Source organism: Syngnathus leptorhynchus, chromosome 2, assembly GCF_054491065.1.
Source record: "Syngnathus leptorhynchus isolate UIUO chromosome 2, UIUO_Slep, whole genome shotgun sequence".
Classification (NCBI taxonomy): domain Eukaryota; kingdom Metazoa; phylum Chordata; class Actinopteri; order Syngnathiformes; family Syngnathidae; genus Syngnathus; species Syngnathus leptorhynchus.
This window is the reverse complement of record NC_141196.1, coordinates 11,421,842-11,493,930: the sequence shown is the minus strand read 5'-3', so window position 1 is coordinate 11,493,930 and position 72,089 is coordinate 11,421,842. Positions and strand designations below refer to the sequence as shown.

Below are 72,089 nucleotides of genomic sequence, written 5' to 3'. Positions count from 1 at the left end.
CCCGCCCCGCCCCCCTCCCCCCAATGCTGGGGCCCCGAGGCAACAGTGTTAGTGCTAAATTGACAAAGCAACTCGATGTGACAGGAGGGGGTCATAAAATTGCATTTTGTAGGATCCGTGTTTTCCCATCCTCACTTGTCCCTCAGCCCTTCAAATATTAGATCATTGCTCAATTTCAGCCAGTATAATTCATCTTGGGCTGCATCCATGTTATCCTCTCATACAGACAGAATGGGGGTTGAACCATAGACATAACCTTGCCTGTTTCTGTGGTCACACAGTCCAACTAAAGTGTGTCTCATTCTTTGGTGACAATATCGTTATTGACTGGAGTTACGCGTCATGGTTCATTTGGCACAATTCCCATTATTTTCCTCCAATCCGGACATGGGTGGGGTGTAAATGACAAGAAAAGTGCATGAAATTGGAGACTTTCAGATGAGGCCTCTTTTCAAATCAGATATTTGCAAATGTGATTGCAGCATAAATAGACAGATTGGCCATGACCGATCAATGCAAGCCACATCAAAATACTAGCGATTAAATTTTATGAAAATGTCACACTATGATTATAGTGAGAAAAACTATCAGTAATCACTACAACCAGGATTTTACTCAAAGAAATATGAAACAAAACAGCACAAATAATATACACAGTGCAGGAAACAGCAGCAATCCAAATTGCTTTTTTTTTGGGCACATTAGAGCCCACAAAATGTAATTAAGACAATTTATTGCTGTAAAATCTTTTGTCATTGACATTTGTGCTCACATTTTCTTGTATTACAGCATACAATGTAATTATCCTGAATGTATTGGACAAATGGCGTCTTATAAAATCTGACGACACCTTGCGCCCCCATGTTGAACCATGTTGTCACTGTCCTGTGTTATGACTTTGAGTATGGTAAGCAGTAACTTTAAAACCAGATTTATCTATTATGTCACTTTAAAACGACATGTTTAATATAAATCAAGAAGGAAAAAAAGGTTGCATTTGAATATATTGATAATCATTAACGTATAAATCTCCAACAGCAAAGTGCAGGCACCTTTTTTGCCAACTGCTGGCTTCTCCCGCCGACTGCAAAAGATAATGCTTGCAGCAAATACGAAATCTGTCAACGCTGCTGTGTAGTCCTCCCTTTCCCAATTCTTTGAATGCTACAGTGGAGTAGATTACAGAATGATTCTATGAAGCATGACGCTCCATCTGAATTCTGGGTCAGCAACCAATGCGGTATAACACAGAAGAAAGGCCCACGCACAATGACCCTCATACATCGAAGGCTCTACAGAAAACTTAAGCTTTTCTTGACGCAAAACTTTTCCTGAAAACATGCTGCAAATTATGATGTGGGGAAAAAAAAGTTTCCAGGTGAAAATAAACGCTACTGCTCATTTGTGTCGGGCATGTTTTAGCATGGGTTATAAAGTGTGCGGTGCAAAAGGGCCAAGAGAGCATGTGCTAGTAGTGATTAACTGGACTATGGTCAAATCATGTAAATTGTCAGTTCTTTATGCAAAACCACATTCAGTTAATAACTAATTGAAATGCTATCCCAGCGCTGATGTAAAACACAATCAGTGTACAACGAAGCGTTTTGTCTTCATAACCTCACACGTAACACAGAGGAATGACAGCATTTCTTTCAGATATTAAAAGAAAACAATCTTAATGACCACACGTTTGGCCACACTTGGTCAAATTTTCATTCCATGGATGCAAGCATGCATGAGGAGGGTTAAGTATATTTCAGTGCTCAATTAATTTTAGTGTTTTTTTTTTACATTATTAAGCACAATTTAGTCAGCGGTTATTACGTCGTTCTCAATTTCATGTTTGTTAGTTGTGTTGTACGAACATCATTTTATGTTAGTTAATCTTGTCGATTAATGTGCAAGTTGAGTTTTAGTGTTTGACAGCAACACATTGCAATACAAATTCCATTAGCATACCACCTGCACATTTTCTCAGGCTTTTTACGGTCATATTCAAACATTGTCTATAGTATATATTAAACAACAGAGTCAACAAGAACTACATCTTTGAAAGTAGCTGGGCATAACAATTTTCTTGTGCCCCTTTTCCATATGAATCAATAGAGGGGAGCCAGAAGCTTTCTTTCAAAAGCAAGCGGTCGGCCGCAGCAGCCTTTGAGGACAACAAAACTAGTTCATTGGGAGTTCATACTCCCCTCATAGGTACGTAATTATGAAATACCCCCCCCCACCATCTTGCTCGGTGGCTATGGATTTTGACCAGATTGGGTTGCTTTTAAAGTTGGGTTAATTATAGTGATCCACCAGATTGGGTTGAGAATTGAATTTGAGCGGGCTGAAAAGCTCAAGATGGTCACCAAAGTCAAAGTCTGCTTTATTGTCATTTTAGACAGTTATGTGTAATGGAGTTGTAATGTAATGTAACATTTCCTTTGCTGGCTAAACAATCTTTACCAATGTGCTGGGTTAAATCCTCATCCCAATGTCCTGGGTATAAATAACCCAATTTCATCCAATGTGGACCCATGCAATTTTGAGAGTGTATTCCATTAAGTCAACAAATGTTTGTTTTACCCTGCCCACGTTTTGAGGACAGCTCATAAAGGATATCAATAAACAAATGAATAAATATCAGGTGGCAGTCTCCTGTGGCTGCTACCTTTTGATGGATGAAAATAGCAGGATTGACTTTGTCCCACACATTCTACACTCCATGTACAGGTGTAAAATAATATTTACTGTATTTCAATAAGATCAACACAGTACTAAGATACTCGTGCATGGCAACATGATTTTTTTGCTCCTCTCTCCAAATGTTTTTTTTTTAATAACTGTAAACGTTCACCATAGACATGAAAATGAATGCCAATCCAATGGAAGATTTTCTAACGTGTCATAATAGGACTAAGAAAACATCCTTGGCACACAGCCAAAAGTCAGTCTATGCGTTCTGTATATATGAAAAAAAAGATGACATTTCCATCTCAAACTTAATCTTTTCACATTGCCCTAGGGTTTTGGGGTGGGGGGGCTTTGTGCTCGACCTCAGGAAAGCCCCAGCAATCCCCCAACTGTCTCTGGAGAACAGCAGAGAAAAATGTGCAATGAAATGAAACCCTAACCCTCACAGCCCTCCCAGATTGCCATTGAAAGCATTGACACTACAATGGGTAACCATGCATTGATAATAACGGTGCGAGTCAGAAAGGAGGAAGAAGCAATAAGGCGGAAGGATGAACTCTTGCCTTCCTATTAGTAGTGTTAGATCTTGAGTTCTGGCCTTTTTTAATGTAGAGCAATTGAGCTCATGAAGGAGGGGACAGGTGCGGAAACATTTCAAATGTGAGAGAACTCGGCCAAAGAGCCTCAACTGTAGGTCAGTGTTGAACATGCAATCATCTGCCACATGGAGAGGACGATTATTGCAGACAGGCGTGACACGCCATGCAGGGATGACTGCCTCGGTAAAAAGCGAGGAATTTCAGAAGGGTATGCTGTGCAAATGACTGAAGTATTTCGAGATAAAAGAGGATCCAAAACACAGCAATGGATGCACAGATGAGACCTGTTACCAAATGAATGGAAGTATTACACGACAGTCAGCGATGGGAACAGTAGAATGTTCTCTAACCTGCCCAACCGACTACGCAATTATTTCAATTATCATTCCGACCATAGAAGACAAAGACGATCTGGATGGAGAGTTTAGTTTAGATTTGACAACGGAACAGGTGAATTTTGCAGGTCCGTCATTCATCCATCATTCGCCAGCAGCCGGGCCACTTGTCCGTCAGCGTCAGGCTATTATTATTTCAAGCCAAACCAAAATGGTCATTTTCACTCCGCCACTCTGTCATTGTAATTTTGACTGCTTCGTTGCAATGCTCACATTTTAAGGGAGGCATTTCTTGTGGACATGATCAAATGGGACATGCATTGTATAAGTCCCCAATCGCCAAAGTTCCAAGGAAGTCACACCATTGTTTCTTTGAAACTCACTTAAACTTGAGAAAATGGTGTGAATCACACAAAACCCCTGAGGCCAGAGAGGAAGCCAAAAGTTTTTCTCGATATGTGTTGTAATGTAATGTGACCAGACAGAATTAAATAAGAAAAAAACAGTCAAGAAAGAAAGAGAGCAAACAGAAAAAGGAATTCTCTTGAGATCTTTTCAACTTTGACCAAGTTTACACTGAGCACCTTTTCTCTTGAGAATTCAGCAGTTTTATTTCAATCACAAAAAAAAGTAGAATCTTACATTTTATTGAATGAGAGTTATAAAAGAATCTCGAGACAAGAACATCCAGTAATGCTGTTTTGCTATAGTAACCCAGTGTGCAGAATGCGTCAGAGACATCTCACAAGTATCTCTCCTTACATAGGACAGCTAGGCAGCATGTATTAGAATATGTAACCATACTTTGAAAAAAAATGAGAAAAGATAGAAATGAGTAATTAATAATAATTAAAAAAAACTCAGAGTAAGCAGTTCATGTTTATTGCATATTGGCAGTTTTGCATTATTGGGTTCCCATTTTACTACCATTTCACTGAACATCCATTCCGAATTGACAAAATGACAATTGAATTAGCACTAGCTATAGCAGAGTCAATGAAATTTCACAGTTTAGCATGAAAATGAATCAATGTTGATGTGAGGACTACTGCACTGTGTTCTTAGTTAGTAAATGTGCCGCTGGCAGGATCCTCATGTCTCCAATATTGTCACTTTATAGGAGGAAAAAAACAACAACTTTGCATTGGCAAACACAGCAATCAGTTTCATTTTTAGATCAGATTTTTGATTTTTAGATTAATGGCCCAGATAGGGATTGACCAGTAGTATTTATATGTGGTAAAATATTAAGTCAACCAATTTTGGACACAGGAGGACATGGCGACAACACGTATTTGTTCATTTTCCTAAATCATCATTCAAGTGCGTTGTCTGAAATAGACCTGTTTGCATGACTCCACTGCAAGCCATTGCAGGATCCTTGTTCTTGGGAGTCCAGAGACACTAGCAGCCTCAAATACCTGCTCACTACTAATCGGTGTGTCTTTTTAACAGGAGCTCTCTTTGCCTGACAGAAACTTTCCCTAATAAGCCTTTATCTTGCGCTCACTATCAGACACGCATTATTTAACGGTGCAATTACTTTGTTGAAATGTCCATTGGTGTCATTCCTCTGAGAAGGCATTAAACCCCATCAGCAGGAACCAATCATTTTCCATGAATTCATCTCATTTGAAAAAGCTAAACAAATGCGAGATGAACAGCAGTGATGTAAACAGACAGGAGGAACATTAGATTACAATGTGCAAAAACATCCCCAACTCAAATTGGAATGTTTTTGGTTGAACTCAAAATTCTATGCATACTAATCTGTAACACAATGGATTGATGGATCAAAACAATGACTGACAACCAAGAATCCGAGGCAAGGATGCCATTGATAGCACTGACAGATTAAAAAAGTCAAGTATACATGACAGTTACCCTGGAAACCACAGCCAGCAATCTACATAAACTAGGAACTGCCAGCAACAAAGCGGGTGTGGAATTAATCAGAGTGATGCATTTGGTTAGAGATGCATTTGATCTAACACACACATACACACACACTATGATACTATAGAATATATATATATATATATATATATATATATATATATATATATATATATATATATATATATATATATATATATATATATATATATATATATATATATATATATATATATATATATATATATATGTCACACGTAACACAGACATGTAGACACTTTGTCTACTGCAGTTCGTGAAAAGCTATTGTAAAAATCTTTAATTCCTATATATATGTATATGTATATGTATAGAATATACATGCGTATATATATATATATATATAAATATATATGTACATATACATACCCACACACTCACATACACTCTCTCTCTCTCTCACACACACACACACACACACACACACACACACACACACACACACACATACACACACACACACACACACACACACACACACACACACACACACACACACACACACACACACACACACACACACACACACACACACACACACACACACATACTCTTTCCATATTAAGACAGCAAAGGATCCTCAGCATGATCACATAATCAATTCCAAGCAGGAACAGGTTGATGTAAAGAGGATTTGACAGACTCTTTTAACTGAGGTTCAAGTCACAGATTTTGTGGTTTTGAGGGAGACAAGCTTTCACAGCAAAGTCAGACAGAGTTTCGCTTGATGTCACGCTACAACAGTAGAGCATCTATCCTAAACTGTTTCCATGAAAATGGTGTTATAGAATTGTTCATACTGTTTTGAAGACTTCATATTAAAGGTGTTGAAATGTATTGATTGATAAAGTCATCATTTTACAAGGTGCTTATGTTTGTTTTAATTCAAAGCAACTTTCATTGATACCTTTTAGGTTTAAAGGGATGGCCAGAAGAGAACACTAAACATTCCATTTTCTTCTCAAGCTGCAGGGGTTAAGCAATTGCTAGGCAACAGTTGCTATGGTACAGGATAATTAGATAGAGCATGAGGAAGGTGTGGTGCATGGAGCACTATCAGAGTGCCACGTTTTGCCACTGATACACATTTGCTTATTGACGTTTTATTTGTTTGTGCTATGCTAAAGAAATGACAAGGGCACTGATGTTATGTTGAAAGAACTTTGAATTTCTTACAGTATAAAACAAGGATACTTTTCCTCTCAGTTGAGAACTGGTATGTGTATATAGATGAATGTGTTGAACAAAACACTGCATGTTTTGTCACACAACACGAGACAAAGCAAAAAGTGCCATGTTAGAACAACACAGAATAACAGAAGTGAAAGTACTGCAAAACAAAAATAAAACATCACATATATAGGATGATGAGGTTGTGTGCTTGAGCAGAGCAGAGTAGATCAGAAACTCTACGCTAGACAGTGTGGATCTCACTGAAAAGTTCATGAACGGTATATAGACTGTTTTTTTAGTTCAAGTGAAGCTACGAATCGATGGCAATGAGACACTCCTGGGATTGAAGAAATCTTGACATAAAATGAATTATTGTTTTAAGATGCAAGGTCTAGAGTTGGGGGAAATGTTTTGACTGTTTGTCCAAATCGAATGGAGTTATTCTTGTGTGCTGCTACTGTCCACTTTACTTCTTTAAAACCAGACTTTCCCCTTTGTGGATTAATTAAGGTTTATTCTATTCCATTTTGATTCTCTACATGTTTATTTTGTAGCAAGGTTTCCTCAGACAAAAGTAAAGGGACCTCTCTAATATTAACTTGAACTGTCAGTTTTATTCAGAGATCCCAAGAAGGCAGAATTCTTTTGGATCCTCCACATCCTGGCCGTCAACTCTTCCAGCTTCTTGCCTCAGGTAGGTGCTTATGAACCGTAGTTCACACTAAATCCAGTTAATATTCCAATAGCTTCTCCTCTTTTTCAGTAATCCTAAGAGTTGACTCAAAAATTGCATTGACATTTTGTGATTTTTTTGTTTTGTTTTGCCAAGGTTGTAAACAGCAGGTGTACATTTAACTACTGTAAAGTCAAACACAACATTTCATGATAAATTCGGCAACTTTCTTTCAAAACTATCCGTAGCTAAATGCAGAAAAATGAGTCACTGTCGTTCTGCAGCAGTCAGCCTGCAAACGAGTCGGACTCAGGCAGTTTTAGGTCACGAGGGCTGAGACTCTGGACTCCGCATAACTGTTAGCAATGAGATTGCCATAGGCAGAACGGTGCTAAGGTCCGAAGAGGAACAATTTAATTGACCAGTGGTCTGGTTTTGAAATAGACTGTGCTCTTGGTTGTTGCTTTTAAATAATTTGCGATATTTCATGTCCAGTCTCCCTTTCAACCAAATTCCTGGAGTTTTGACTTTGTCTACTGCAGTTCATGAAAAGTGAACACTTAACATGGAAACACACCACGGTCATACTCAATTAAGTCCTTGTGAATAACCAGGAAGGAATAGCTATTGTAAAAAGCTTTACTCACCAAATGTATCAAAATATATTTCAATATGTAAATGGAAATGTTTCTGTCACTTTATAGTGGAACAGAGACGTCATAATGTGCAACCAAGGCATTTGTTGTTGTTATTGTGGGAGTTTCTCTTTTGTAACCTAAGAGGGGGATATACCCTAGTTGGGTTTTCAAAACATCCATGCGTGTGCAAACAAGTTAAAACATCCAAAATGTTTCGCTCTGTGAGAAAGTTTTTCCTGGTATGTAAGATTATTCGCTCACTGAGTAGTTGGACATCTACTGATCTGCTGGCTGTGGGCGGCAGGGTCTTAAAATGACACAATAAGTATAATAATAATAAGTAGTATGAAATTACACTCTTCAAATAAAACGTACATTCACTATCATGCATTCCAATAAAGGATATTTGTTCATCTCAAAAAGAGATCTTTGGAAAACTCCATTTCATTAATCTGTACTAATACTCTATTTCATCGCTACTTCCTTTTTTATGCATTAGTGTTCGACATTAGAGTTTTTCAAAAATGTATCCCATTGCATATATTTGAGCCATCTCTGCAACACTTTAAACGGTGTGATGTGACTTTAATGAGGCAGAATCATGTTGTAATGTACAATTTCATCCTAAGCCTATTTTCTGGGAGACAGAATTCATCTCTTGGGGGAAAAAAAAAACTGGATAGAACGACATGTCGGTGTCATATTCATATTCGTTCAGCCTAAGAGCAAATCCCTGCCTCTATGTTCATATCGAAGTGGCGTCTGTATTGTAGAGCCTTTCGACGAACATTGAGCAATCAAGACAAAAAAAAAAAAGCAGACACCCTTGGGAGTCTAAGCTCATTTTTGGCCTGTCCTGTCCTGTTATTTCATCAGGCATACACACACACGCGCGCGCTTGCTCACCTAGGTTGATTCAATCCTATAAAAGGTAGGTTACGTTTGAACGAGATGAATTTACACTTGATTCAAATTAAATATGAACCTCCTTGCCCCCCCCCCCCCCCCCCCCCACAAGCACCTGTCAGGATCACATGAAAATTTAGAAGTGAAGGATTTTGTGCTAGATATAGAGTTTGAAGAAACTTCATTTTCAAACTTGGCTCCACCCAAATGTCTAAAACTCACATTTGCCATCTAGCCACAATACTTGTATTAGTTTTTGAAGGCCAAACTTACCCAAAAATGGCTGCTACAGAAAAAAAAGAGGCTACCTGTCTTTTTGGTATTTCTCTTAAATGTGACTTAGAAAAGTGGTTTTGGGGGGGCAATATCGATTTTTTTTTCCTTATGTCAGGATGCATGGATGCAATATACTGCCCCCAGATGGTGGCCAATGACTCACATAAGAAGGAGCAGCACAATGTCCATGGAGTTAAAGGTACACGTGTGTCGTTCTTTACAATGTGATCAAAGTTTACCATTCCCTTATCGGAATCAAAATAATATGCAAATTCAAAAGGGCCTTCTTACTGCATGCTCTCAGCCTCTCATTGAGCATGATGACTGAAATTAGCCATGGAGAAGAGTTTGCTCGTCCGACCTGTGTTCACAACAGGCCATCATAACAGAAATAATTCAACATAATTGTTAATGAAAGCAGCCAAAGATTACAATGAAATGCTGATTTACTCAAGGCATTTCAAGATCAATTGATTTGGGCGGCTCTTTCCTGTGCCCACGCAGCGCATGGTCACTGGTGTCAATGCTAACCTATCAACCGTATGTCACAACATACACGACAGAAGCAATTCCAAATGTGACAGAGCTCAGAAAAAAAAAAAAAAAATGACAGATCTCTGCAATGCAACAATGTCAGAATGACATCAGAGGCGGCAAAGACGTGACGGAGGTACTGCGCTTAAACTCAAGTGTGCCCTTTACAAAGCTGAGTCATTCGTAATATTTCCCGAAATATCCTTCAACAGACACGTCAGGGCCACTTTATTCAAGTGACAAACATCTGGTAGCATTGACAGATTTCAGGAATGTGCACTTGAAAAAAATACATTAATTTTTTTCAAGAAAGGCTTACGTTAGGCCTATTGCCTCTGCTTTTATGAATACAGCATTTTTGTCAGAGAAATGGAATGAATGGAAACCCCATTGTTGAACAAAATATGTACTTAAAACAGCCTAACATTCTAATAAAGCAGTAAAGCAGGAGCAAATATACCATGGCAAATCAAAAAAAAAAAAAAAAACGCCTTTCTTCGGCCCTTGTCCATTGTTAATTAAAAGTTATGGTCACTTCAGCTAACACACACAGCATCCTGTATTTTTCCACCAAGATGAAGCCTGCTTTATTTAACATATGCCATTGTATGCATCCTTATATGTGCAATTATATTCTAATCACATTCCCATCAGCCATGTTATTACCAAATGCCGGGCTCCCTCCCGTTGAGCATTCCGAAGCATATGGTCTGCAGTGCATGGAACACATGAATGCAGCACAGCTCATTTGAAGAGCAACACGCCCACCGACACGCAGATGGGTGCAAGCGTATTGGCCATTTAGAAAGAAACAAGCAATAAACCTTGTGACTGTCCTTGTTCCTCTGTTTGAGCTGAGTGCAAGACAAAGCCCTTATCTCTTACTTGACCCCATTCACACAGTTCACTGGCCTTTTTGAAGGAGACTCTGTGTGTGAGATGGAAGTGTGACCCAGCTTCACTAAGATGGACAGTATGAGATTTGAGTTGAAACTCTCGACTCGATAGAAGTTTGCAGTTTTCATTTGACCGCGGGGGCACGCACGTACCGATTTTCAACATCCTAAGTGGTTTTTACAACACATGAGGGATTTGAGTTCTTGTGTGTTTGAGATGAGAGGAAGATCAGTGTTTTGCATTGAGGCACTGCTGATACGGCATAATCAAAGCGCTCAAAACATGCAAATCAAACAATGAACCACTCAAACAGTGAGACAAAATTGTCCCAGTGGATAAATTTGGGAGTAAAACTGCGGAAGGATAAGCAAGTGACTCATAAATGAGTCGTGTGCTTTGAGAAGAGAAACAAACCAATTGAAAAAATATTTTTTTTTCTTTTAATAGGACATTGAACGTGTCACTAGAAATCCCAATCAAAACATGTTCAACACTAAAGATCGAATTCATGACGTTTTTATTTGCAACTTCACATAAATATGCATGTGTTATGAATATTACATGCCGTGCATCACATCCTGAGTTGTCAAATGCATGTATTCCTTTTGTACTGTCTTGTCATTTATGACAGGAGACAAGTGGATAATGATTTCTCCAGGGAGGTGTTAACAACTCAGATGGGAGCTTAGTTCAAAACTACACATGGACAAATTGTTGGTACCTCTGTTGATGAAAGAGAAATACAGATTAATAATATAATAATGATGTGCCATTTTAGATCCTCTTTGACAGAGTATGCTGTCTATGTGAGTCAAAGTTCTTGATTGGCCAAACAAGCAGCCATCTGAGTTTGTGGCCTTGTGGTTGAACACTGGACAGGTATGTGTTGAGGTTGCAACAACACGTATGAAAACATCATGAAATCAAAACATTTCTCGCACAACCACTTTTAAATCGGGCCCGTTGTTCTTACCGGGAGCAATTATTTTCAATGACCTTACGTAGATTTTATGGATAAAAGACGGGGGAGAAAGACGAAAGCTAATTAGCCAGCAAGTGGTGTGGGTTCAATTTGATTGTATAATGGTATGTTTTCAACATATTCTCATTATATACTGTGTAAATTGAAATTTTTTTCATCCAAATTTTGTACAGCATAGAGCAGGCTTAAATTGTCTTGATTATCTTGTTGAGTGCGCACAATGGTTAGGATTTTAGCATTCAGACATGACAAAACAATTTGTGTTGGAGGTGTGAACATAGCCTCAAGGACATCACATTAAAAGATAGCATCAGTCTTTCGATTTGTACATAATCAGAAACGCCTGGATCATCAATGTCAACATCTTTTTTGACATGGACCACTTAGTGGATTCGGTTTACATCAGAGGGCGGTTATGAATGTTAAACCAGCATCATCGTATAACATACGACAAAAGGCCGGATCTGTCTTTTCAACCGGGCCTTGACTTTGACACCTGAGCGCTATAGTTTGTACTCTATCTCTTCTTTTTCTAAAAACAGGGCTTCCTCGGTTCACGTGTTGCCAGAAACAAGGCAGTTTCATTGAATGGAGATTAATCTACGTCATTATGAGGCTTTAAACAGGATGTGCCATCATTTTTAGGAGAAACGTATATTTACGGAAAATGCATTAAAGTCTGTGATAGGGTTGTAAACAATGTTTTCTATTTTACAGAAAATGTTGCCTTCATCATGAAACAAAGCCCTGGGAACTTTTTTCTATTTTGTGACAATATTCCTCTGCTCTCTACTTTAATAATAATGAAATATTACTTTTCCTTTATCTACACTGTGCATTACACTGGCTTGCCTTTGTTCGGTTACTGAAAAGGCTTTGTGATCCCCCCCCCCCCTCTCTATCTTACCCTCATCAGCCATCAATCATGAGTGCATTTGAAAAATCATCACTGACCTTAGCTATAAAGAAATAAGGGCCTCTTGGACTCAAATATTTGAAAGCCCATAGCATAGTAGCGTGCATTAAGGGATTGTAGTGTGTTACTATTGACGTTGTGAAGCAAGAGACCACCCTCATCCATGTTCGCACAAATGAAGAAATTCGTGAAAAGAGTGAGGACTTTTTTTCTCTTTTAGTATAATAATCCTGAACTAAGTGAAACATTAAATGTCTTTTACGTGAAAAAGGTTTTTCCCCATTATGCATTTGTAGAAAGATACATTTTCATGATATCTAATCATAAAACACAAAGTGAAATGTCATGCCAAGACAGATATGAGCAATATTTTATCCTTTGACTACATAGGTCACACGCACATCATCTACGCCCATGTATCAAAATAACCTTCACTCGGGCTCCTTTTCGGAACATCCTGAAATGCTGTCATAACAGTCTGTTACGACTAAGAAAGCCGTGTAGGACACATACCGCCAATCTCTCCAATGCCGGGCGTCAGACGATATGATTAATGCTGTGACTGGGAGCGAGATCTAATTGTGAAAACAGGATAAACACTTTCTCCCAGAAAGGAAACGGTGCAAATCAGAGCACTCCCCAGAGTATTGTTGAAGGAAATTGCTTTAAGGATGAGACACAGACTCATGTGTCAATGCCTGTCATCCCTCCTAAACTCTGCTGCAGCAGGCACTTAGGATTCACGTTTTCATTGCATTTTGTACATGCGACACTTTTCCTCCCCTTAAGAAAAAGCCCTCCATGTGATTGGAGCTGCTGACTACGAGATAGAAATATAACCTCGATTGAAGAAATGTACTGCCAATCGTTAAAGCACACAAAAAAAATAGAATTCAAAATCATAAGAGATGATTAAATGTCTCTGAGCGAAAAGGTGCACGCCGGCCTGTTTAAATAGCTGCCTGTACAAATCCTAATCGAATACAATGATTTGCAAATCCGATATTCAATTGAATACACGACAAAGGCAAGATGAGAAGTGACAGGGTGAGTGTTATGATTTGGTATCATAGGGGAATCCCCAAAAGGCTCATTTGTTCAAGCAAAAGGATAAGCCGAGGTTCACCGCTTTGTGAATAAAACTTAAGCAAATAATTTGAGAAGAACATTTCTTAATGCGCAATTGCAAGGAATTTCATCACGTACTGTCCGTAACATCATTCAAATATTCTGAGAATCTGGACCAAAATCTCTGCATGTAAGCAGCAAGGCCAAACACGGACACTGAATGCCCATGAACTTTGAGTAAAGGGTATTACCACGTGGGCTCTGGAGCACGTCAACAAGTGTTGGTAAAAAAAACTCTCCAAAGCAAAAGCCATATATCAATATCTGCAAAAGCATCATGACTGCTCAATGTTATATATACTGATTATAGAGCAATACATGCTGCCATCCAAGCATTGTCTTTTTCCTGGACATTGCTGCTCATGCTGCTCAACAAGACAATGCTAAGACACATTCAACATGTGCTACAGTAGCAGGAAGGGGGGGGGGGGGGGGGGGCGTCAAGCAGTTCAGACCTGTTTCCAATTGAATGTGTGTCGCATGAAGCGCAAAACACGACAATGTAGACAGCAGATTTGAGAAATTCACGGTGTATGTCGAGCATTCCACTGACCAAGCATCAAAAATTGGTGTATTGTAAGGAAATATAATAGACATGCCCCCCTCCCAACATATTTGGAATGTGTTACAGGCATCGAATTCTGTAAATATTTGCAATAAAACTGTTTATCAGTTTGAATATGACTTATTTTGTCTTCCTAGTGCATTCAATCGAAAATTTGCAAATTGGCTTTGCATTTGTGTTAAACACTACGTCCCAGCTTCACTGGAATTGGACTTTGTATGAAAGTGAGACTGAGAGAGCAGCCAAGCGTTCATCCATCAATAATAATAAATATGTATAAAAGGCACAGGCCATTTCCTCTCAGAAGAGATGATTGAAGATGTTCATCCCCCAGGTGCATTTAAATGTTTAGCAACTAATCCAGCGGCCATGACTCAAGACAACGGGATAAAAACATGATATGCACAGATCACTTCAACCTAAAGTCAATTAAAAAGCATTTTGCATGTAATTGCATTGCATAAATCATCCTGGACAACACAGGTATTTGTTTGCCATACAATGATCATTCCCTAAATGCAAATCCTACATAGTAGCAAGCATGTTTCCTCACCTCTGCATTTGAACAGAATTACCCATGCATATAACTGACCTTTTTGTTCTTCAAGCATTTTGTGTGATTCCATGGAGAAGTATAGCTAAGAAAGAGCCAATTATTTGCAGTGCTGGTATCATTTTTCTTCTGGATTTCACACCGTTCTAGCAGTGGCGTGCAAAGCGCAGAAAATGCCCAGCCCGATCGGCCGATTGTGATGCCCCCAGAAAATGTGTTGCTGGGGTTGAGGGGGCATTGGTAACTTAATGTGTATTGATCGTAGTAGGATAGTTTTTCAACATGCCCCTTATCTACGATTGACGACGGGCATGCAACAAACAAGTAGGGGGTCAGGAGGTGTTGTGGCCAGAATTTAGCCCTGGTTTGAAACCCTGATACTAGTTCGAAACACTTCTTTGGAACCTTAATCCTAATTTAAAACCTTACTTTTTCTTTTAAACCTTAATCCTAATTTAAAACCCTACTTCGAAACAATAACCTAGCTTGAAACCCTACTTTGAAAACGTAACCCTCGTTTGAAGCTATAATTTGAGACCCTAATACTTATTTGAAATCCTCATTTGAAACCCCAACCCTTATTTGAAACTGCAACCTTTGTTTGAAATCCTAATTTGAACCCAAACACTTGTTTGAAGCCTTAAATTGAAACCCTAAGACATATTTGAAACCCTACTTCAAACCTGTAACCCTAAATTGAAAAACTAACTCCAGTTTGAAACACTACTTTAACACCCTTACTCTTGTTGGGTGATTCTATCCAAACTAACCCTGAAAATGGAAACACTTGAACATGTTGCCAACCCCATCAGCCCGAGCAGGTGAATGTGAAGCTGTTTGAATGTCCCATACTTAATTACACTTTTTGCCAACACTGCAAAAATCTAATCCCCTGAAGAGGAAAGTTCCATTAAACATGAAAAGTGGGCCAGTGTTCGACGTTGCCTTTGTAAATATGACACGAGGAGGGAACGCTGTATCATTCTGCACCTTGTAATTGTAACGCCTTCCTCTTCTGATCCAGGGATAATTAATGTTCTTCTGAATTCCCAGCCCTTAGTCTGTGGGACATCTGGACACTTTTATTTCCTCCTGACAGCTTGAGCAACAAAAAGTATGTATTATGTTGCCTTGGAAAGGGTTAAATGGATCATGCCATCATAATTGAAGGATTAACTAAATACTAAGTAAATAAATACTTAGTAAGTAAATAAATACTTAGTATTTCAATCAAGTCTGCAGTTTGCAGAAAGTGACTTAAAAATGAATGTGTTTTTTGTTTTTTTTTAATCTTGAGAATGATATTTCGTTGTGTACCACTTGTGGGCAGACTGGTCATGTGACATTGTAATGATGTCTGGAACAACATGCATATTGATTTAAGGATTTAAGTGGTCGTATGTACACAGTGCATTGATTTGTGAAAACAAAATCAATGATAAATACTTGTAGTGGTAACCCCTGCCAGCAGCAAATCCTCCCAAATATACGGAAGTCCTCAAAAGCAACCAGAGAGACCAAAGTATAACCAGTCTGCTTTTATAGAGGACTACAGAAACCGGAGAAAAATTACAGGTATGTGTGAGACTGAAAATCAGAAGATTTGGATGATTAAAGAATGTCTCGAAAAGATGAATCCATTATCAAACTATCTATTGGTTATTAGTTGTCAATAATGGCTTCATCATTGCACTCTAATATATTCATATAAAATCTTTAATTACATAATACCGGGAGGGGACATACAACATGTAACATTTAATTGTTGTATGACATTAAAACTATTTGAAAATAATGCTAAGCTTAGTTTCACTGTCTGTACATTGACAGGCGAGAACAAGCGTACGTGTTTGCTTTTTTCAAATTAATATACCCTAAGCATGCATTTGGCTCTGAAGTGCAAATAAAACCTCAGTTGGCATGTTTGTGGGTACACTCCAAAGTCTAATAAATGGACGTCTCCCAAAGTGTCCTGTTGGACTCACGCATCTTTTATAGCGCTAATGATTTCTCCGATGACTACTAGTTCATTTGCACCCTGGCGTCCATGCAACTGCTCCACCATGTCTTCTCACCATCAGATTAAAATTAAACAACACTCGACCGCATTAAAGCTCGAAAAATTTGCATGCTAAGCATTTTAGCTCCATCTGTTTGTCGAGTGAAGCTGTAGACTGCGATATTAGTTTGTCAAATTCTCTGATGGATACAAAGATTGCACACACCATTTTCAAGATGCTAGATTGTTGAGATAGAGACCAAGATAAATTAAACTTTACAACTCATTGAAATAGGTGCGGGCATCATTTCAGACTGGATTACAAAACTTTGTTTGTTTGTTTGTTCAAACACAACATTGCTCATCTAAAATAGACCACCGACATCGAGGCATGGTGGTGGCAGAAACAAAATATGACTGCAAAAGCCTCCGAAAATATCTGAACTTTACTACTAGGTTAACGAGGGACAGTATGAATTGCAGTCTTGATTCCAAGTTAACATGACTTTTAATGTGATTGGTTGTTTTTGAACACAGAGCCAAAGTGTCACTTATAGAGGGTCTGCATAGTTATACAACCAAGTAATTTCAGGCGTTTAACAACTTCAGAATATTTAATTATTCATATCTTTATTATTGAATTATTTGAGTTGTTGCTATAGGCTGTGTTAATGGTGGAAAAGGTTTTGAAACAATTTATCTTGTCTTTTTTTTTAATCAAATGTTGGCAAGTGTGTGTGTGTGTGTGTGTGTGTGTGTGTGTGTGTGTGTGTGTGTGTGTGTGTGTGTGTGTGTGTGTGTGTGTGTGTGTGTGTGTGTGTGTGTGCGTGCGTGCGCGTATTTGTTAAGCTATGGAGGTTCTGTATAACCAAATAAATCTGCCAAGTCAGTCTGCCAGAGAAGTGGCAGTCTCTCAGTCTTGAAGCCTCACATGTGATTCAGGGTTAATACTTCTAAAGCCTCCGTGTTTCTGTGTTTAGGAACAGCTCAACAGCTTTGAGTCGGAAACAGACCCGCTGGCCTCTTCTAAAGACTACCTTAGGTCCATTAATTGTAATATCACAGGAAGGGCTAACCTATGGATTAAAGTGTCACACTTCAGCACCTTGATTGATAAATCTTCATTTAGGTGACACGGCAGGGCAGACACGAGAGTATAAGTAGCTCCTGTGTTTTTTTGCATCCCATCGTCATTCAAATGCTTCATCCTGCCTGTTAGCTCTTCAAGGCATTGGCAGATTTAGCTCTCTTGTTTCACATCACAGGAACCTATCTACTTATTATCTGTCAAGTCTCAAGTGATCTCTGGGGCGCAACCATATTTACGGAGCTGTTTTCTTCAACGCCAGAGGATGCGCGCGTATCGACGTCATCTGAGCCATACAATTCTGAATTGTCTTTTCTTTGGAAAGTGATGTGGTATAAGAAACATTTTAAACCATTCGAAATGTCTATAGTCCATCTCTCTTTTTTTTCCCATTTTGTCATTGTTTTATTGTACTGAAACTTCAAATACATCTAAAATAATTTGCCTCATTTATTTAATAGAACGGTGACATTCTCTGCTTTTGGTTAGCATGTCCATCCCACGGTGCAGAGGTTGTGATTTTGACACCGGCCTGTGTGGAGTTTGGATGTTCTCCCTGTACCTGCGTGGCTTTTCTCCAGGTTTCATCCCACATCCCCAAAACATGAGCACTCCAAATTGCCTGTAGATGGTTGTTTGTCTATGTGTGCCCTGTGATTGGATGGCAACTGGTTCAGGGTGTCCCCCGCCTACTGCCCGATGACCGCATGTGAGATGCAGCGACTCATAAAATGGATGAACGGATGAATAATTGCTTTTGAGATAGCTTTTGAGCACATGACAATGATTCAACACAACATTTTATTTGATAAGTCAACACATAAAATCCCCCAAATAATTTGGGTAACGCAACGATTAATACAACAGGATGGTGAATTCATGGCACTGATAAACTGTTGGAAATGCATTAGGAGGACGACATGGATTAAAACCTCGTCCGAAACATATGGAATTTTATACAACAATAAAAATAGAAATGACAGCAGAGTTCATTTAATGGGGGAAAAAAACAGAAGTCATCAGGTGACACACACAAAAAGCAGAAGTCTCTCCAAACAGGAGCAGCTCTGCTCATTGTTTTGCTACACTGGCCACAAAGGCATCATAAATTCACAGAGAACAATCACAGGTGTGACAAGATCTCCCTCGACAGGCTCGTCTCCATTTGTTCCGCATGTAGACTGTATATTGTGATATTGTCAAAGATACGACATAAAAAGAGATGGGTAGTGAACAAATAATGCTGGTCTTGACCCTGATAAAAATCAAGAAAATATTTACAAACACAGTAGAAAAGAATTGCAACTAAATCATTTCTCTCATAGGAAATCATTTGAAACTCAAGTTTGGCTCTCGTGGGGTCTCTCAGGATAAAAAGTGTACCTGCACTATTTTAAGTAAGTTTTGGGAAAATTCTTAAGTGACTGTCACACAAGTGTAAATAAAAGATCAACTTCAGCATTTCAGCATTTTCTCTAGCCAAAGATCAAAAAAGCCTGCACTAAAAACTAACTGAAATTAAAGTTAAAAAGATAATGAAAATCCAAAACTAATCAAACCCATTTGTTGGTTGACAGCAGACAATCGCAGACCATCGTCCAAGCTAAAAAGACACAGTGGTTCCCTTTGCTGTTTTCTACTACATGTAATTTATTACAAATTTTTATCGGATTATGGGAAAGTGTGCAAAAAAAAAAATCTGTGTCTCTTATATTCAAACCACAATAGATATTACTCGAGCGAGATTTATCTCCTACGTGGACACTCATTAAGAAAAACGTAGATGAAGCGCCGGATTACATTTTAAAATGATATTCAAGCAAATGAATAGAAATCAGATTGAATGGACCATTTTGGGAATGGAGTCCTCCGCATTAATGCTGGGTCGAAGATGAAAAAGCACTCGAACATGCGCACACACACGTCATGCTAATTAGGTCCGCCCCAGCATATTAAACCAGCCTTGCGCCAACACATACCGATTCTTTTCAAGTACAAGACGCCTAAAGATGTCAACGTCTGGATTAATCCTAAAATAATTTTACATGAATAGCATGGTGGATTTGTAGGGCTGCTTTAAATGATTGAAACTCAGACATGCAATCAAGCAGTTGCTTTTAGATTATTACAAGAGCTGTTTGATATTCAGAGGAAATTTAGTGCAGGTAAAATGGAAAGGCAAAGACTTGAGCTCTCGAGATAGTGGTGAGATGAAAGCAGTATGTGACAACTCACAATTTAAAAAGTCTGTGAAATGATACTGGGGAAAACGAGGTTTCAATTAAAGTAAATATTTGACGTCACGATTTAAGATTTTACAACACAATTTAGCAGCACAATGAAGCTTGAAATCAATTGAGTTGAAAACATTTTTTTTGGGGGGGAGATAGTTTTATTCAGTTGTTGATCAAAATTCAAAATACAAAGCAGGCACATGAATTCAAAAGTGTCTACTAATAGGTCAGCTATAAAAAAAAAATAATAATAAAAAAAAAAAAGTAATGCACAGCAAAGTAGTTCACTTATATCTATTCCAAAATCAGATACGTACAGCAAAATGCAATCCAAGGAGGGAAGGGTGGTGTGTTAGGTGATGGGATCTTTGTGATGAGGGAAACCACACGCTCAGAGTGATGTGTGTGTGTTTGAGCACAAATGCGGGATTAGTTCACTGATGCCAAAAAGGAATTTGAATGGAAAACTAAACCACACTTTTTGAACCCTTCAAAGTCCCACAACGCCATCAAAACGTGTCAATTTTTAAAGCTTTATTTAACATATTACGAGTTGCTTTTACGCTTCCAAAAACTAGGTTTACCACATAAATCTTGACCATCTTTCAAGTGATTGAACAAGGAATAGAAAACAAGTCATTAGGGAGGAACCCCGCTTCTTTCTTTTCGTGCCTTCCTCCCAGGTTGAGTCGAGCAAAGTATTGATACCTCAATTTGGACCCATTCTGAGATTGTGGAGGTTGGTCTCATTGACAGAAAATGACGCTTGGCAGTTCTCTGCAGAGATCAGGCGAATTTCACTGATTGTTTAGCCGACTGGGTTTTATAAGACTTCATCGATAAGCCTCAAATGCTCAGAGCTGCCCTGAAAGGGCAGATCTGTTGGTCTTAAATGCTCTTGGTTACAAGGCCATGCAAAACGGCTGCATTGCTTAACAAAACAGTGAGAAAATAAAAAAAGTAAAAAATGTGTCATGGAGATGACAAATCTGTCATCCGGTGTTAACAGGTACAAATTTATAGTACAAACTTTGGCTTGTTACAGTTGGGCCATGACACATTCAAGTCACATATTCGCCCCACATGCTCCAAAACATTATTGCTCGAGTTGAAATAAGGCCATTGGGAGTTTGCATAGTTATTTGTGGTACAGACAATGAAAAACACCAGAGAACCCCAGCATGGTAATAATACAAAGAAATGAGAATTGCCTTGTGGAATTAGGTCATACATACAGAACAGAAAATGAATTTGAAAATACAAAACGCTTCTGTCCAATTGATCCCTTACTATTTTCCACGCAAGACAGTATACAGCAGTCATCTGGAATTGAGATGAGGCAGACGCGTACACATGGACCAACAGAATGATTACAATATTGGGTTGAAAAAAGGTTAAAAGCTCTCTTTAATAAAATGCCAAGCTTGATCTCTATTCAGAAACAAAAATGAGGGAGGAGGCTCTAGATGCTATCCATTGCTTTAAACTCGCTCAGAGCCTGCACGGGGTTTACGTGCTTCTTGTGAGAGGATCTCTTGACCCGATTAGTTTGGCCATCATCTTGCTTCTCTCGCTTCACCAGAGGTTTCTTCTCAGGTGCCTTCATCCTCCAGGAAATGGCGGGCATATTCAGAGCCTCCATACCTTTGTTCTTCTGGTACTTGGTGGAGGCGACGTACGACGCCTTCACGGTGGACACCACGGTGTTCATCAGATTCTTTGCGGCTTGAATGAGGGACATGGCGCTGTCCAACTGTTTGTGTGAAAATGAGAGAAAGAAAGCATGGGAGGTGCAAAAAAAAAAAAAAAAAAAAAATGGTTAGCCTCCGAGATGTTGGAAAACAAAGGAGTCATTGTTTGGAACCTGCAATCAACAACCTTTTCACATTTTGACATATAAACATATGCGAGGAATTGCAGAAAAGATAAAAAGGTCAGACTAATTTAATTTCAACAATTTAAAAGCCTCCGAGACATTGGTGACACTTATGCTAAGTGTGAAAGCGCAGTCGCCTGTCAGCCTCGCTGAAAGGGGAAGGGGATTCATTATTTCATGCACAGAGGCTTGCTATTAAAATCAGGTTGGCTGGCAAGTGGCTAATTAATGCTTTAACAACCCTGTAAACATTGCTCATCCTGAAAATGGTGCGCGCGTGGAGGCAATGTCTGTTTTCTAGCAAACAAAGCAATTACACCCTTCCGATTAGTCAATATAAAGTGGCACCAATTCAACCAAACCAACGTAACAACTGTAGTAGTTCAAGTGGAAAACTAGGAATCAACAGTGTGTCATAAGAAGGTAGCCATAACAGTTTGAATGCTTTAAAAGCGGAAAGTTAGCAAATCTGTAACAATATCAGAGTGATGACAAAGAAAAAAAAGTCATGATCATTTTAGAACAGGAAACTTAGAATCATTGCCGAAGTCATATTTCAATATTTTTGGAAAACATTTCTAGATCAAATTTTACTCCAACTTTCACAGCCTAAAGCGCAACCTATAATGCAGTAGACATCATCGAAATAAGAGGTGGCAATTTTGTTTTTCTCCATCTTCTTTCATGCCCATTTAAAATATGACTGAAAACATTCCCCTGCAGAGTTCAAAAGGTAATTGTTTGATTCTTGAGCAGATTAACTGATACGTTACGGCAAGTGTTAAGAGTTACTACATTCGGAAAGGACTTGATGTCAAATCTACCCATTTCATGTGAAAGGAGTGGAAGCAAGCGAGGGCCGCTCTATCAACTTGCTGTTCTGTCGCGACAACACAGGCACGTGAGGAAGAGTGGTATTTGAAAAGCTCTTTTCCTGAACGATTTGAATCCTTTGCCGTCTTCCTCTTTGGGATTCAGTAGGTTACCCGAGAGACTTTCGCACTAGACTTTGCTTTTCTCGCAGGAGTTGTCAAAACATTTCACCAACGGTTAGGCTTATTTCTTATGTCATTTAACTGCTCCGCGACTCCTCCGTTACTTTAGTGGCTGAGCACATTGAGGAGAGTAAATTAAAGATGGTCCCCTGGTGCTCATGATTAAAACGATGGTGTACTTACCCCCGAGACAACCAGCTCTCCTCCCAGATTCTGAACCTCGGCCTTGACTTTACTGCAGATGTTGAGCTGGTGGCAATACAAGGCGATACGCTGCAGGTAGGCGAGCAGGTCCTGCTTACAGGTTGAGTCCGGACACTGCAAGACGCAATGACAACGTGTTAACAAATCTTCGGCGCTCGCACGTACGCACAGACACACACACACACACACACACTTTGAAGATGGCTTGGCGGCACTGCAGCATGACAGGTAAGGGAGAGGCCCACATGGAGCCAAAATGGTCAACTCAAAACACCAAGTGGAATAATCAGAATCCACATTTTATTAAACATGATTTAGCTGTAGGTGTCAACAACCTTGTTTCAAGTGAATGTGAATACAAAACTACTACAATTTAAAATGTGGTAATTGAAAATAATGGCAACTACCATTTTGATTGAATAAATCTCTCAAGCCATTAGTTTGTGGGAACATGGCAGGATGAAAGCATACATTCATTGACAATTTGTACATTATTGGAGAGCTCTGACAATCAACAGGAAGTATTTTTAGCAGAAAGGTCAGATGACAAAGGTTTTCCGTCATCTGACTGAAAAACAACCTTCCATTATTAAATATGCAACAACGTGGGGTTCGCTAATAGGTATATTCAGCAGGATCCTTTAAGAGGTTATAATGGCATCAAATGTTACTTTTTAAAGAGACGGTGAGAGCTCTTTGATCCAACACTGCGATGCGGCATGTTGCATGAGCACATTTTAACATCGGACTTCAAATGCATACGTATTCCTTTGTAGCTTTTTCTGGGAAGCCTCCAGATGCCCTACGTTGCTATGAATGAAATGGGCTGAATCTCTTTCATCATCACTATCTATTCCTGACTAATAGAAATATGGGCCAAGTGGAAAAGAGGGATATGTAATACTTGGCCTTCCATTAAATAAAAGAATTAAAGAAGATGAGGGGAAAGAGAGCTGGAGGGGGGGGGTTGATCATCTTACAGATGAGGACAAATACATAGATGGCAGGAGGAAGAAAATGGGAAGGTTAAAAAGCGGAGCAGAACCAAAAACATAAAACTGAAAACAAGCACTTGGAGAAAGCATGAGGACGAAGAGTGAGCCAGAGGGGAAACCGTATGGAGAAGTAAATAAGAGCGATATCCAACTAGGGAAAAGAGAAACACGAGGATTCAACTTCAGCTTGCACGGATACGGAGTGCGTGGTTATACTTGTGTGCGTGCCTGTGTGTGCAAACATACACACACTCGGCAAGACCTGCAATGAGGCTGAATGCAGCAGCCATGCTAATAAGGGCTTGGGGAAGAATTCAGACGGCTGAGAGCAGAGCTCTGTGAAAGCATCACTTGTGCTCGTGCTCAGCTGCTGGCTTCACTCTGCGAAGCTCCGCGCACTGTGACAAGTGCATACAGAAATTACACACAAGCGACAAGATCCCCAAAGATTGTTTGGATAATGCAAAATGTAGGCTGGTGTGGTTACCTGGGTGGGATTGGCAGGCTGTAGTTTGCATTCTGACTAAGTTTACTGTACAACGTGCGATTGTTTGAAAAGATCCCAAAGAGACTTATTTGCTCGGTTTTACGAATGGAAATATTCGTAATTGCTAAGAGTTCAATTAAATATGTTCCGATAGGCTTTCTCCTGCCATTCATATCTTCTAACACAAGACATTCTATAGAAAGCATCCATAAGGGGGACTTAATGACACCGGTACCACTTCACCAGCCAGCCAGTAACAGTCCGAATGAGAATTATGTCAGACACGTAGAGACACTTTACGGTAAACATGGATGACAACCCTTTTAGCGGGCAGCAAATGATACTCAGTTAAGTGGATGATCAACTCCGCTCGGGTGGCGACAGAGGCAGCCACCCAACAAGTATGCACAGTGTGTTGTGAACCACATTGCAAACTCCACTCGGCGTTGCTCGACTCCGGCCAAGTCAGCTGCGCTCCTGTCACAAAGCCATCTAGGAGGACCTTGGGCTGGACGGGCCTGCGCAGCAGTGCTGCGACACGTCACCCACCCTTCACATTATGGTGCCCAGGACACTACCCAGTTGATCGTGCCAGTAGCATAATCAATATGATCTTCAAGATTAAATCAAGCAAGCCTAAAAATACATCACATGGATGTGTACAGTGAAACTGTGCTCTGGGGTAATTTAGTGCCAATACACAACACTCATTAAAAAGAACCTACCGCTGAATGTATTTATAAAAAAATAAAATAAAATAAAAAACAGTCCAGAAAGTGAAAAGAAAGATGATAAGGTGATAAAGTTTCATGAAATCAAACTACCTTCTCCAACAGAAGAAAGACTTTTGCATTTTCCATTAACTTGCTTAGGTACTGTCACAAGCCAGAGTATCATGTGCTTCACCCATGGTTGGTGGCTATTTCAGTTTTTCTTTTTAACATTGAACCGTCATTCAACATGTGACATGAGTACCACTTAAAAAAATCCCCAGGTACAATTTAGTTGTTTTTAACTTCTAGGATGAATGCATTTGTATTTCATCTTCACAAACCGTTCTTAGACATTTGTGGACAATTTTCATTTAACTTTTGTAGAATACATTTTCATTCATTCATGACTGGAGTTCTTTTTTTTCATAAACATTTGTGCCTACTATACTACTGTATTTTAGTGTTCATGACAGTGGTACTTTAATATCTGGGCATTTGTTGGGGCGGAAGTTGGTATAAAAAGCTTGCGAACCACTGTCCTAACTGTAAAATGACAGTCAATATCGAGATCATGTAGAAAGAATGACAGAGTACCATGTTGAACAAAATGATTCACTGTGCCACACACTGGCTAATGTCCAGGATATAAATGATGGTCAGGAAGGTCAGGTCCAATCATCGGTAATGCCACGCAGTTTTGCTGAATTCTATTACACGCCACAGAGAGAGGCAGAGCTGCTGACCTTTAAGATGCTTCACCCAGAGGAAATGCCAATTTCCAATATTTACTGACGCAACAGCATTCTAATGAGCCACTGCCAATAAACCTGTTGTTGAGTGCCACACACAAGTCAACCAAGGAGGTTTCTTTGTTTTTCCCCCATTCGGGTTTGTTCATAAACTATTTGTGCAAATCAAAGTGAAGCTAATGCAAACAATGGCATTTACACAACGTTGTTACTGTCCATTATTCTATGATGTCACTCGTGCAAAAATAAGAAATACTGCCGAGTAAGCTCCATCACAACTGTTTGCAGACTTGCTCCGTTTAGTGAGAACGGGACAAACCAACAACACAAAGGAATACAAGGGTTAATGTTACTTTGTCAGCTGAAACAGCACATTTGCGTAAGCCTGGTTTATTACAAAACAATCCTCATCAGGCTGTCAGCATTTAATTTTCTCTTATTAAACTGCCTGAGTAACGTGACAGCTCTTGCTGGAGCATGTGGCTTAGCAGCTCGCCGCTAGGGAGAACATCCGTGAATACCTTTCAGAACAATCAATTGCACATTGACAAATGTCTCATCCAACAAATACAGTGAGCTCTTAGTTGGACAAACCTTCAATTGGCTGAAAGATGACCCTTGAACTGCTGAGTCTCTGAGAATTTATGGGGCTCATTGGGTGGTTTTGCTTCTCCAATGCAGTGGGTAATTTACAACCCTGCCTGCTGTTAAGCGCCTCAAGCCAGAGCCAGGATTAGACGCTGTCCAGCAACATAGCCCATGGATCATTATAAATCTCTACTGATTGAATGCAAATTGGAAAAGTACACCATGTTTGTCAGCATACATCATGAGGATAAAAGCTTGTTTGCGCGCACACATGCACAACAACACTAGGGCTAGACGTTTAATCAGATTTTTAATTGTGATTTCGACGTTGGCTTCTTTCTATTTTCCAAATGTTACAGTCAACAGTTATTGTGCAGAATGGCGTGGTGCATTTAGAATTTCCCAACGTTGTGAAGGTACATTGAATGCATCATATTGCTTGCCTAGCAACTGTGTATGTGACTCTTCTGGTGAATACTTTGAAATCAATAATAATTTTAATAAATGTGATATCAATCTCAATCAAAATAATTATGTTGTTTTTTTTTGGGGGGGGGGGGATAATCATCCAGCCCTAATACACACAGATATGTTCAAATGCACCTTTAATTGGCAAACAGGCAAGAAACGGACAAGTTAGAATGCATAGTGAGGAAGATAATTAATGATGATAAATCTCAATTAAACCACATTACTTGTTTACCAGCAGACTAATAGTATTCCAAGTTGCCCTGCATAGGAGGGTCATAAATTCCTTATAAATTGCAGTGCAGACAACATTGACCTATATCCCACATCGCTCATCTCTAAGTGTCTGTTCTTTCCATTTTAATTAGGGCCCATTATACGTTATAAAGTTTCGAAATACACCCAAATTTACCAAAAGCACATGCATTTCAGATGACTGCAATCACATGAAAGAATGGAGTAGAACAAAGTCTCAGGAAGGAGAATGAGGGTTGAGAAGCTCTGTCATTAATGTGGGACCATCTGCTGATGTTTTATATGAGGATTAAAATCTCATAGGCCCTCTCTGCCAGAAGCATGGAGTCCATGTGATTAATATGGCTAGGTTAATGACCAGGCCTAGCATTGCCTTTGCTCTGCTGTCAGTATGTATACATCTTAGTGGTGATTCGCTTAACTATTGCTGGTGGAGTATGCAGACACGATACACGACAGACACGCCTTTTGCTATTAGCAGGCCTGCGGCATCATCGTGCTTTGTTCGAGCAATGTCCTAAATATACATATACTGTGAATAAATGCAAGCAGTTTAGAAAGCGCCACCTGGCAATTATATTGCTAATTAAAAGGGCAAAGCCCACTTAATGGTTTCATCTCTCAGGAGGGACGTTCCTCTCTCCACAGAAATACACCGTGCATTCTCTCTACCTTCTTATTCCAATCTCTCTTTCTTGCATGTTAAGCCTAAATATGACAGGCTGTGTTATGAGTGTCACATAGTTGTTTGAGCTGTGGAAGGTAGATGCACTTTGAGCCCGAGGAGTATCCATACATTTGTTCAAACCCTATTTTGAAAAGCACAGACTGCGCTCACGTAAATTAGCTGAACACAAATGGCAAGTGAGGTGGGGTGGGGTGGGGGGGGGGTTGCTGGGAGAATAAACTAGCCACCCAAGTCTAATACACGGGATGTACTGATATGCAAACACTCACACCTGCACACTTGCCCATCTGTTTTCTTTGGGGGATAGCACTGCTTTCATTAACGTGAATAAGCATCTTCAAACTGTGTCAGTGAGGCATACAAAGAACAAACAGCAAACACAGCTCTTTTAAACTATTCAAATGAAATGAAGTCAAAAACCGGTAAGAAATGATTAGTATATATATTAAACAATAATAATATCAATATATTTGAAAAGTTGTTAAAATGATCACGCATAAAACGCAAATCAACTGCACAGCCCTTATGCAAGTCTTAAACAAATGTATTTGGAATATAGGAATACAATAAAATGGGATTGCAAGAAGGCTGTTTTCTACCACTTCTCCACTTCTGTATAAGGTTTGGACCTCTCAGAGGCAAATTCATATACAAAAAAAATGTCCATAATGAAATCAACAAAAACAGGTTGATACTACATGATATATCGAGTGTGTCCAAAGGCCCTGCACAATCGTGACTTCATTGCCATTCGAGTTTGTGATTTTGGCTAAATATTGCCATTCGTGTTTGTGATTTTGGCTAAACATTGCCATTCGTGTTTGTAATTTTGGCTGGGTTAAAAAAAATAAAAAATAAACAGTCAATACAAAGGAGGAAGAGGGCCAGTCTGTTAAAATGTTAGCATTTATTTAACGCCCTGTGTAGCAGAAGTCCCTGATAGAGAAATGTATTTTACGAGTTCAGTGTGGCTAAGAGCTTAACACTTAATATTGTCAAAATTGAAATTCAGTGGCAACCACCCCTCCTACTTAAGTGGCTACCGGTACTTGTTCTTGAAAAGAGACACTGAAAACCCAGTGGGTGCATCAAGCACTCACACAGTCTCAGAAGGTCTCAATTTGACAAGTAGAACTTGTAGCAAAGAGCAAAACTGTGATTTTACAATAAATAAATGTATGTGCATTGCTGAAAAAGGATATGGAGTTACCGAAGACAGGGCACATGAATAAATCAGGGCATAAATCATGTACAGTGATTCCTTGAGGAATAGTACAGTGCAAATATTTAAGTGAAATATGAAGCCATCGATGATTGAATGTGCGTTTGCTTCTGTTGAGGGCCATCATCTAGTGGGTAAGGAATACATGGGGAGAAACGATGGAATCGGGAGTTGGGAGGAGTAGGAAGACAAAAGGACTAGGAAAAGGGACTGAGTTTCTCTTGAGAGAAATACGTTAATAAGGGTGTCTTCAGGAATAACACAAATCACGGCAACTGTTAAAATCAACAGGACTCCCTTTGTGAAATTAGGGAGGACAGTGTAAAACAAAATTGATCAGCGAATGTTTGTCCACTGATTCTTCATGAGCCCCTTTTTTGAGCAATCCAAATATGAAATATGTCACTAGAACAGTGGAGAGATACGTGAAAACATCCGGGGTGTGGCATAAAAGCTACTTACGTTGTCGGCAATGGTGCGACCCAACTTGTCCATTCTTGATCCTGCCTCTGCAATTTTCTTGGCAGCACTGATGACATCAGACGTATTCTTCAATGGGCCTTTGCCCCTGTGGAGGAGCAATTCAAAGATCATAAATAAAGATGGATTGGATTGTATCACTTGCAGTTTGTTTTTGTACACTGGCGATCACATGACTTTTATTTGTTTCAGAGGTTGGTTTCCCCTGGTTAGAAAATAGTAATCCGTTTTGCTATTCCCAAATCCTCCGTCCCCATTTTCCCACAAGGGACTTCTGGACACATTTGGCAAGAGACAAATTTACTCCAACTACTTTGGGGGGAAAAAATAAATAAAAATCAAACAGAGGACAGATGGAAATTTGCTACATGTTCATTTCTCTTGCCTTCTGATGCCCTGCTATAAAGTAAATCAGTCTTCTAATCCTAATATAAAAGAAATTTACCAAGCAGCAAGTAATACCTAGGAGAGTGAGGGTTTGTAATGGCTCATATGTCAGTTAAAAAAAAAACATATGCTCCGAGAACAGGATTATACAAAAAGAAAAGTGATTGCTGCAATATGGTGGAGACAACAGAGGAGGATACTGCAGTCTCCCGCAACAGCAGGATAAACTACTGTGTCCGTTTAATATGTAGATCTATCTATGGCCTGAAATATCACAATCATACTAGCCCTGTGCAATAGTTGACATATCAAAGGAAGATAAAGTGCAGATGCTACAATAGGCACCTCTATGCTTTTTTATTGTTATTTTTCATTAAATTCAGTTTCTCTTGTCTGGTATAAGGAGGAGGGGAGGGGCAGGCTTTACAAGCTAAGAGGGGGCCACAGCGCAGCAATACTGCGCAACGACGAGTTGCTCTAACTGGGGCTGCTATTCCCTGATCGATTGTCAAGCAAAGCTCAGACAGCCATAGCCCTGGGAGGGAAAGGGCTGCTTGATGCGTTTGAAGAGGCGATGACCAATAATGCAATTCACATTAGTTTTTGGAGATATCTGCCTTCTTCCTCCGCGCATGAGCCAAATGATCCACAACTTGGAATTTGGTCTCATCAATGCGAGTGCCTCATGTTGCCAACAGTTGGGTCTGGCTGGTGTGTGGTACTCTCAAGAAGCTGTCTTAGATCTCTTTCTTATGCACTTCATTCATAGCTTGGCACACGGCGCCAACATGGCATCCAAATGTTTACTGGTACTTGATCTCTTATCTTTAGACTCCTTTTACAGCATGCCTTAATGTTCAGACTGAGACACCACAGGGCCTTCAGCACAAGGTAACAAATTTGTGTTTCTAAAAGTAGACATTCAAAACTGTTCATTTTCTGCCGTTTATAGCGGTCAGGTTCATGTACCGTATTTTCCGCACCATAAGACAAGTCAGGTTAAAAGGTGCAGACTCAATTGTTTCTGTGCTTAATCCACACACAGGGAGCACCGGCGCATGCATGCCATGACTTACGGTAAACAAAAAAAGAAAACGTCACGGGTCTATCTATCCGAATTAAACAGTTGGGCAAGTTCGCCATTAAACAGGAAAAGTTCCCTCTTGCCATTGCCTTGTCACGTTGCTCTTTGGCAAGGATCCTAAAATTTGCCTGACCAGTGAGTGACTGTCGTTTTTTTTTCCAACATTCATATCAAAGAGTACTTAACACGAGTGGTCAGGTCACTCAAAAACAAGCCCCTTTGACGAGAGGACAGATTTTCATGGCGAGTAGAAAGAGCTGAGGACTAAAAGGTGTTGCAGGCTCCAAGATGTTTGTCAGTCACATATGACCAAGCCATGCCCGGCTACCTAAAATGCTATATCAGGTGGGCCCCAAATATATCGAATGTTTCCGAGTCACAAATGCTTTATTCATGAGGGCCAACAGACAGCCATCAACAAGAATCACTCTCACTCTGCAGATTTGTCACAAGAGGTCGAGATCAATTACCTCACAGAGCATTATCCTTGGCAAGGCATTGTGCCAGCTCAAGGTTGAAGGGGCAATCATTTGGGCGAAGGTGGAATTAGCCAGCAACTGACCTTCTGTGTGCTACTATACCATGCAGGCGAGAGGGAATATTATGAACATATATATTCAGCCACAAAATCCTTCATGTGCCTCCCATCTGCTATGTGATTTCATTTCATCTTTGTTCTTTTATCAGACTTTGTTTTGCCAAGCACAACTGAGGTTCTGCGTTTGTATGCATGAATTGTCGCTGTCCAATCAAATGCATGCATATTTGGACTTTGTAGTATGTATGAACACGTCAGAATATCCAGTCTCAATAATTATAAGCAAAAGACAGAAAAGGTATTGGGTTTATTCCCTGACCGAGTAATCTCAGGCATTTCTTTTCTCTCTTGGCCAGTTGAAGTGTCCATGGTAGACATTTTTACATGTTTTGGAGGAAAAGAATAAGATGCCCAACAGTCAAACTCACCTGGTGAAGTCTGTCATCTCCATCATGATCATGCACATCTGCTTGGCCAAAACAATGATATCATTGCCGCTGTCATCCCACTTGGATACCTCGGCATCCAGCTTGCTCTTCTCCTCCTGGAAGCTGGCGACTTGTTCTGCTATCTTTGCTTTCTGTTCTTGTGGCAACTGAGCCATGATAGCCTGGAGCAGAGGATAGTTGGGGGATACCAGGTTAAAACAGCACACTGTTTTTGTATTGTTAAGGTTTACACAATTCACCAGCATGGTGCTATGGGAGATCACTTGGTTTTAAAACAGAAAAATTGCAGACATTTTTTAGTAGCACTACCCTGACTAGTAGAACAAATTATTTTTTTATTGACTTCTGATATCAAAACTCGCTCGTTATCCATCCATGTATTGTGTGTATGTGATAATATAAGGTTATTAATTATATGTCACTGTCATAAGATAGATGCCACATAGATGCTAATTGTTCGCACGAGTACATATGGAATTCTCCACGAGGTGAGCAAAAAGCTAGCACAGGCTTTGTGGAACAAGTCTCTGCATTAACAATCAATATGGAAATAGCATAATTAGGACGTTCGTCGTTTGCATTTTGGCACTGTTCCTCAACTTAAAGATATGATTTGATGGTGTTAAATGGGTTTGTGATCTGCTTCTGCAATGTGCTGTTAATATTATAAACAAAAACTCGACACTCACCCTTGCACTCTGGCCAGCAATCAGCTGGTCGTCTTCTGTCTGCACACTGGTCCTGCTGCGAACATCAAAGTCTTCAGTTTCAAAGTCAGAGTCATCCAACTCTTCTGGGGTCTGGAAAAGAAAAAGAAAAAAAAAAACATTTAGAATAGTGATATGCGAAAATTTAGAACTTTGAAGTGAGAAAAGTGAAACAAGGGAGCACCAAAAACATACTGGAATCACAATATTTCAGAATACCATGTGGCATTCTTGAAAAACAGGAAGATGCAAAAGCTGTGTACCCAAGTGTAGCTATTTCAAATTTGAGCCGCTGCAATCTTTTAACATCAAACGGACCATATGCTTCTGTTTCCATACAGACTTTAAAACATAGTACAACTCAAATTACTGATGAACATTTGTATGGCTACAATAGCAAAAGAATGAAAACAAAGAAAAAAAGGTCTAAGAGATGATTACCAGTACGTTTTACTTACTAAGTGGCTCGAAACCTCCCATTTTAAACAACTCTGGAGTATCTTAAAATGGGAGGGCTATTGTTTTATGAAGTGCAGTAATTTTCTTGTCGTGCAAGGAAGATGGATATGTTTTCAGGTACAAATCTGTACTGACTCACAGGCGTCTCTTTCAAGTCAGACAATGGTTTTCGAAGGGGCGTAGATAACACCAGCCCGTGGCCTGAGCAACAGATGAAGGTGGGAGGCTCACAAACGGGAGCTCATGTTTGGCAGCAAAACGCACCCCCCCCCTACCTTTTTTAGCAGCGTCAATACTAGTCTGCACTTAAAAAGGTTTTGTCAGCATGGCAATGTTTCCTACAAGTGATAACTTAGATGATTTGCGTCATTGTATTTTATCTACATGAGGCATGCACAGACTTGCAGTAGCTGATCATTTTCAACAATACTGGTCAAACTACAAGGCTTCTTGTTATGTACATTACTCGTCTTTTTAACAGTCACGCTGGACATGACAGTTTTTCATAAGATGCTCTCCAACGTATTGAACTTGTCTGAACAAAGATGGGAGGGAACTCACCTTTAGTGCTAAACTCTAAAGAAAAAAGAAAAAAGTAGCAAGGGCTGCCACCAGGTTCTCGCTGTCAGCAGCTGTCACGCTTATTATGATAGTTTTATGTCTGGAGGGCATATTTTGTGATGTCTCTGTCGGATGACTCTTTAGTCCAGTTTTACAAATAGTCTGACCCTGACCACTGTATGGATTTAAAAGCGTGTCTATTTTTAAGTGATATAAGTCTGCCACTTATTCTGAGAACCTGAGTGTTAATAAGCCGCAAAGCTAAATGTTTCCAATAAATGTTCAATGTTCCTTTGCGGTCTTGAGTTCAGCATGAGGCGGTGTACTGCAGATACATTATGTTCCTTTAAGGAATGTGCCTACCATGAACCGGTCCTTGGCTGACAAAGTATTGGAAAACCATTGTCTTCTCTGTAAGGAAATTGGTATTCAAAATATATTTGACAACATAGTTAGCGCCGTTGACTCCTATTTCACCTACGACTGATTAAAAGTGTGCTTGCATGATAATGTGCTTTTTACTGGAACGGGTCCATGGCAGCAAGAACAGAAGGTTGTAAATGAATGATTGTTTGGGTTCTAATAGACGTTTCCACATTTGCACAAGATACAATATAAGTTGCATGAGTGAAGGAAGCAATGTGTGCAACCTACCCTAATCATGAGGACAGCCTTGCGAATGTCTCGAATGCCATCATATACAAGACGGGAAGCATCAATGAACTCATTCTCATCAACGGGCTGTGAGGGGTTTGCACTCAAGGCCTCCACCGCAGACTCAATTTGCTCAGCGAACCGTGGCATCACTGTGGGAGGGTGACATAAAAGGTGGGGGAAAAACAATATTGAGGAAGATTTCTTTGAAGAACCACAGTGAGCTTAGGCCAATACAACCACGTGAAACCACAGACAAATCAAAATTAATCATTGCAGTTACACAGCAGCCAAGACGGGTCACAAATAATTTTTAGGAGAAGGTGATATTCAACGATGATTTGGTAATATATCCTGATTACAAAAAAAAAACTACATTTAAGCAATTTTCCACACAAAAGATTGATGGTCATTGTTGTCCAAAATAAAAGCAGATATTTGCAATGGTCTTATTTGGATGAAACACAAAAGAATTCAGTCTATTTTCTGCACTTAGTTAAGAGTTGCACCTGTGTCAGTCAGGAGCTTTGTGGCCTCCAACACCTTCTCTGTGTAGATTCCGGGTTCATAGTTATCCATTTCAGAAGTGACCACGTGGACCACTCGGGCAGCACGACCTCGAATAGCCCCAGCAGTGCGATCCAAACCATCAACATCTTTCTCTTGTAGAGCAATAACACACTTGTTCACGTCCTCCAGGATGTGGTTCTCTGTGGACCAGACAGTACAACAGCTATACCACCGAGTAGATTATACTAGGAGTGCATCATACATTTTGGTATTGGGGGGGGTATTGAGTACCACTTACCAGAGACACACAGGAAGTCATCGATGGATGTTATGTCATCAACAGCATCAGTGAGGACTCTAACCTGTTTCTCCCATTGTTCCTTGAACAGATCCATATTATCTTGTGCCACCTTACTGTTGGGCTTTGCAGCTAGGGCCAAAGCTGCATTAATCACCTGCAATCGCACATATGTTGGCGTCATTAGGGTATCTGCACTAACTGCGCTAATAGGACAATTAATAACACTAACATACAACTGCAGTGTTCAAACTGTACTCTGAAGATAGCATATTTGAAGAAAGAATTTACAGGAAGCGCTAAATGAAATTTTGAAGAATTTCCGACTAATAAGTCTGTGACCAGTTTTTTTTTTTCCCCTAGAATTAGATTAAATCAGGTTGAAGAGTAAAAATGCTTACACAACTTTGATATCAAAATGTAAAAGTTGATTTTGCAGGAGATGGTCAAAGCCTTTTTTGCGTGCAGTTGCATTGACAATCATCACGGTATTCTCATATATCCTTACAAGGTTCAAACATATTTAGTTCCCATATTTTACAACTGCAGAAATCAAAAGAGAGCTTGATGAAAGTGGGTGTAAACAGCAATAGTACCTGAGGGCAAAGAGTTTCCAGTTGAGATGCTGCCATCCGGACAAGTTTTACTCCCTCCTCATTGTTGGAGATGGAACATGCCAAGTTGGCCACCTTGATAGATGAAAGATAAAAATGGCACAAGAAAACAACATGAGCATGTATGTTCTGATTCTTATAAAAGACGATGAAACAAGGGAAGATTCCACATGGTGACTTTTACAAATAGTTTTATACCATCCATTGGGCCTCATATACAAATGTATATAATAACGTTTGAAAACCACACACAAGTTGAGTATATACGCAAATTGGTGCCTATACATATTAGTAAATAAGCGTCATTGTGCTCCTTGAGAAAGATTTTCCAGAAAAATGTAGGTCAGACACTGCTGTTAAGATATGATGGCAACAATGGGGCTCGTTTAGGATGACAGGAATTCCGCCAAAACGGGATTACCCAGACACTGTGCTGTAATGTAATCTATTACAAGTCCTAACTTCCTACTGCAAGAGAAAACGTGTTAAGTCAAGTCAAGTCAAGTTTATTTGTATAGCCCTAAATCACAAGCAGTCTCAAAGGGCTTCACATAGACAATCAATTGACAATTATTCTCAAAGCATCCCCTGATCTTGGGCTCCCAAAAGGGCAAGGAAAAACTCAAAAACCCCTACCAGGGGAAAAATGAGAAACCTTGAGAAGGGACCACAGATGGAAGGATCCCCCTTTCAGGATCACCAGGCTGCAATGGATGCAAAGAGGGCACATAAAATACATAATATAGAAATCAAAAAGTGGATGTCCAGGCCAAAGCGAAGAGTTGTCGGAGGTGCCTTCGATTGTCCTGGCAGTGTCCTCTAGGAGGGTATTCCGCTGCAGTTCCCTCATGCTGAATTGGTCCACGAGAATCTAGATAGCCGTTGTCAGCTTGGGTGTCACCTAACCACCTCCCCAGCCGGGGAGGGGTGGGGGGAGAGGGGTCGGGGAGAGGGAGCAAAAACAAACTCCAGCCGAATCGGCTACTACAGGTTAATTAAAGGCCACATCATAGAAATAAGTCTTTAAACGTGTCTTAAATATTTCTACTGACGTAGCAGTTCTAATATCCATTGGCAGGGCATTCCAGAGCTCTGGAGCCCGAATAGAAAATGCTCTAGCCCCTGCAGACATTTTCTTGGCCCTCGGTGTCACTAAAAGACTAGCGTTTTGCGAACGAAGGTTACGAGACGGAACATAAGGAAAAACTAAGTCGACGAGATATGAAGGCGCTAAGCCATGCAATGATTTATAGGTTAATAGAAGAACCTTGAAGTCACATCTTAAATGGACCGGGAGCCAGTGTAAATTGGCTAATATTGGGGTAATGTGATCAAATTTTCTTGTCCGTGAGAGCAGCCTTGCAGCAGCATTTTGTACTAACTGTAGACTTTTGATGCTGGACTTGGGAAGACCAGAGAATAATGCATTACAGTAGTCCAGGCGCGACGTGATAAATGCATGTATAATAATTTCGGCATCACCCGTCGAGAGGATTGGGCGAATCTTAGCAATATTACGAAGGTGAAAAAATGCTATTCTGGTTATATTCTTAATGTGCTTTTGAAAGGAGAGCGTTTGGTCAAATATTACCCCGAGATTAGTTACAGTATCACTCTGAGTGATAGTACGGTTATCTAGAGTTATAGCGGTTTCCTTAAATAGATGTTGATAACGAGCTGGACCAATTATCAACATTTCAGTTTTATCTGGGTTCAGACGAAGAAAGTTGAGAGACATCCATTGCTTGATCTCCGCAAGTGTTGTCACTAGTCTGGTTCTTGTCTTTGTAATTTCAAATATTCACGACTTGAATAAATTCAACTAACCGCCTAAAGGCCACATGGTTCAGACAAAGCTAGCGAATCTGTTTAGATGCCATCCAAAGATGAATGTGGGTCAGTCATAATGTTATAATGGTTTCAAGCTAATGTGTAGAAACTAATGGACCATTTGCCTTGAGGCCACCAACTCTTGAGCTCATATCATGTGAGCAAAATAGAGCAACAATGAAACAGATTTTGTCAAAGGCTGAGTTTAAGAGCACAGGTTTAAGGAATTTCATCTATAAAGCAACACCAGTCTAGTCTCTATTGGTTGACTAAATTATTGGTATCATTGCTAAAGAAAATCCCACAACTGTCACTGAATTGACATGACAATGAAACTTGTTATGCAATATTGCTTTTGAATTTTGGTTCAACAAAACAATTTAAGGGGGGGGGGGGATGTGTATCAGGCCTACACTAAAACGGTGATGCAGCTAGTAAATACTAAAAAGATATTTCCAACCTTCAAAGCATCTTGATGATGTTCCTGTGACTACAGCTGCAAATATTAACCAGATGTTTAAGTTCTACAGTACAATAGCCACCATTCCTGGATGTGTGCTGCAATATGGAAATGAATGAAATAGGGGACACAATACAAATGCTGACCAAAAATCCCATGACAACCGTCCCAAAATGAAAGGTCACCTTCAAGGTCAAGGTAGATCAGCGTCAAATAGTACTAAACATTGTACAAGCGAGAAAGCAATATTTTTGTTACTGAACACAGGAACCAGTTTCAGGTGTTTGCTAAAGAACATTGATGGTGTTACACAAAAGCATCTAGACTTTACTTAAAACAATTACTGTAGTTCCCCGTCCTGTATCATCAGAATATAGACAAAAAAAAAAATACAAGCCAATTTAGGTAAAAAAACATTGCACCAACTCAGAAGGTTGGGTCCAAACCCAACTTCCTGGGTCCAGTCCAATATTAAACCCAGCAGTTTTGAGGGTGTATAAATTGTAACGGTTTTGATACTGGAGGCATTGCTTGTTGTATTTAAAATAAAATTAGCTTCCTCACTCTTACCTAAACAACTACAAGCAATTATACAAAGTATTTTACTCTTAAGTAGCTTCAGTACTTTCAAGCATATAGTATGAGCCTGTCAATGTCCTGATGGGCGACAGTGAGGTGCTCCTTGGCAATTTAAAGGTCTCCTCCCCAATGTGATGCCCCATACTGTCCAATTCACCAGCGCTGTTTGAAAAAAGCTTATGCTGCTCTGTCTTCACTGGACGAGCCAGTATAGTGGACTTGTGGTCAACTGCCCGTGGGGGGATGTCCCATTTCAAATGTCAGGCATTTGATGCTCAGACACGGGCATTCAAGGAATTGAGCGAAAATACACTAATGAGGTCAGCTAGTGGTGCCTCTGGCTTGTTGCTGCTCCAAAGTCATCATTTTGTGGTCCCTCATCTGCTCTTATCTTCTTAGGACAAAGTAAACATTTCAATAATTAACATGGAAAGATTGTGAGGATGTGTGACCGCAGAAGGCAAACACCAACAAACTTGGGAATTGTGGACCATTAGGCTGGAAGTCATCAGTAATACTCCTACTGCTACTACTAAACTACACCTACTGCCAGGGTCTCGTTGAATCACGACATTTCGGAAAGATCATTTACACCACAGTACAACTGGAAGTCAACAATGTCAAAAAAGAGAACCTGGATAGTGGACCTGGGGGAAGTTTGCTATATTGATGCCTGTGAGGCAAATAAATTAATGTCACTCCTTAAAAAAAATTATAGAAATGAAAGACAAAAAAAGATTGGGTTTTGACAAAAAACACGGTCAACATTGTTCCTTACCTCAATCAGCTTGTTGGCATGCTCACGGAACACTTGTGCATACTCCTTCACTTCTTTCTCATTGCCATTCTTTGCAGCTTCAATCAGAACCAGGAGGGGCACATTGGTTTCCAAAAATGAGTCAGACACATGGTCCATTACAGCTTTGCGTAGCTATAAGAGTGAGAAATAGAAGAAAACGGAAATGTTTGAAGTTTCCAAAGTGTTTAGGTACGGTACTTGTTTGCTTGCATTACATTAATGGCTATATTGAGGGGTAGAGAATCATACAGTCCAAAAACCTCAGGGCGGAATAAAAAAATAAAATAAAAAAATAAAAAAAATAAACCTGTCTGCGGAGATCTCTGGTTTTCTTTGTCATCCTGTCAATGGCTGTGTTCAGAGTATCACTCCTGTCCTTTCTGCCAGCCTGTAAAGAAAACATGGGAGCATGATAAATTTCATTGGAATCAACACTGTCACAACAAAATGTCTGTACATTTTACACACGATGCAACTGAACATCAGCCAAACGTGCATTCAAGATCATAGAGACCCCACACAATCATTTAGTGCATGATATCGACTAGGAGGCAGGAGTTTCAAACAACAGCATTCCGAGATAAGTTAGAACCAATTTTCAAACTGCTGTCTGAGGAAAAAATAACTTTATATTACCTTTACATTATTTCACATAGGAAAACCTGTTAGCAGAATAACGCAGGTGGTAAAAGCTTTACTGATTCTCTAAGAAATTCCGAAAGTCAACCAGCATGTCAACAACAACAAAAATTGAAATTGTACGTACTATAATTTAATCTTCTAATTTCATATAAACGCTTCTAGAAACATTTGAACTCTTTCGGCAGATGTGAATGCTACGTGCTAAGCAGTAGTGAAACGCTAACCGCTGTTCCCCACAGACCAGTAAGATGTTCGGCCTCATTCTGCAAACTGTTCAAGTGGAAGTTACCAGAACTAAAACTTTGTCAGACAGAAATTGGTTGGCTCCCAGAGATTCCCAGAACAAGGCAGAGACCATTAGTAAGGTTACAGGGAAATTAAATTGACACAGAAGGGCAACAAGTAACCAGTTAGGTTACATCCCCTTTATAACATGCAAATCAGATGCAGCAACTTTCATGGACCCGACTCATCTTCCAATAATCTTTGCCTATCAAACAAGGTTAGCAAATACACATGGAGACAAGAAATCTCTCGTAGCATGAACCCGCTCAACTTTCATCCCCTTCAGTTGGGATTCAGTTTGTTTGGTTGTTTTTTCACCCCTACTCTTGCAATCCTATTTCATTCATACCAAGCCTATATTTCATTTCCGCACTAGAGGATTCAAAGTAAACTTCTTCAGATGCTTATTATGGAAGCAATTTTTCTGTGGCAGCTTTTAATGATCTGAACTCAGTCTATCCACTATTTTAAGGAGAGACTTAAAATCAATCCTTTTCCGGCAAACCATCTAACTGGATTCCGTGAAAAGTATGCCATATAAGTAAAATCGGTTGTTTCTTTCAAAATGCTTTAATGCATAACCTTCCTCCACCCCCCAACCTACTCTTCAATTCTCCAGTGGTATCACAGTGGGTGGTTATAACAGTAATTCACAAATATGACAGTAACATGCCGTTTGAGGAAGGTAAAAAAAAAAAAAAAGAATCACAGTCAGCCGTCTGATGCAATCAAACAGACAAAATAAATTTCGTATTTTAAAACATGGTATATATTGAAAGAGCAAAGTGCAACATAATTGCGGCTCTGCATTTATTTATTTAAATAAGATTATCCAATCAAGAACAGATTCTTTTTGCCGGCAGGCAGCAGCAAACATAAAAAAAGCAAAGGATAAATCAAAGCAAAGTATAAATGCAGTACATACTGGCATATTGCACAATGTAGTAACTACCTCATAAACGACAATTTGGGGATCTTTTAATATTTGTTCCAAGGTGTTCCGCTCATTTGGGGCAGCAGATTTTTTTTTGTTAAAAAATAGACTTAAAAAATGATGCGAGATTTGGAAATGAATGAGTGCTTGATGTATTTTCAGTGATAACTAGACTGGAAAGAGCATTTTGAATATTAGTACAACTCGTATGAAGCCCAGATAGGGCAGTGTGGAGTGAGGAGCTAGAAGTATAGTTCCCAATAGCATGAGTTATACTGAAATTGAGTTCTCCACAATATTTCAATTTCTCTGTATACGTATGTGCGCTGCAATTGGCTGGCGACCAATACATGGTGTTCCCTGTCTATCATCCAAAGTCAGCTGGGATAGGCTCCAATTCACCCTGACCCAAATGAGACAAGTTGTAAATAATTGTATTGTTACTATATACCCATTGCTACTGCAAATAGACAACATTAACTTCATGCTTTCCCAGCTCTCTTGGATAGGTAGAAATGCGCAGTCGTTCATAAGAGTAACCACTGCCCTTAAATTATCAAAGGGTAATTTAGAAAAGTAAGGTTTGCTATGTAAAATTGTAATGTCACAGATAAGACAGAAATAATTGTATTGTGTTTGTTCAATATCAAATTGTAATGTGGATATTTAATCTCACTTTGTGGTTTCCTGTTGAGCAAATTGTATTAATAGAATTTTTTAAATGACCAAGGCATATTCAAGGCTCGTATTGTTTTTTGTTCTTTAAGACATTGTGCTCGTGCGTAACCCTTCCAATGTTAGGTTACGTAAACTATTCTGTTAATACTTCTATCATACACTCCTCTGGAAACATGTATTAGATTTTTTTCATATTACATGTTATTTTTAAATGGATTGCAGTCTTATATTCAATAGCAGCCCAGTCCCACATTCAAAATATCCATATTCTGATTGCGACAAGTCAGTGGGAAATAAGTGGGGGCGGAAGAGAAGACTGGAGGTACATAAGCAGTGGTATGAGCCAGGGAGCAAGTGACTGAGCAAGTGAGCGGGTTGTGTGAGTGGGAGAGAAAAAGAGAGAGAGAACGAGTAGTGATGGTCGACGCCAGGCTGCCACCATTCTGTAGCAGTGAGTGGCTGCAGCAAAAAGCACAGAATAACATCCGTGGCTCCCCGCTCGCCTTTTTTTTCCCCTCTCTCCTTGCGTCTCGGCAAGCAGATGAGGGCTCTGCTCACGGCGCTGCGGAGACAATGTTGGGACTTAGCTGGCGTCAGAAGCAGATTCTTTGGATGCCATCAACAAGTTAAGAGCGGAGGACTCGAGCCATGAGAGGGGAAGGATTGATATTGAAGTAAGCGGCTCATCTGACATCATTGCAGAGGAAAGAAAAGGGTGAAAAGAAAAAAAGGGAGGAGGAGAACCTCTGGCAGAATCGCAGGGACTGCAACTGCTCAACTTAGGGAAAAAAAACATCTGCTATACTTCTAGGATTTGCTGGATAACGACAACAATTTAAACCACTATTGGATTTTATGGGACAGCTAAAAAAAAAAACAGGAATAACCATCCTGGGACATGGAAATGTCTATTTTCTCGCCTTTGCGTGGGCTCAGCATTGTTTCATTCCAAAAGCGGTTGGTTCATTTTGTGCTTTTCCTAAAAGGTTCTTTCCATTTGGATGTTTTTCCCATGTGGGTGCTCAAAAAGTCCGAGAAGAAGGACAGTTGAATGCGGCTTCCGATGTGCACAAAAGAATGGGTAAGTTTGTTTCTTATCTGAAAGGTCTTCCTATGAATAGGGAAGGCAAGTAGGAACTCGAAAAGCAAAGAACTGACATCTCTGGCAGAATTTATCTACTCTCCTCCACCAACAGACAGAGAGACAGACACACACACACACACACACACACACACACACACACACAAGCACAAGCACACGCACAATCATTTATCAATGTATTCTATAAACAACCGTATTATCCAACTGCACCACAGGATGGGCTCTCTTCATGAAGCAAGGTTGACAGTTAATCCTGACAGAGGCTGCTGTACTCTACAATAAATTGTTTAAAACAAAAATCAACACATTCTAAAGAGGATGTTCAAACTGGCACTCTTATTTGGTTAAGATGGATAATTCTGATTGCGGCGATCGCAGTAGGGTTGGTTGGAGGACAGCGTTTAGTTAGAACCACCCTAAAAAGACGGGCAGAATAAAGGAAGAACTTTATGCAAGGTGGTTGCATAGCTTAGATTTTTTTCAAAGGTATACCACAAATCTTCCAACTATATAAAAGCATTAATGAAATCATACCGGTTAAATAACCATTGTAAAATTGAGGTGCCGATGCTACAAAGATTTCAATTTCTTGAAATTATTGGTTAAGGGGGAGAAAGTATTTGGAATTAGAATAGAAACAAATTCTGGAAACTGCTCAATTCTAATTAGCTCGGATGAGCTTCGCCCTTCGCCCACATCCTTCATGCTCATTTGCTTTCTTTCAAATCCACTCAGGTTTTCATTCAAGGTGGCCATTGGTGGGACCTGCACCAGCGGCTCTTTGTCTGTACATGATCAGCATGCTCCTTGTGTGCCTGCTGCCTTCTGCATCATGCACGACCTGCCCTCAAAAATGCCGCTGTGAGGACCTGCAGTTTTACTGTGACACCCAAGGACTTCAGGCACCCCCAGATGGTGTGGACAAAGGGGCCCTAGGGCTTTCACTACGACACAACAGCATCACTGAACTCAGCCCTGATCAATTCTACGGCTTCAGTCAGCTCACCTGGTTGCACCTAGACCACAACCAGATCACTACGGTTCAAGAAGATGCCTTCCAGGGGCTCTACAAGCTGAAGGACCTCAATCTGAGCTCAAATCGTATCACCAAGTTGCCCAATACAACCTTCATCCACCTCATTAACCTGCAGATCTTGGACCTGTCCTTCAATCAGATGACCGCGCTAGAACCAGAACTGTTTCATGGATTAAGAAAGCTCCAGATTCTCCACCTACGATCCAACTTACTTCGTACCACACCAGTTCGTGCATTCTGGGACTGCCGTAGCCTGGAATACCTTGGTCTGAGCAGCAACCGTCTACGGAGTCTGGCAAGAAATGGTTTCGCTGGGCTCATCAAACTCAAAGAGCTCCACTTGGAGCACAATCAGTTGACAAAGATCAACTTGGCCCATTTCCCACGCCTCGTTGCTCTCCAATTTCTGTATCTGCAGTGGAATAAGATCAACAACATAACATGCGGCATGGAGTGGACCTGGACCACTTTAGAGAAGCTGGACCTTACGGGAAACGAGATCCGTGTCTTGACGCCCGATGTCTTTCAAACGCTGCCAAATCTCAAGATTTTGCTGTTGGATAACAACAAATTAAGTAGTCTGGATGCCCAAGTCATGGATATGTGGCAGTCTTTAAGTACTATTGGCTTGTCTAGCAACCTCTGGGAATGTACCAAAAGGATTTGCTCGCTAGCCACTTGGCTAAGCACCTTCAAGGGAAGGTGGGAACATTCCATTCTCTGCCATAGCCCCGAATACGCCCAAGGTGAGGAAATACTCGATGCGGTGTATGGATTCCAACTTTGCCAGAATTTTTCAGCGCCAGTTGTTCAGACCACAGGTACAACCACAGACGCTACCACGGCTACAGAGATGACAAGCTCCTTTTTTGGAATTATGCAGCCAACCCCTACGCAGGACTATGCAGAGGATAATTGGAGCTACTCCACATTGGCAGCCACAACACAAACACCTCTCATTTCTCAAGCAACCACCACTGCATTGGAAGAGGCAGCTGTAACAGATGACTTCTCCATCATGGACAATACCGTTATGACTCATCGGGTCATCATGGGGACTATGGCTCTTCTGTTTTCATTCTTTTTCATCATTTTTGTTGTATATATCTCACGGAAGTGCTGCCCCCCCACTCTGCGCCGGATACGCCACTGTTCCGCTATTCAGAACCGCCGACAGATGAGGACCCAGCAGCGGCAGCCTATGGCAGATCTAGCTACGCAGGTGCCCTATAATGAGTATGAGCCCAGCCACGAAGAAGGGGCACTTGTGATCATTAATGGCTATGGGCAGTGCAAGTGTCAGCAACTGCCTTACAAAGAGTGTGAAGTATGAACTATTTATTTCTAGGACATACGGTTGGTTTGCCATTTGACCATTTGATGATACAGGGTTTGATTTTTTGATTCGTTTTGCAGTTCATGTGGAAAATAAAAAACACACACACACACAATTTCTACTTTACGGGATTTGAGAATACATAACATATGCTTACTGATCCAATGAAAGACATGATGGTGATAGGGTGATGTAGAGATAGGCATACATTTATTTTTCTATGAGTGCAAGTTGTTCGTACAAGGCACGGGCAATCATTTTGAACAAGCGTCATCTGTGAGATTTGTCACCACCTTATGTCAATATTCCTCAGCACAGAACAAACACTCAAACATCAAATGACCCTCTGCAAACGACATTTAGTGGAAATATTACGTGTTGCTTTTTATAGCTATCTGAAATCACCTTTTATCCTCACCACAGAAACTGTAAACAAGTTAACTAGCAGATGCCGAACTATAAATTGGATCAATGGAATCGTTCTGAGATGTGATACATCCAATCACTCTTCCTGAAGGGACAATGCAAATGGGACAATTTCTAGAAGTTTCATGTTTGCATAACACTGATTTACACCTCCAACTAGTGCGAAAACAAACAAAAAAAAAAAGGTTTTAGCCCTTCCACAGACAATGGGTTCGTTTCAAAATAACGTTCGCATACGCATTCTTAAAATATCCCATGACACTTATCTACCTTGCTACTGCGCAGGTGAATGAATGATTAACAAGGAAACGCTAATGAACAGCGCACATGCCAGACGGGGACCATTTTATTGTGGAAAAAAATCAAAGCTTTCCGTACCCCGGGCTCTTTACAGCTAGCACACTAATAAGGACTGACAGCCCCGAGATTAAACCAATTACGGCAAGGCAAAAGAATCAAATATTCTGTCACCCACACCAGTGATCCAGCAACATTTTGCTTGTTCAGTCGCAAATATGTTTCTTAATAGGCTCAATCTCTATGCTCAACAAAAGCAGAAGTGACTCTTTTTATGAACTCGTTTTTGTTCAGAGACAGACTACGTACGTGAAGACTTCTATACTATGACAGCTGCCGGGTGTCTCAACCAAAACTGTGGACAATACCATGAAAACAACTGGAGATCAAGTGATAAGCAAACAGCAAGCCTGGGTCAGGAGACATTGGTATGCAGGAGGGAGAGGAGGTGCATTAGCATCAGACTAAAGCTGCTGCCGCAGCTCCGCACTTCTTTGTGCTCAGTTTGGTGATGGGGGGCAGGGTGAAGGAGAGAGACACAGAGGATATGATGCTGAGCATGGAAAGAGCAAATAGGGGGTAACGTACTTGTTTAAAGTCATGTGCATATTTCTGACCTTTTGAAATATGCGGAACAATAAAAACTAAGTGTTAACACATTTGGTTTGCATTGAAAATTCAACATTTGACTGCACTACAACTGGCAATCTTAGGAAAATGTCAAAGTATTTGATTCATAGACCAATGTTACAAAACACCCAAACAAAGGTTAGAGCAGGTGTCATTTGGTCTCATCAGGTTGGTTTGAAACATCCAAATCAATGTTTGTGTCTGTGTGGCAGCACATTTTCATGAAATGTGTGCTCATACGTCAATAATTATTCCATCTAAAAAAGCAAAGGGAAACCGTGATTTCAAAATCAAACAGGTCTGCTGTGTTGTTACTTTTCATTTCCTTCAGCTTCGCACTGCTATGACAACAACCCTTTTATCTGTCTTGCATGTTTCAAAGTGCCATCCAGGAGACAGAGACGTTCATTTATGGTACAGCAAAAGCGAGGATTACATGGCATTCCAAGAAAATTTGATCAACTATTTGACATTTCACTGTTAAAAACTATGGTTGTGCCATGTGATGGAAAAGCCACAGCATTTGTAGAAATATGCATCCCACTGCACTTTCGCTCTTTGTAAAATGTTTTTGTTTCCTCTTGTCATCCTCTAGCTCCCTATCCTGCCAGAAAAAAAAAAAAGTAAAAAACAAGGAAACCGATCCCTCCCTCTCTTGCCCAGCTTTTTCGTGCAAAATGAATGCTTCGCATATTTTGTATTGTAAATGTAAAATTTCATATCTGTATAGTGCATAAGATGTGCCATCATGATCAAAAAAAAGTATCCTCAAAAACATAACAGTATATTTTTAAATAAAATGGTTCAAATAACAGTGTACCTTATTAATGCTCACAATGTACGTACTTTAGTTCATCACATTGTGGATAATGGAAGCGTTCACGTGCTGAAGAAGGAACAAAAATGACATGTACATAATTTGAATTTCTAATTGCAGAAGGCGCAAATATCTAGCATATGTTCCCCTAGGACTGATTGGCTGAGTCCATGGAATACACACTGGCTCTTTCCTAAAAATACTCCTACCAACACACCTAAAATCCTCATGAAGACAAACGGTATACTCCATTTGCTTTACACCTAAAACATTTTCAAGTAAGCATTATGACAGACCCAAATGTATCCATTCACTAGCACAATTGCAGCCCAACCCCTCAAAGTTGGCATGCCAAACAAGAGGTAGTCTAAACCTGGAAGATGAAAAAGCATAAAGTGCACCTAAATTGAAATGACAGACGACAGGAAAGGCCAACGACAACTTTGAGACTCAAAGGCCCGGCTCATAACTCCTCTTTGTACACTGAGATGTGCAAACCGCATTTGCTGTTAAGACCAGAGAGCAGTGTATATGGAAGAAAAGCAAAACATTTTGAAGCGGAGCTTTTTAACCACTGTGGCTGTCTGATGAAGTGAGTGGTGTTGGAATTATACTTAGAATGAATAGGTTACTGTGTATTTTATTTGTTCACGTAAAGTCATTTAAAACAAGTGAAACATCAGATTGAATGGTAACACTTTGTGTCCCTAGGGGAATGATGTGCAACATTTTCATCTGATTACACAAGGTATTAATTAGATTGGGTGGGTGCTACTGGCATGGACTGTTCATTCAACTGCCAGCCAGAATCCCTTGCTGCTCCCCAGTGTACAATGACTTTCTCCTCTGGAGGCAAGAGAAGTGCCAGCTAAGCAGCGCTTATCACTCAGCTCATGGCCAGATAGACATCTTGACGTAGGGCAAGTCAATTCTTTAGCTAAATGTGCTGTTAACTAATGTATGTAATGCTGAATATTTACATGACTTTAAGGCATGAAGTTTCAAACAAACTTAATTCCCCAAATGTGCTTGACACGTCAAAAGGAAGTTAAATGAAACAGACTCGTTCAGAAATTGTTCCTTTGGTTACGTCACTCAACATTTTCAAGAACGCAAGTCTAATTTTTATCTTGAATTTTCAGTTGTAAGAAAAAACATGTGAAACTTTTTTAATCAGGATTTCTGCATTAATTGCCAAATATGGAGTACGATAAGTGGTTCAGATAATGCATGGCCAATAGCAAAACATTTGTGCAGCCTTGACTTACAAATGACCTCCCAAATTTTGAGATGAGGCATTTTAAAAAAATTTTTTTTTTTTTTTTTTTGTTGGAAGTGAGTGAGTGAATGTTCTAGCTATGGCAGCAACAATTTCATGCCAATCAACAATTTGGCATATATCAAACAATTTGACAACAGAGGCCAAGTAATCCTAAACAAAGAATAACACTGTGTGTATTGTACATATTAAAATATTCAACATCATTTCAGCTATATCATCTACAAAGCTAAAAAGCAGTGAGAAAAAAATGGAAATATATGTAACAAATTTAAATATCCTCAAACTAAACCTGAAAGTCTGCAGTTTAAGCCTATCTTGTTCATGTCATTTGGAATCCGATTGTAGTGGTGCTCACTGTTTGGACCTGTGTTTTTTTTTTTAACATTTCAACCTATTGCAATCAGACCTGGAACATTTCCCCCGCGATAAATGGGCACGTGATAAATGGGCATTTACTGTTGTTTGAAACACCTCCAAGCAGCTTACAAATTGTCCAATATATCACAACTAGACATTTCTAAATCAATCAAAATTTCCATCCGCGTTGGCATGTGTTCTGACAAGTGTTAAAACATATAAATAAAAAAATAGGCGTGACGCCTCTGAAAAGCACCATTTTCTTATCAGCTACGGTGGCTTGATTTGTTCTTAAGCATTTAGTTTACTTTCAGCCGGAAAATCATACCACGGTATCTTGCTGGGCCTTCTCATGGTAAACAATACACCCAGTCAAGGGGAAATACTTAAAAGGGGAATGCTGAATGGAAAAGCACATTATTGCATCTTGAGGCAAACATTAGAATTGAGACACTCAAGTTCTCATCATTTAATTATGGATGGTAAAGATTTTCTGTTCTGTGAAAGAGACTCAGAAAAACCCCTCAATTCATATTGCCACCATCCTTTACATTTACTTGCTCATTTCTATAAAGTAGGAAGGAGCCCGTATAGTTATCCGTATCAGGCCAAGACCCAGACTTATTTTAAGGTTTTGGTACTTGCTGCGCTGGTGGGTATAAGACTAGAAAAAAACTTAATATAACTCAAGTGATTACAGGAACAATTTTGAAAATCCCCAATTGATACAACCAAATTAAAAACTCTGTTGCCAAGTGTTCCTCGTGTAATAAATCTGGACCCTGATATGAGCGACAAAAAGAAAAGAAATGAAACTTCACTTACATTGCCCATATACTCAGACAGCAGATCCTGAAGAGCCTGGCGCACTGAATTGCATTCAGCCACAATTCGCTCCCTGCGGTCATCGCGAGTGCAAGACGAGTCGGCCATGAGGGCAGCGCCACTGATGATGCTCTCAAGACGTTCCTCCAGGGATGGACGAAAGCGCTCCTCACTAAATGCCAGGGGATCCACAATGATTTGTTTCTAAAAATAACAAAGAAAAAATGCCATGGTATATTATTCCGATATTAGAAATGTAGTTCATTAGGCAGCCTCAATGACAGCCATATTCAGCCCCCTGCATTCATTCCATCTAACGTGACCTCCTCCGCTTCTGTGTCACAAGAACTTTCTCAAATTACTTCCGATGGAAACGAGGGGGTGGCGCTGACCCAAGAGTGTATTCAACGTTGCCTTTGTGCACGTGATGCTTCGTGTGAGGCTAGATTGCCGTAAATGAGCAGGTGAGTCATAAAGGGAGGCAGATAAATTTGGTGTAGACCATTTATGATTGTACAAAAAAAAGGGACACTTTATAAATATAAGTATCATCCAAATATGAAGTAGGGCAAAAGAAAACCAAGGTCCTGTCATATCGTAAAATTGTTATTTGTAACTACCATAGATTTGATGGGCAGTTTGTCTTGTGGCTTACTACTTTCCAATCAACATCACTGCATGGCATGCAAAATTCTATGAGTAATGAGGCAGTGCATTTTACAGCCATGGCTATGCAAGTGACAGCATTAATCAACAAGGTAAACAATGTCCTATTGAGAGCACAGCTATGCTGACCGGTTCAATAGCTAATTGACTCAATAACATAGTAGAAGATTGCAATGACCGTGTATTTTTAGAATTTGGTGGAGATCCGCTCATTATCTGAGCAGGGTGAATATGGAAAACTGTTTTGTAATCAAAATCTTGTCTGCTAATAGCTTCATTGGCTGCATTTATCACCCACCCCACAGATCATTAAGATGATTAGCTCAGTGTTCTATCCCGCTGTTACGGTTTTATTTTATTTTTTTCATTGTCAATGAATCAACTGTTATGAGTATGAAGCAGGTTTCAACTCGTGTTAAACTGAAGTTTAGAACATTTAACTTTGTTTACAGTATGCACACGGTACACACGGTAACTCTACTCAAACCAATTTGAATTTCAAATTTAGCAAGGTACACACACAGCGCGTATTGCGCTACAGTTACTGATGTGCCAAATCCACAAACAAGTCATGGAGCACAAGTCAACGGGTTGTCAATTTGCAACCACTTGTACTTACATCAAAATTGTTGAGGGCATATGCCAGCTCTCCTCCGCCTGCTGGTTGATTGAGTGCCGAGTCTTCTGTGGCAGTGGCCTGAGCGGCATTGGAGATGCCAGAAACGGCATGCTGCAGCTGCTTGTAGATCAGGTCACGGTTAGCCTTGTAGGCGGCAACGTCAGGATGCTGCAGGCAGGCATGGGATGCTGTGTACAGCATGGGAATGTTCTTTTGGAGAACACCACGGGCGGCAGCCATTTGGTCCTTGTGTTGGGAATCCTTTAACTCCTAAATGAAAGCATGGTAAAGTGTGGTAAGGTATTTTTTCAACATGAGACCAGGTCTGTCATGCCCTTAGTTAAGTGCGGGTTCTGTGACCTAGACTTATTTGTTGCCAGCAGTACGAATACAAGTCATAAGTCAGTCAAAAGATGCCTTTGTAATACTGTATAATACATTTCTACTCAAAGTTGAGCATTATATAGAAAATAGACCAAACGAGCTTCCATTGTTTCATGGAACAAAAAAAACAAAAAAAAGCACTCGCACAGGATTCACTTCACTTCCAGCTGAGCTTTATAGTGTACCTGTGGAGCACAGAAGGAAAAATATCTATGGTTTGTCAAGAAATCCTATGTCTAACGGCGCTTTTGGTTACACCGGTTTTATAAAAGCAAGCTTATATTAGCTCGCCTATTTGTCGAGACGCCCTGGGCGCAGCCATGTGGCCTGAAAGAAGGGGAGCCCAAGGGGAGCCGTGACGCAGGAGCGTCTCAGCTCAGCCAGCTCCTTCATACAACGCGGCATTTTCTTTATCGGATATTGCCAAATGTGAGTCATTCTCACAATTTACCTGCGTCAATAGAGATGGAGGTTTAATAAATAAAGACAAAAGATTTTGTTGTCAAATGAGGGCGCAGGTGGGGCTGTCGTGGTTGCTCTTAGCCCTCCTCCCCCATTGCGGCTTATTACAGCCATGGGCAAGCAAGCTGGCATACCACACCACTCAATAGCAAAGTGGTGGTTGCAAGGGACAGCCCAATCAACGTCACATCCGTTCTGTGCATTCAAATAAACCGAGGGGGTTATTTTGGCAAATATTTGCAAGACGACAAACTAAAAGAAAACACTAGATTATTTATTATACTTAACAATATTGCCTCTTTCTACTACATTATGAAACATCAACTCAGAATCACAAATAACATCACAAAAAAATACAAACACGTTTCAAATATCCCTGTATGATCCTGTATGCCACCTTGATCAATGTTTTCTGAGTGTACTGTTGTTACCTGTTGTCTTTTGGCTGCCATGATGTTCAGCTTGTCAACCTCCGGCTTCAAGGCCTTATACTGGATCCCTAACTCCTGTTCCGTTCCTGCATTACGCACTTTCACAAGGCTGTCCTCCACCTCAAGATGAAAGAAACAATGCTTCAAGAAACAAAATTCTTACCATATTCATTTAAAATTATGTCAACCTCTTGAGATTTCTTGTGTCTAATAATCACAATCTGCAAATGTAATGTACCCAAATTATCATTTTAACATAATTTAAATATACAACTGTGTTAATCATTTATGTCCGCATAGAATTTGTATCCAAAGAGAGTTAAATCTGACTAAACTGGCTTTATCTGGCAGCACTCCAAACTTTAATCCGTGAATATCCTCTATTTATCTGCTATGATACAGTCCATAATCGGTCAAAATGTCATGGAATCTCTCTCACCAGTTTAAGCTGCAGCAGAAGTTTGTAGACGTCGGACATGTCTGCCAGAACCAACAGATGTGTGACTGCCGACAAGAGGGCTCTGGCAGCACGAACCATATTGCCCCTCTTTACAGAGGAGCAGGGGTCTTCAGCAAATTCTCCAGAAGCCTGCCTCATTGAATCACCTGGCAATAGAATATATCTGTCAGCACGTCTACTCGGGCAACATTTGAATTACAATTGCCCTGGCAACTGAAAAGCTTTATTATGGCATTGATATATCAACATACAATCTTGGGATGGCAATTGAACTCAGACATCATCAAGCAAAGTCGGAATTTGTAGCCGACTGTGGAATCAATGCTACATGTAAGGGTTACAGCATAGACACATTTGTGTTAAGTATGACTTTTTCTTTTTCCATTGAATGAGGCAGCAGATTATACAACGAGTGTTTTTAATTTGAGTTGTGTTAAAGAGATATCAGGCAATTAAAATGTACACAACGGAGAACAGCTTGACACATTCCATCTTGGGTGGAATTCTTTCTACATTTCTAATACAATTTCCAAATGCATGACTCAGGTCAAAGTCCCAACAAAAGGCCTGCAATCTTGTTTGTCCAGCACCATGATTTGTCCTACATTGGCCTGTATGGTTGACTGAGTGCATATTGACTTTGTTGGCTCACATTATGAACATCAGTACATCATTCAATAGGTTACATTAATGGGGGAGCATGGAAATTTAAAAGGATGTAGTATGGACCTAAAATACAGTGAGCTCCATATAAATCGGAATCCAAAAACGAATAAAAAGAGTGACAGGACAGTATATATTCCCATTGCCTAAAGCAAAGTAGATATGGATGACAAAGGGTTCACCAAACAAAAAACGGCCAAGACTGAGAAGTGAAGTTCACAACATTGTAAAAAGTGCATGTGTGATAAATTCAATAGAAGTCAGGGGTACCTTTCTCTCAATTATGTAATAATCACTCCATAACAAATCTTTTAAAGAACTATTTTTGTTAAAATGCATTCGAGTGGAAGTCATGTACCCTGCATAAATGTCAAATGAAACATTTTGACAATTACCGTAAATTTCGGACTATAAGGCGCTACTTTTTTCTCAAATTGTGTAAGTGTTATCTAGTGCTGTTACATCCGTGTTTACAACAAAATGTTAATGTTATTAAAACTTTAGCCCAGCTAGTGCCGTTACTTCCGTGTTTACAACAAAATGTTAATGCTATTAAAACTTTAGCCGAGCTAGTGCTGTTACTTCCGTGTTTACAACGAAATGTTAAATTGATTAAAACTAAAGGCTTTCTGTGTACTGTCTTTCTTTGTAAATAACTCGTGCGCACGTGCGGCTTATAGTCCGGTGTGGCTTATATAAGTATAAAACAAAACAAAAATCTCAAATTTTAGCTGGTGCGGCTTATAGTCCGGTGCGGTTTATAGTCCGGTGCGGTTTATAGTCCAAAAAGAAATCAGTAAATGAAATCATTAAAAGTGAAAAGTTAAAAAACAAAAGTGAAATGTATTAGCCTCACCTATTTATGCAACAAAAACTGCAATGAGGTTTTGAATTGTTCTGAACTGAGGAGGACCATTTTACCTCACAGCATTAACATAAAGATCAGCACAGATTCAACAACAGCCGCTGCGCCTCTAGGCTATAACCAACCCATATGAACCAAATCAATTAGGCCATTTTCAGGCAGTAGCTGGCAATCAGTCAGAGTTTGAAAAACCTCTACTTGTATAATGTTCACCTGTGGCCCATTAAGAGGTACATTGCTTGGTAAGCGTCGATAACACCAATGCAAGAAATAAATAAAATAGAATAGAATAGAATAGGACATACAAGGAGAGCAGTTGTGGCTTGCCTTCAACATGAAGGGAAAGTGCTACTTGAGCTTTAGACAAACAAATTTAACCTGGTGGGGAAAAAAAAAGTTTAAAAAAAACAATGTAAACCTGAAATCTCTGGAACACAAACAAAGGCCCCTGGAACAAGCATTACATGTGGACGGCCAGCCTTGGTAACGTCATCAATGTTTTGTTACATCCTTACATTCTAACAGCTGGCAGGTCACAGCTGGGTGGAAAAGGTTACATGAATCCAGGGGATGGAGGCGATGTTGGCTTTCTCAATGGTCACATTATCAGTCCAGTCACGCTCCACTGGGCAGCATAGCAAAGCTGACAGCCGGCACGAGGCACCAGCGGAGTGCTTGCATTCCAGCCGGGTGACAGCTTACTGCATCTACAGTAACAACACTGAAGTGTGTGTCACAAAGGCTAACTGGCCACATGTCAGCCACCTCCATAGCATTGAGAGGATAGCTGAAGCGGGGGCACATTTAACTCGCTGGGCAACTTGAGGCAACAAAGACACACGAGCACAGCTGTCACCTCGAGTGGAGATAACAGTTGTTCTCAAGACACCGTTCAAAAAGGTCTTGGAGTATTGTTAGATTTTGTCACAGTTCTTTCTCTTTAATGCTCACTGTGCTAATAGCAATTACCAGGAGGCTGCCTTCTCAGTTTAACTATTTAATGTATGCCACAAAGATCAATACATAGCTGTGGAGCCTTCTCTGCAAGATTGCGGACCTCCAAGGTCCCTATTCTTATACTACTCTTGGGCGCCCTCCTCTATGGGGGCGACTCTGCCTAGCCTGTGAGATAATGTGTGACCTTGCAGTCTTAACTGCGATCAACTTATATGTGTGTGCAAAGAGTGTCAAAGAGAAGGGAACGCCAGTGGAAGCAAGAGAAAAGTCACAGCAAGATATCGGTATAGGTCTACCCAGCTAGTTCCATGTGCCATAAAGGCCTATTCTAACAGTATGCAAAAGCAGATAATTGGGAGTGTGTGAAAACGGATAACTAAAAGACATTAATTGGAACTCGCTGTAACAACTTTGCTATGGTGGAGTCCCGTCTTGTGTTAAGTATCAAAATGCAAACTGAAAAGCAAGACAAAATCTGTCTATCCATTCTAGGCACCGCTTATTCTCACTTTAGTCATGGATGTGCAATCTCAAGAACGTACCGTACCGAGTCCTGCCCTATTTATGTATTGAGACAACAAATGCAACATTGAGTTTTTCATCTTGTGAGGCAAGAGAGAAAAAGAAAATCAAACGTTACATGTTAGGCATTCGTCTTACAGCCTTGAGGCAGAAATGCATTGAAAATTAAGCCTACACAGAGCGCCATCAACAGGTAGCTCCACTGAGTGGGAGACTAAAAGGTAGCATTGCTATGCTCAATATGACAATCCCATTGTAGCGGAGCTCACCCTATGAAAAATTATTTTTAAAAGGGTCCCAATTACCAACCAAAGATCCATTTCTAATCATGTACAAAAGACAGTGTTAAAACCAGGTAGCTATGTTTATTGCTAAACTGTAGTTGGGACATAGCAGCCTTTCTGTTCCCAAACTAAATTGGCTACAAGCAAATATTGCACATATACAGATGGTGGCCATCTTTCATTTCTGACATACCAACAGTAACTTGGATAACTCTGGTGTGACGGGATTCCAATCTCAGGACTACTGTGGCAGTTAGATTGCAACACATTTGCGTATGGGCACAACAACCCATATTTGCCAAGGAAAAAACAATGCTGCTTACCCCGAAATGCTATTGGAGCTGTGACCAGAAGACTCCAATTCAGGTTCATCCCCTCTTTTCACAACATTAAGGTCATGAGTATTGATACTATGCCATATGTCTACCTAGGCGTCTATGCATTTCATTTGTCATTTGCTTGTGACATCCGCGCTTTCTGGTTTACTGATTACCGTATGTTTCGGACTATAAGACACAGTTTGGCCGGGGGTGCGATTTATACTCTGGTATGTGTGAAATTATTAACACATTATTACATAATTTCACATGTTATTTTCACACTGAAGCGCAAGAAGGTGCTCTAGGCATGTGTTGATCATTTCTGCAACTGACGAATCTGACGTAAGCGACGTAGAAGAAGAAGCGCCGCATCTTCTACATCCGGAGTTAGCGGAGTTGTTTAAAAGTGACACAAAGGATGAAGATTTCATTAGATTTAGTGACTTGGAGTGACACGGATGGTTTGGTAAACTTGTTAACATGTTATTTATGCCATAGTAATCTGAATAACTCTTAATATGCTATGTTAACATACCAGGCATGTTCTCAGTTCGTTGTTTATGTGTAATTTAACATTAGCATAACGTACGATTATTCAGCCTGTTGTTGCCTCTATTCTATTTTTATTTTAAATTGACTTTCAAGATGACGTGCCTGTTCTTGGTGTTGGAGTTTATCAAACAAGTTTCCCCCATAAAGCAACTTTCGCACCAGTACGACCTCTATATGGCTTTTCCTTCTTTGTTATGCATTTTATGGCTTGTGCGACGACTTCGGAGCGATTTATAATCCAGAAAATACAGTATATACCTAGGAGAAACTAGCACAGACCAAAAAGCAAAGCTTATCAAGCATTTCCAATACAGTAAGTATCCCTTTACCTTGCTTGCGGACATCTTCAACTGCAGCAGTCAGCTCATCCTTAAGGAACTGACTCTCTTTTGCAATTTTCTCTCCTTTTTCCAGGAAGTTCTGGGTGGCGGTCTCCACTGAAGCTGCCAGGACATGTGCCTTCTTAGAGCGTCCCTTCTTCTTGTTCGAGGGGCCTTTGTTACTTGAGTTTACCAGAGTGGTGACCTATGGTGGGAATACAGTGGGGTCAAAAAAACAACTGAAATGGGGCCGTGTCTCATAGCAAACTTGTACTACCAGTTACTATTCAGACCATCGTTACTATTTGTCTTCAATTCAAATGATCAAAACTTTAAGATTATCTGATGCAACATCCACAGACAAACGACCCTAAAATCATACAATTTTGAATTCACCCACAATTTTATAACCACCACCTGAGAACACATGACAGAGAAGACACTGCTGCCTCAGCAATTACAAATGCTTTGGATGTCTATAAGCTAAGGGGTACCCGCTTGTTTTCCACACAAGCTCTGCTCGCCGTAACAGAAGCACACAGCCAGCTGGCACAAACGCTCGTTGTCGAGCGAGGCGGAAGGAGACAGCCAAGGGATTCAGCCCACTGGTTGTTAATCTACCGAGTGTCCGGCTAGTCATTGGTTCAGCAGTACAGTGGGTATATTGTTAAAAAAAATAATAAATTCAAAAATAATTTAAAAAAATAAATCAATAAAAACACACAAAAAAAATGCAATCAGATAAGGCTGAGGTAAAGAAAAAAAAATTTGAACTGGAGTATTTTCACAATATTTCCTTTTTGGAGTAATTGGAAAAATAATGATTATGCATTGTTAAACAACAATACGAATACAAAATGTGCATGTAAAGCGCACGTAAGCTTTATTGTCCAATTAGTCTCCATACTCAATGACTACACTGTAGTATCTGTATGCTTTAATGGGCGGGCCTGGCCTGGTGCATGATGTGGAATTAAAAAAATGAGAGTGAAGCCGTTGGCTGCTATGAGCTCAGCGGCTGGCTGTTAACTGGCTAGCTGTTAACCGGCTTATCGTGAGCCAGTCCAAGCAGTGTCAGTTCTGGCCATTCAGCTTGTTAATTAATGTGCTCATTGGTGTTTAAGTTGTGACTGTTTGTTCAATTAGAAAATTGAAGGTGTTAGTGTTTATGTTGTTACTGGTTTTTTTTTCAGCAGCAACAGAAACCCATGTTTGGCCACCTTTGTGTTTCAGCAAGAACATTTGTAGATGTAGGTGCTGTCTTTGGAAACATATGCTCATAACTGGTTTGTGGTCAATTAGACTGAAAATTGAGGAAAAAATATGTTTTCATGTATATGCAGTAATTAACAGAATTATCAATAGGACAGATTTGTTGTGATTTGTTTGTGATAGTCTTAATCAATATTTAAACTTTGGTCATAGTCTTTTCTGCACTCTGTCCTTTGGGTTTGGTGCCAACACACTAAATTAATTCAACAGCAACAGTGCTCAGTGGAGGAGAACAATTATAATTACATAATATAATTAATATAATTAAATAAGATAATTACTTGAGTTATTCAAATAAGCACTGCAGCCATATCATTACATTGTCTGATTTTTTTTTACAGCTTTTCTCAGTGTTTTTCTTCCTCCCAATTGAATTGCTGAAATATAAAATAGGGTTTATAAAACGTGATATTCTACATCTGAGGGGTATTTTGACAAAACATGCCATGCAGACTGTGTTAAGACTTAAAAAAAAAAAAAAAAAAAAGGCTCATATAACAAAATATATATGTGCACTGGATTCAGCAATATATTCAGATGTCTTTCAACTTTACCTTGGGATGGTAAAAACAACATGCACACTGACACTTATTATTACCTGTGTAACCAGGGGCTCGAGCAGCCGCTCCACTGCCAGAGTCCTGATCTCCAGACTCTTTGGGTCCCATTTGAAATTGATATTTGCGGTGTTGATGCTTGTCATGTCTGGAAGTCTAAGGTGGTACACAAAAATCACATCAAATAAAAGATCATTTAAATTCCTACCACCAACCAATCTGTGTGTGCAAGACAGTGATTTTCAGAATGTTGACAAAACCTTTATGAAGGGCGGAAAAGTCAAACAATCAGAAAATGTCCTCCACTTTCAATAACTGCTGCTGCATTGATTTGTTATCAGGTAAAAGAGCCGGAACAATCAGGAAAGTCTTGAGGCAAATATCATTCATATAACCCTTGACGGAAATGTGTAATGCTTGAATGCAGCCAGTTTAAACACAAACTTTTTTTTTAGATTGAATGCCACTTTCGCAAGTCACAGTTAATAATGTATAAACATCACAAAATTAGGACTTAATGTGTAGATATTCGACTTTCTGTTGTAGTTTTAAAAAGATCTAACAAAAGGTTACACAGAAATGAGGTGTTATTGATGAGCAGGTCAGGTGAATAAAAAAACTTAGGGGGGTGCCATCAGGCCTAAATAAGACCACCAACAATCTCTCAGTTGTGCGATTTACCATCACTAAAATTTCTCATCGAAACAAACGGCCAAGAATTTGTAAAACATGAGTCAACTCGTCAGCGATGTTTAACGTTTAGCTCAACTTGCACCTGTGTGGTCATTTGAAATAAAACTAAGCAGCACTCATCCCATTTGCAGCTTTTAGCTTTAAAATGTCACTAAATCAAGCTATTGAAACCACGTTTAAAGTGTTGCAGATTAAGTGTTGTTCTCGCCCATTTTGCTTACCTGCTGCGCACTTTGCCAAAGCCGACACCTTGCTAAAGCTAATGCTAGTTGACAAACAAAACGATCCACAAGGGTTCCGTGCACTACTTCTATCGAATGTCAACAAAACGGTTATGAACGTTCTTTTTCAAACAGTCCGCATTCCGTTCTTTCAACTTGGATCGTGTGACGTCAAGTGACTTCAAAGAATCACTTTGAACTCACTCATAACAATTCGTTAGGGAAGTTTCAAGATGGAGGAGATGACAACGCTTCGCCTCCAAAGTTTTGCTCTTTTTCGCTGTCCTGGCGGAGAAGCAACTTTTGTCGCTCCAACTCACTCCACAACAAATTCCTCTTCAAAACAATAAAATGAGTAGATGATCGACGAGAGTTTGGCAAAATGTTACCTTGAAAGTTTCGATAGAGCTGGTTTCGCTGTCGTTGACTTGTTTCCCAACAATAGCCGAGACGGAGGGGGGGAATTGGGCGGTGACCGAGTTCCTGAACTTCCTGGCAGCGAGACTACCAGGGAACGTCCAACTAACCCGCAAATGACGACTTGTTTTGGGCGTGGCAGTAGCTGTGCTTGTCCATATATGGATTAATTACTGCTTCTATTTTTCCGGGTTTACACTACGTCGACCAACCTGCAACATACATTTTGACTGGTTTACGTTCAGAAATTATAAAGGATAGATTAGAAGCGCGTTTATGGAGGAATTTAGATGTTATGTACCCCCCTCATCAAGGAAGTTAAAGTGGTTACACAACAGATACATAGAACGACTACAAAACACTTTTCAGTTATTAACGTTTTTGTTTTATTTCTTTACATTCACTTGAGATAAAAGTTTGATTAATTATTGCTTCACTGCTTCCAACTAAAGTTAGAGCATAATCAGAGGTGCTTAGCAGGATAACCAACACATTATGGAAAAAATGCTAAGATCATGATAACGAGGCGAAAAAATACATCTTATAAGTATGTTTTTAGACAAAAAGTTTTTTTTAACAGCAGAAGATGATGGCTTTTGGGCTGGCACAAAACATTGCATTTACCATAATGGTTTTTGTAGCCAAATTTTAAAATTTGTTTTAAATGAGGCAATAGGGAGGACCAAAACTAAGAAAATTGCAAATGGATAAATTGAATTGAAGATAAAAAAGAATATAAAAATATAAATGAAAACATGGTAATAAAAACAACAACAAAATCTAAAAGTAAAAATAAATATTTCTAGATTTACTTTTGGTAAGCGCGTGCCTGCGTGCGTGCCTGCGTGCGTGCCTGCCTGCGTGCGTGCCTGCGTGCGTGCCTGCGTGCGTGCCTGCGTGCGTGCCTGCGTGCGTGCCTGCCTGCGTGCGTGCCTGCGTGCGTGCCTGCGTGCGTGCGTGCCTGCCTGCGTGCCTGCCTGCGTGCCTGCCTGCCTGCGTGCCTGCCTGCGTGCCTGCCTGCGTGCCTGCCTGCGTGCCTGCCTGCGTGCCTGCCTGCGTGCCTGCCTGCGTGCCTGCCTGCGTGTACATTTAGGGTTAGAGAAGCAGTTGCATCCAGCCTCTTGAGATAGTCTATTTAAAGCTTTCACACTTCCATCCCCTCCAGTATATTTGAGAACACTTTTATCTAATGTTCCAGCATTATCATTCACAGTTACCACTAACATAAATGTGTCAGTCTATGAGCTCTGAAATAATGTGTGGCATTTATGAAAGTGAAAAAGAAACGGGCACTTTTGGCCCTGGTCACTTGAGTCAAATAAAAAAGAAATAGTTCCTCACTTTTAAACCATACATAACTCTAACCCCTTCGGCATATGTTCTCTTCAGGATTACAGCAACAGAATGGTAAGTGTTTTAGTTAAATTAGAAAAGTAAAAAGAAGATGACAGAACCAAAAATCAAGATGCTTGCCTCTAGGGAAAACGTCTGTTGCTTTTCACCTTTTATTCTTGAGGACAAGAGATAAGATTTTCTGACAACCCAACAAATATTTCATTGTAAACCTGTAGCAGATTTATATGTATAAAACAGTTCATGAAACTGTAGACTTACTTGAATATACTTTTACAACTTTTTAAAGGAAATATGGAGTTCCATTGGGGATTACCGAGCATTTGCTGGATTTCCACATGATGTAAATTGACATATTAACTCACAAGAGTCAGACATCAATATCTACAATTATGAAGAGTTTTGCCAAAGTAGACAAATGTGAACCATCCAGTCAGTTAATGTTAGGACACCTACACCTTGTCTCTGGCCTTAACTGCCAATTCTGTAGGTGTCAAACTCAAGGCATGGGGGCTTGATCTTGTCTAACACATCGTTTTAGGCCCACAAAAGAAAGTCAACTTCGACAATCCTTGCTAAGATCTGTACCAAAATTTCAGTCAATAACCATTTTCTTTCTACTACAGTAACTTGAACAATAGTCGAATCAACTATCATTCTTAATTTTGACTTCTGATTTCAAAACTAGTCATCTATCAGTTTCCTGTGTATTATTGTATATGGTAAAGAGGGGATTTAACATTCATGGTTTCACAGGCATAATGGCCTTTCAAGAAAAATTGTAACAAAAATGTGGCCTGCCACAAAAATGAATTTGACACCTCTATCACTGTGTAAATCAAGATGTTGTTTTGGACATCCACAAGCTAAAAAATACTGCTTAATTTAACATAAAAGTTTTCTATTTCTTTTATTGCAGTCCCACGCCTTACCTTCTACTCCTTACTTTTATGAAGTAGTGTTTTTATTATTTTCAGACTCCTTGGATGACACAAAGAAATAAAGATGAGATATGTAGAGAGTAAAGTCAACTGCTGTTTAGCTCTTGATTGATTGAATGAGATTTAGGGGAAATCAATCACATTGGAACCAGAGAGCATTTATGCTGACAGCAACAGATTCAATGAAGCAAGATAATCCATGTCCAAAATAAATAAAAGTGAAAATAAAACCAAATATTAAAAAATATTTACAGCAAAACTAAGTTATATATATATATATATATATATATATATATATATATATATATATATATATATATATATATATATATATACACATCTATAATTATCTTGTGTTTATATCCACATTTATTTATATATACGTTTTGTGATCATACCCACCTTTATTTTTACATTTTATTATTCTTTATTTCATTCTTTCTTTTGTCTTCTGAAACGCATAACACACACACACACACACACACACACACACACACACAGAGTTTTTAAAAAAAAATGGATCGATATCTTCGTTCCATCTCGGCTAGACTACTGCAATGCGCTCCATGGAATCAACCAGTCCTCCCTCAAGTGTCTCCAGTTCGGTCAAAATGCCGCCGCTCACCTCCTAACTGGAGCTCATAAGAGGGAGCACATAAGCCCTATTCTGGCCTCCCTCCACTGACTCACAATATATTTCAAAGTGATCCTTCTATTTGTTTTCAAATCGCCTATGGCCTCGCCCAGTTAACCTCTCTGAGCTCCTCCACCCCTACGCAAATGCTCGGTGCCTCGGGTCTGCAGACCAGACACTCCTGGAAGTGTCAAGGACTAGTCAGAGCCTCAGAAGGGATCGAGCTACTGTTGCTGGTCCTCCCTCTGGAATGACCTTCCCTTGGATGTTAGGCAAGCCTCCCTTACTGTCCATTTTAAAAGCCTTTTTTTTTCCATTGGCTTTTGACTGAATTGCTGTTCTGCTACTATATATTAATGTGTTTCAATTTTGTTATTATTGTTCCATTGCTATATGTGAAGCGCTTTGTTACAGCTGAAGCTTATGTAAAATGCACTATTACAAATACAAATAGTACAAATAAAGCTGTATTGTATTATATCGTGTAAAGTATGACTTTATGTGGAAAGTTAATCAATGTGTTGATATTCTTCCCCTCATGTCCCAGAATACATTCATGAAAAATATTTTCTCATTTGAAAACTGAGATATTGCAGTGAACTATCTGACGTGTAAAGCCGATGACTCGCCATGGACACAGTGATGCAAGGATTGCTCATCCAACGGTTGGTCTGTAATGACGAGGGATTATGCGAGGTGCTATTCTATGTTTTAATGATGAATGTTTACCCAAGTAACAGCTAGCTGCCAGACAAGTTGGGATGTCCTTGAACTTCATCTTTTTGTACCTGCTAGATTGAACAAATGGTGGCGAGCACAGCATGATATAAATAATTCCTTCTAATTATGAGGAGGCTCACATGTTTGTCACACACTGCATGTATAATTGAGCACATGCAAATGAGTGTGTAGAGATGTGGGAGATCAAAACAATTAGATAATGTTGAATAATTGTCTGTGATTTTTTTGTTTTTTACAGTGACAACGAAGTCGGGACTGTTGCAATCATGGGGTAATAATACGAGTATTTATTTAAATGTTTATTTTCACCTTCTATGAACTTATGCCTTCATAGTTGTGGTTTTTGGTGCTGTCAGTTTTAAACAACACAGTTTTACAGTTGTTCCAGGAAACTCCTCTTACATCACTGGTGCAAACATGTCAGTCTCACTTACATTGCCGACAAAGTTACAAACACTTTGGCATTGACTGAATTTAAAGTGCCTTACTGGAGGAAGGTTTTGTTTGCGACCTTCAGTTTGTCCACATTTACCTGACTCATAGTGAGAGCCGTTCATGAAGGGGCATGATGTCACTGGCTATCTCTCGCTTTTCAAATGAGATCTTGGTCCTCTAAGATAATCAATGGACATGCAGTGCAATTAAGTTGAGAGTCTGAAGAAGTTGAGAGGAAGTCAATGGACTTGGAGCATTAATGATTGCTCTTCATTTGCAGCGACCCTCCCCATAAGGATGTGTGAAACATATACAGTATTATATGAAAGACTTGCACGTGACATATTCACAGTGTTAGAATGGTAACGCAATGGTTTCTGACAAAAGCCTTGCCATTTGTTTGTGCAATGGAGAAAGCCATACATTTTACACAATATTTTTTTTGGGGCTAAAAAGCAAATGAAATGGTCGCCTTAGGAGGTTGCATTTCTCTAGATTTCTGAATATATTCCACTGGCATGCTGATTGAAAGGGGTACAAAACTCAAATGATTACTCAGTAAATTGCAATCACCAGCAAATCTTCAACTGACCTTGTTATGTTCCGAAATTCTCCTGGGAGCTAATGTCCTAATTTCTTGCTTTCCAAGTGGGATTCGGGCTAAAAGGAAGGTGAACTATGTGGAGGAAGCCGCAAATTAAACGTGAGGCTGTAAATGAGTCACTGCTTTAGTCACTCTCTGATGTGCCCGACCAAATACGGCAAATACGTGCGTGCCTGGTTGCTTCAAAAATAGACCTGCATTCCTTCATCATATTGTTACCTCTATATGCATAATATAGATAACAGTTACCTTACTGTTACCTCTCGTTGACAGCTCATCACTTTAACCATTGATAAGGTGGTGTTGTTTTAAAAGAATCACTTGAAATTCTGCTTAACTACATCTGAGAGCCATTCAATTAACAATATACCTACTCCTGTCAACTACTTCTATATTTAATCTGTGAATCTAGAGAAAAATGTTTACACAAACAGTAAAAGAAAAAAAAAACATCTTGGATTAGGATGCGACTTTCAAATTGGGAAAATGACTCCCATCTGTAAGGAAAACTGCTGAAGGATTCCATTTTGCCTGTGTGATGAATTGGCAGGAACTGTATGAGGATGTCAATTCACTTATCATGGCATTTACATCATATTTACTTTCATACAAAAGTGCTAAAGGTCCCTCACCTATTATCATCTCTAATATCCTGCAGTAGTAATTAAAAGTGCACATACCTTTACGCACACTAATGACAGAAGAGCTAATGGCAAGCAGGTAAGCAAACCCGATAACACCAACGATTGATTGATTTGTGTTTTTCTTTTTTTAATGCAACTCATGCTGTTTGTAAATGTTCTTAAAGCTTGACAAATGCAAGGAGAAATGTCTGAGTGAAGAGGCGGGTTAACAATGCTGTATGTCTTGAGCTAGAAGAATGAGGGGGCTTGGGGGGCGGTGGCTTGCTCAAGGTCAGCTTGACTGTAGTCACAAAGCAGACTGGCATCTCTCCAAAAACTAAGAGGCTTTTTTTTCTCCCCTGCAGCGCTGTGTTGTGGTTCCAAAGCTCAAGTCCTTCCAGATGAGCTACTTCCACTGGAGATGAGCTCGCACCACCGCTGTCTTTCTGGACCCTGTGTTTGGAGATATAACTTCTGAACGCAGCATATATGCATGCTGTGCAGCTTCTTCGGGCACTGGAAAAAATAAATGATCTGAAACCTCTTGTATTCCTTGACAGTGATTGGTAAAAAGGTGTTCAATATTACATGTCAAACAATAAAATACTCAAACAAAATCTATGGTACATAGTAAGTGATGTTGACAGTTGAATCTCAGTGAGTCCATAACTTTCTATTTTTTTTCCCGTCATATGACAAATATTCATCTTTTGTATTGTTCCGTAAACAAATTGTTGGTTTTCTATGACTGATTTGAATGGGATGAGTCAAAAGTCAGATAAAAAGAGGCATATTTCCCCAAATTTATACCTCAAGACTTTAAGAGGTTCCACTGTTATTCTCTGAGATAATAAAATGAAGTATGAGTACGAACGAGAGGTAACAGACTCTCTGCATCAGTAACCACGCCTTGTTCATTAAGTGCTAAACGTGTCACCAGTGTCATCATTTGTTTTCAGTTTCCGTCCCGAGCGGTTATGATTCATTTTTCACTTGATGCGCTGCTATCGTTTGAATGCATAATAACATGTTGAAGTGAGTGAAACATTTGAAGCAGCACCAAGAAGCTTTCAAAACTCACGACTTTAACATTCAAGGGCCATTTGCTGCCAAAATGCTGTAGCTGCATTTGGTACAACGAGGTATTTAAAGAAAACCAGATCCAATGAGATGCAAAAATGACCCACGTTGAGTATTTAACGGGGATATCATCTCCGAAATTCTATCAGGTTAAGGAGCAATATTTAGCTCTCGGCGATTGGATAGTGAACCAATGAAAATGTTGAAATGGAAACAGCGAGGCATGATTACCTATACAATGACCAAGACTGCGTTCCGCTCTCTCTGTAAATTGAATATATGTGCTGGTGAAAACATCATTTTGAAGAGGTGAAACAAACATTCGTGTATCCTTGCAGTGCATATGCTCGCCCAGCCAAGTAGTGAAGTTCCAGTTTGAAATATTGCCGCAGCAGACAGCAACAAACGGCCAGTCCACCATAGTAAACAATCGCAGGCTACCTGTCAAGTGGATGTCTAATCAATCACGGGGTTATGTCCCCTTTATTACTCTGTCAAGAGATGGTTATGGATTTTTGTTTTGACGTGTCAGTGTTGCCAATAACAGGAGAATCCTTTGCGTGTATTGTGACAATTTCCCAACATTTCATTAGGGAAATATATTTAACTTTAGTATCAAATCAATAGAGTGAGGATTTTGTTTGGTTGAACAGTCGGCTGCAGACTCATGAAATGTGAGACTGTTCGGACATTCTTCAGCATTACACAGCGACAAATGCACAGCCAAATTAGTTTTGTACTATACACTCGATAAACATTGACTATGATTTTTCAATCGAAGATTGGAATGGAGATGATATAAAAAAAAAAAAAAAAACTTGCAGCCATAAAACTGGAAAAAAAAAATGTATTTTTGTACCACTTGGAGGCACACTGTGCTCACTTTGAGAAAACAGTGATTGCACTATGTCACGTTACATTGGCTGTGACAGCAGAGCCAGAAAATGCTCTCAAACAGCCTGTTCACGTACATGGCAGCTAAAACTAATCCCAGGTTTAAACTTCAGGTGACTGCAGCAACGACTTGTCATTGAGAGCAATGACAAGATGCAGTGACAATAAAAAGACACCGTCACACTGCAGTTTAAATGGAAAGAGATGGCGTCGCTCCATTTAGCACAGAAAGGTAAAAAAAAAAAAAAAAAAAAAAAAAAACAATCTGCACAGGATGTTTTACATACAAAAAGGAAACACGGAGAACGAGCCATCTTTTAATCTGAGAGAAAAATGAATTTGAATGGTCAAATAAAATACAAAGCAAGGAATGGACCAAACAAAGAAGTCACATTAATGACAGCAGAGGAATATACAAAAAAAAAAAAAAAAAAAACCTCCAGCCTGGCTGGTTGTCACAACAGCAGGTTCCCCAATGGCATGCATGTCAAACAGCTTTAGTTTGCCCTTTTCTCATAAAGTGGAGCGCATGTGTGCCCCTTTGACTCAATCCATGCCGCTAGGAATAGGCTTCATTTCACTGATTATGGTAAACGTTCCATACGCTATTTGAAAGAGGGTGTACCCACAAAGATGGCTTCTTTATGAAAAATTCATCCTGACAGATGTCTGGGTCGGGCCGCCCTGCCACGTTAACGCTCATCTGGGCCGACTGAGAATTGATTAGAAAGCTATCTACGCTGACTTTGAAGATTCTACAGTACCATCCAATGCTGCCTTGCGCTGGCTTGCATTTGAAGAATTCAGCACAGACCTTTGGAAAAAAGTAATTGTGAACTCACAAGTGAACTCAGTAATGTCGTGCCAATTGAGAAAATTGAACTTTAAATATGAACTGTGTTGTATAAATGAAACACATATCACCTTATCAAAATTAAATGACTTCAAGAAAGAAATGTGTCTTCATCAAGATATGTATCATTACAGTTTGATTTTAAGTCACAGATAAACACGTGTAAAAGCGCCAATATACCAAAAATACATATTGAGAATACTATGGAATGAATAATACCGAATACCTTATAAAAGACAGTCATGTTTAGAATAAACACCAGCTTGACTGATAATGTCCTTTACAAACGTGTATGTGCGTGTGTGTGGTTGTTTTATGTGGTTTTAAATTGAGTCAACTCATTTGTCACGATAAGTGCCCTTCACATGTCGGCAGATGCAGTTCCATGTAGAAAGATGAGACATGTCCTAATCTGTTAATGCAAAGATGGAAGGACAGTCTACTCTCTACAGGTCCATCGCTTAATCATTCCAGCATTTGTTATACTTTATGAGGGTCAAAGATTTTACGGACAAATGTAATGTTGGCAGTGTTCCAAGAGGCTTGATTTGGTGAGCTAATGAGCTGCACGTACAAACTTGGAAGACATTTGTAAACATGCCGCTGACTACCATGAAGGTCCTGTTGTTTTCCTTTGATGCATTATTTGCTTTACCACCCATTATCCTCTGTATTTATTTATTCTGTTGTTTAATTATGCATAATGTTTAAGCATTGTAACAAATATTTCATGTCGACATAAAAATACATTTATGACTACATTTTTCTTTGGGCTCGCCAACCTGTTACAAAGGGCAATTGAAATGCTATATGGTTTGTCAATTGAACTTGACATAGACAAAATAAAACACATGCCCGAGTGTCTCACGGTGATTGTTAGGACAGGTTGGTGTTGATTGAAATTGATTTCACTAACTTCTTTGCAGATCTTTGCGCTTCCGTTGATTAAAGGCTTTTAGTGAAGGTTAAGCTAATGGCCGTGCCCATGGTTGTCAATGAAGTCATTATTTATTAATTGTGTCGCGATGTTAAACTTGGTGAATATGGTTAGAAAGAAACAAGGCATGAAGGGGGGGAAATTTACTGTACAAAATGCCGTAGATGGATTTCTGTACATTTTCCTGATCTTACATGTGGCATTAAAATGCCAAACTATTAATGGTCAGGAATGTTGACGAGCAGAGTTCCGAAGTCTGTCATGGCGGTGATATCATAAACTTGAATGAGAGAAAAGTAAGAATTATGAGTGTTAATAAATGACTCAACATTTTCTCTCCACATTTGCCTGAAGCGAAAGGATATCGAATTTAGATTTTTTTTTTCTCTCTCATTTAATCCTATTCATTCCCCCCGCATTAAAAGCACTTAACCAATTTGCATCTATTATCCAAAATGTCTCATATGAGATTGATATCTCATCATTCAATCAAGAATGTGTGACTGTAGTATTGCATGGAAGGTACGTATATGGTTTCATATATGTATATATATAACCCCTAACCCTAGCCCTAACCCTAACTCCAGCACTAACCCTATTCTTAACCTAGCCCCCCCTAACCCCCAGCTCTAACCCTATCCCCAGCCCTAACCCTAACTCCAGCCCTAACACTAACCCTATTCTTAACCCTAGCCCGAGCCCTACCCCCAACCCCTAGTCCTAACCCCCAGCCAATCCCGGTTGGGCCTGGAACTCGGGTCACTGGGGTGAGAGTCCAGTGCACTAACCACTACACTATGGAACCCTCACTTACATTGTATGGAAGGTACGCCCTAGTCTTAACCCTAGCCCCAACCCTGACCAGCTCTAACCCTAAGCCTACCAAGCAGGTTTTTGGGATGTGGGAGGAAACCGGAGTGCCCGGAGAAAACCCACGCGGACACAAGGAGAACATGCAAACTCCACACAGGGAGGGCCGAAGTTGGAATCGAACCCGCCTAACTGTGAGGCGGTCGTGCTACCCAGTGCTCCACCGAGCCACCCCATTTCACACTTAATAGGAAATTAATTAAAAAGAAGCATTAGGGCAATGTACCTACTGCAAAGCACAACATCCAGAGTAAACATTGCAAGCTAATTTAATAGAGCCTACCACTGCTAGTTTGAAGAAATTGCACTCTCCCCATCTGGAGAAGGACAGAAAGAGCCGCCGGTGCATTTTAAATTGCACTATTGAACGGCGGTAACAAAATAAACACAAGCACATATTCACACTGACTAGACCTGTCGTTTGCCTTGACTTATGTAGAGTCACACAACACGCAGAGAGGCCGATGGGTTAGCCAGTAGCCAGACAAATTTACATTTTGCTTCACCGAGTTCTGCGTCACTCAACAAGCCAGGTCCTTATAAAGAAACACCTTTTCCATCAGTCACTGATACAGTATGATAAAGAAGGGACTTCTGTCTCATCAACCACAACATCTCAATAATTGAGATTTCTTCTATTTCTTTTTTTTTTTTCTATACAAATGGACTAAATTTTGATCATTTGGTGTTGTGGTCCTCACAAATTAAAAAGTAGAATTTATTTTCCCTTCATTGTTTGCCACCTGGTAGTAATAGGGGAAATAATTTGCTGCTTATTATTGGATGGGGAAGCAAATTGAAAACGGATGGAACAAATACAAATTTAATACACAACCTACCTCCAGGGACAGCACAGAAAGAGAGAGGCCTGCTCAGTTTCTCTGCAGGCTTTTGGACGGCACTTATTCCCACCTCTGTGCGAAATGAATAGTGTCGGCCAATTCAGCTGACAACGCTAACGGAGAGGGTTATGGCTATACTGAGACCCATGAAGCAAAATAGCTGGGGAGAATTTTCATTTATAAGCGGAAGAAAACTAATGACTTTG

General features: G+C 39.8%; 2 protein-coding genes and 1 pseudogene across 3 annotated transcripts; 1 reads left to right on the top strand and 2 right to left on the bottom strand.

The window, feature by feature from the left end:
* Window positions 1–20,626: 20,626 nt before the first annotated feature.
* ctnna1 (catenin (cadherin-associated protein), alpha 1) lies at window positions 20,627–61,214 on the bottom strand. 2 transcript variants are annotated; one of them, XM_085935600.1, is made up of 18 exons: window positions 61,049–61,214; window positions 59,787–59,901; window positions 57,926–58,121; window positions 53,413–53,579; window positions 52,974–53,093; window positions 51,697–51,966; window positions 50,412–50,615; window positions 40,072–40,152; window positions 39,744–39,896; window positions 36,079–36,171; window positions 35,483–35,639; window positions 35,184–35,384; window positions 34,675–34,826; window positions 32,983–33,093; window positions 32,273–32,454; window positions 29,818–29,923; window positions 23,170–23,304; window positions 20,627–21,868 (listed from the first exon to the last, which is right to left on the bottom strand). In XM_085935600.1, the coding sequence occupies exons 2-18, from the start codon at window positions 59,889–59,891 to the stop codon at window positions 21,578–21,580; spliced, it is 2,724 nt and encodes a 907-aa protein (XP_085791726.1). In that variant the 5' UTR covers window positions 59,892–59,901; window positions 61,049–61,214; the 3' UTR covers window positions 20,627–21,577. The 2 variants fall into 2 exon arrangements, with proteins under 2 accessions (XP_085791726.1, XP_085791736.1); XM_085935610.1 differs by lacking the exon at window positions 61,049–61,214 and adding an exon at window positions 60,660–61,000.
* LOC147060745 (5.8S ribosomal RNA) lies at window positions 30,736–30,883 on the bottom strand (annotated as a pseudogene).
* On the top strand, window positions 43,159–46,210 carry lrrtm2 (leucine rich repeat transmembrane neuronal 2). The gene is made up of 2 exons (XM_085935623.1): window positions 43,159–43,384; window positions 44,141–46,210. Exons 1-2 carry the CDS (start codon window positions 43,159–43,161, stop codon window positions 45,772–45,774), a joined length of 1,860 nt encoding a protein of 619 aa, XP_085791749.1. The 3' UTR covers window positions 45,775–46,210.
* Window positions 61,215–72,089: the final 10,875 nt, after the last annotated feature.

Coding starts and splice junctions, on each gene's coding strand:
- lrrtm2 (XM_085935623.1), top strand. CDS start 43,159: ATGGGACAGCTAAAAAAAAAAACAGGAATAACCATCCTGGGACATGGA. Junction 43,385..44,140: donor CGATGTGCACAAAAGAATGG/GTAAGTTTGTTT, acceptor AAATCCACTCAG/GTTTTCATTCAAGGTGGCCA.
- ctnna1 (XM_085935600.1), bottom strand. CDS start 59,891: ATGACAAGCATCAACACCGCAAATATCAATTTCAAATGGGACCCAAAG. Junction 51,967..52,973: donor TGGCAGCCAAAAGACAACAG/GTAACAACAGTA, acceptor GCTTTCATTTAG/GAGTTAAAGGATTCCCAACA. Junction 32,455..32,982: donor TTGCTGGCCAGAGTGCAAGG/GTGAGTGTCGAG, acceptor CCTCTGCTCCAG/GCTATCATGGCTCAGTTGCC.